Source organism: Gymnogyps californianus, chromosome 8 (assembly GCF_018139145.2).
Source record: "Gymnogyps californianus isolate 813 chromosome 8, ASM1813914v2, whole genome shotgun sequence".
NCBI lineage: Eukaryota > Metazoa > Chordata > Aves > Accipitriformes > Cathartidae > Gymnogyps > Gymnogyps californianus.
The window spans coordinates 31,309,455-31,370,402 of NC_059478.1; the positions used below are offsets into that span (position 1 = coordinate 31,309,455).

Below are 60,948 nucleotides of genomic sequence, written 5' to 3' on the forward strand. Positions count from 1 at the left end.
CCAGAACGGCCCCTTGTGCAGAAAGGATCTGCCAGCCAGGCCTGAGCATCAAAGGCAGACGGCTGCGCTGGGTGCTCCGCAGCCTCCGATTAGCATCGGCATGAGCAGAGCCCAGATTTTGCAGCACTAAAGGCCACAAGCAGCATCCAGCCTCGGGCTCCAGCAACACACCTTGTTTGCATGAACGCATCTGAGTCTGTTCGTCTGTCTTCCTTGCCGGGATAGCTGCAGAGAGCTGCAGCGTGCAGAACAGCATGCAAACCGCCAGCCCCAAAGTCTCCTGGCTGTTCAGCATCCCTGCTGATGTGCGTTTGCGGGAAGGACCAAACATCACAGCGGTGGAAGGTGCAAGCTCCAGCTGCACATGCAGACGCTGCTCGGGCACCACCCGCAGAAGCAGTCGCCTTGGGATCCTAGTGCTCGTACGGGTTTGGGTTTGTTTTTTTTCCATTTCACCCATTTCTCTTTCACTTCCTTCCTGCCCCGCAGGAAGCGATGGCAATAGATACGCCCCGTCGCTGTGCTCACGGCTTGCGGTACCTACACCTCCACTCCTTTGGCTTTCACTTCTCGACGGGGTTTCATTGAAATGCTCATTTAATATCAGTGCCCATATCTCCTGTAGCACCTAAACATTTACTCTACGCTCAGCTAACCCAGAAAGGTCTCTGTGGACCATGCCACCACATATCGTCTTCTCCCATCCACGCCTCCAGCAATTATCACTCCCCTTTACTTGTTTCCCAAGCAGTCAGCAGGGGTGAACCCCAGCAAAGCTGCACCCCCCGCCCCGGGCACAGGCTGCCGGGCAAAGCTGCCCTTACCCTCCCAGCCCGAGGGCGCGGATGGGATCAGACAGCACCGGGGAGGTGGACGGGAAGCGGAGAAGGAAACGACCATCGCTCAGCCAGAAATAGGACCGCTATAACGTTCGAGCCTGTTGCCTTCCACAAATGTATCCATGGCCTTTTCTCCCTCTCCCCAACCTGACCCACACATCCTGAGTGAGGTCCCACGGCTCGCCAGCCCTGCAGCCACCGGCTCTGCCCCGGCTCTTATCGCCTCCTGTGCTGTTTCCCCTCTGACACTTCTCCAAGTCCTCCTCTTTCACCCAGACATCTGTATTCCTGTTTTCTTCCAAGTAGCTGGGGGTTAAGGTGCAAAGCAAACACTTTTCCCAGCCCAGCGCTTGCTGCATCCGAGCCAGCCCCGCACGTGAAGGGGTCCACGGGGCCAAGCTCCTGCCAGGCACAGGTAGGCGCAGGCAGACGTGGCAGGGTTTCCTCCTCCTACCCGGGTTACTTAGACCCAGGCAGCATATTTTGGAGATAAACTAGGGATTAAGAGTCTGTCCTCACAGCCATTGCCCTGAAGCTGAAGTCTCGCCTCTGCAACACACTTAACCCCCAAACGCTTTCAAATCACACGCAGCACCATGAAAACTCCCTTTGCATTTAGGACAGGTGCAGGTTTACAAAGTTTTTCCACGCGTAATAAAATATTACTACTAATTAGGATAATAATAGCAAGTGCTAGCTGAGTTCTGCTTGCTTAATTTCCACCTGCTATTTATTTGCAGTTTGATGTGGTATTCGCTTCCTGTCATGCATTCTTGCAAATTATTTCTGTGCCGCGTTATCTTGCCGATGCGGTTCACCCAAGGAGTGGCTGAAACGCAGCTCTGACCGTGTGTCACCGCCGAGAAGTTCATTTTCTTCTGTAGGAGGAGAAAAAAAAATAATAAAAATAAAAAAAATCAAGGCTGCCTTGTAACTGTATGCTGTGCACATGTGCATATTTGAGCACATGTTGTTGTGGGCCTTTGTTTTTCTTCTTTTCCCCTTCCACCCACAGCTTTGCAACCCAGCGAGCTGCAAGGTTTTTTTCAGCTGCAGAGCGTCTGTTTTTCATGGAAAAGGTGTTGGTGCAGAGCGTAGTAGGGGGCTCTACCCGGCAGCCGGGCTGTGGCTCTTCAGACTATTTTATTTCGATAATATTTCTTTAAAACTTATAATATTGCTAAAGGAAAAGGGATGCCCTCAATAAAAAGGGATTTGCTCAAAGACGGCATAGCCAAGAGCAGTTCAACACAAACCCACGAGTGTCCCCATCACACCCTCCCCAGCCAGGAGCTGCTGGGACCTTCTCGCACGCCCATCAAAAGTGGCATCGGTTCCCTTTTTATCCAGATGCCCTTGTATATCATCAAATCCCAAAGGGTCACCCCCCATCGTCCCGCTGGGCAAGGGCCCCATTTCTCTGGCAGGGGAAGGTCAACCCAAAGGCAGAAAGCAACTCGCACCGGCATGTTTAGTTGTGTTATGAGCTTTTATTTAAAAAGCACATTTATACAGCAATAATTTCGCAGATACAAACTTCAATTTTGTATTCTACAAAAGTCTTTGAATATTCTTCTCTTTACAAAATGGAACATTACAAAAATACAGACAATTTAATATGATTTTTTTTTATACAAATGTCTCTAATTGTAGTTATTTTCATTAAAATATTACTACCACAGAACTACAATATTTTAGTCGACTATAAAAAAATTAATTCAATGCTTTTTTAAGCAGCAAAATGTAAATAACACAGGTCAGGACACAGTTTATAGTCATAGTGGATATATCTAAAATTGTTTCAGAAATAATATTTTACATAGTTAATTTTTAAGGTTTTATACATTATTTATATAATATTTATATATAAAAAAAATCATAGCTTGCTATAGTTGAAATGATAGGACGGATTCTGTAAGAAGGATGTGCAAATGGCCGTTCTGCATGCTTTGCGGGATCCCTTTGCAAACATGCTCTGTGAAAGGGCTGCAAACCAAGAACCTGTGGTTTCTGGGCAAAAAAAAAATAAAAAAAATACTCACACTCGATATAGGCACGACTGATTTACCACCGGTGTCACCGAGCAGAGCACAGGACCTGGTACCTGCCGTGGCGCACACTGGGGTGCCCAAGGGAGAAGGAGGAGGGGGGGGGGGGTGGGGGGGGATGTACAAACCGACTGACACCCAGGCTGGGACGTGCCGCCCAGCAGCCCGTCCCGAAACTGCAGAATAAAAGTTTCCCCAGGACTCAGCCCCGAGGTCGTAGTGCGAACGCATCTTCAGCAGAGCCGTCGCTACCCACTTGCAAACTGCTAGCTCCCGTGGGCACACAGAAAATCTGCTGTGATTTTTTGGGGGGGGGGAGGAGCAGGGGATGGCCGGGAAGCGGAGGATGCTCTTTTCATGAAGGGCCATTTGTGGGTGCTACGCACGCCTGGGGGCTTAGGCAGGAGGAACCCTCGCCAGGGAGCAAGCGGAGAGGAAGAAATGTGGCTTCTCTGCGCAGAGGATGGAGTTATTCAGCCTCACTGCGCGTCTCAGGACTGCTTGTTAAAGGCGTGTAGTGTGAACAGAGACCCTTCAGAGATCTTTGACCGGGCAAGCTTCTTCTAAACTAAGTCACAGTATGGAATAGAGGAGGCAAAAATAAACTAGTATCAAAAAGAGAAAAAAAGCAACTCTTACAAACCAATCCCAGATCTTGACTCAGTGCTGTTTCTCGTATATAGTGCTATACAATTTAGTTGTGAGTTGTTTTTTTTTTTCTCGCAGGCATTGAAAATCTTCATAGTAAAAAAAATAAGATGGCCAGCTTTCCAAAAATCCCTTAGTGTTCATTAGGGTATGAACAATTTGGCGTTCACTACAACATGAACACTCAAACCAATTGCACATCCAGAACTCCGGCACCTCTCTTTGTTTGTTCGGCTTTTGTATTTTGTGTTTTTTCTTTCTCATTGTCGCTTTTGACTTAGTTGACCACCACCCCTTTCATCCAAATGTCGCAAGTTGAAAAGACCACAGAGTAAGACTTTACTGGTCGGGCAAGAAAGTCTCTCCCTACATTCTACTGTCTGATGAGATTTGAGAGCAGCAGGTAGTTGCTGTCAGCAGTCTTTTTTTTTGCAAAAAAAAAAAAAATTTAAAATAAAATACAACACCCATCCAATTTCTTGAAGGTCTACACCATGTTGTGATGGTTATTCCGCTCAATGATGTCCACAGGTGAAAGGATCTCCTTCCTGATGGGTGGTGGAGGCAGGCAAGTCTTTGTCTTGGGCTTGAAGAGATCTGAGACATAAAACACCTGTAGGAGTAAGTGGAAAAGGCAAACTTAGCCACACTGGGTGATGCTTTGTTCAAAAATTTGGTTTACAGATTATATACATATCTTTAAGCTGCAAAAATAGCACTCTCTGTGCTATTGAATGCCTGCCTGTAACACTGATAGCTGTGAAATCCCAAGCATCTGCTACCACCTTTCTGTACAATACGGAAAAAGGCTCAGACCTCACAAAACACAGCGTAAAAACGTTACAGAACAATTTCATTTCTCACTGTGTAATCACTGAGTGCAATACCCAAACCTCTGCTGAACGGGTTGAAAAGCCAGGAAACAGATACATGGCCCACACTCCAATAAAATAACAAAGGTCTCCAAAGGGCTGGCCTGACTCATGGTGAGTGGTTTTAGGGATGGAGTCGGTGTGAAACAATTCATTCAGCCAGACATCAGGTAGGCAATTAAAAGCTTTCAAATCAAAGCTGTGTTAAAAGTTATCGGCAGTGAGTCAACGGTGAGTGATGCTCTCCTCATGCCCTACCAAGGCGCTGACCGGTACAGAGCCGGGGTCTGGTCCTGACGCCAAAGCCTAAGGAGAGGAGGAGCTATTCCTGACTACTTCTTCCTAAATATCCCGTGATGTAACCCCTCTCCCGGATGTGAAAAAGCCAGCGCTTGGCAATTTCGGGAGGTAGTAACACAATAAGAAACAAAGTGCTGGGAGGAAACTTCCACATCCTCCCTTGGCAGCCACTGCACAAAGCTTATCAGTCCTCCAGGACCAGGGCACTTTCTCCCTTGCCAAACCTCAGCCCCGCGCCAGAAGGGAAAAGAGTCAGACAGCACGGATCCTCTGGATGGAGAAAAAAGTGGCGAGGACGCATCGTTTCGTTAGCTGGCACCAAAGCCCCAAACTTCGGTCCTGCTGCCGACCGCCTCTGCCGGCCCACATTTGCCGGCTCATCTCAGACATCCTTAAGCACCGATAATTCGGACCGAGCTGAGGGTTTGCTGAGCCGAAGCCCCGAGAGGAGCAGCACGCGGTTGTAGGAATTAGCAGCACATTTGAGTTTTCTCCCACAGTACTTGTACGCAACATTTAAGCAATAGCGTAAATCAGGGGAAAAAAATAAGTCCAAAGTGCTCAAAGGAATAATATTAGATTAGTTCGTCCAGGCTGGGTAACACAAGGAGGGAGAAAAGGTTTTCTCCATCTGCATTTCCACATTTTCTAGCTACCCAGAGCCCTGCGCAGCAGGTCTAGTCGTCCTTGGAAACAACTTCTGCGAGTCCCTATCAGCGTGGCCAGATAAGGTGCTGAGCTGAACAGGCAGTGAACCTGCTGTAAGTGGCAATTTACTCCTACAATTATAACTGGGGATGGAGGAACCTGAGCTGTTGTTGCTCAGCTTTTATTGCTTCGTGGAAAAGCAGGGAAGGAGCTGACACATAAAACAGCTCTTTTTTCAGTGTATGTGCTGGTGTCTGGCTGCCTTGTTGTATAACAGAGCCGATAAAGTTGTTTACAGGGCATCCAAGTGGCAGCGTTTGTACCTTTGGTTAAATAACAGGATCCAGCTGATCCCGCCGAGGATGGCAAGCTGGAGTCTGGCCGCTTGCTGCAGCATCGCAGTGTAAAAGCATGTTGAACTGCTCTGGCAATGGTTTTCTTTTGGGTCATTAATAACTATAAAACCCCCGTTCGGCTGGCTTGGCGCATTTCTGATGCCATCTCGCTCGCTTGCCCACCTTGGAGAGCTGGATTCAATCAAAAATATGTCCAATTTCTGCACCAAGATAGCCACGACAAATCAATTTATGGGAGGAGATTGCCGAGTGCAAGAAGCATATGAGGGTTACACCGAGTCTAGTCCTTATTTTGGACAGGAATGAGTTATGGTGGAGTGTCATCCTGGGTATTTTAGCTTTTACTGTGCTGCTCGCTGGTTTTCAGGGTTTAATTCAGAGACTGGGTAAGAGGTTTCCTTTCTCTTTAAACTGTATTTCACTTTAACATGGCTGGAGGTTATATAAACACTTATAGGAATCGTGAAACGTGATCTTTGGGGGTTAAAACAGTGTGTTAAATCCTCCTAATGCTTGAACTGTTTAACACAAAAAAGGACTAATAAACGTGCAAAGTTTTTCACTTGGATTAGCTCCATTTCCTGTAGAAGGTGCTCTCCGCCCATAAAGAAAACTTGACGGCAGAAGACTAAGCGCGTATTATACAAAGTAAGCCAATATCTTATGTTGCCACTTAACAATTCCTATTCCTTTTCATTATATTGAAGAAATCTTTAATCATATACAGAGAGGTTAAAACAACTCATCTAAGCTAACCAGAGCAACACCAGGAGCACGTCCTTCCGACGTCTCCCTTTTTCTCTCTCCATCAGATGAGACATAAACTACACGACACACAGCAGGCTGCCTGCAACGCGCATAAAAACTATTTCCATTTAAGAAATCCTCATCATACTTCACCCTGGCTCCGAGTCCGAATGTTTCATCAGCTGGAAGCGCTTGACACTAACGTCTTCTGCTTGTTATTTCAGGCACTGAAGGACAAACGTGGCTGCTGCAGCACAACCTGGATTTAAGCTCTGGCAGCCCTCGGAGATGAAACTCACAATTGGTTTCTACCGAAAATTACAGCCTGATAACTATGGTATTTTAACGGCCTTTGACTATCATCAGAGTGGACTCTTGAAGGCTTTGCTGAGGGAAGGGGTGTCCAGGAGCACACAGGATGGGCTGGAAGTGATGAGTCTCCAGGTTCCTCCCTCTGCTTCAGAGCATCCCGCGCACGAGAGCTGGATCCCAGAGCTGAGCAAGTACCCCCAGGACATACCAGTAATTGCTCTGATATACCAGTAATTTTAGCAAAAAACTGCTAAACTATACATTCAATGCAAACTCCAGGGAGTCTTGGGGTGACTCTTCCTCTTGTCCCTTGCTGCCATCTCCCAAAAGGGAGGAAAGTCTGCCAGGCCCTCCTAGGCCATGGCTCACGCCAGCAAAGCCAGGTTCGGGAGAACAAGAACATAGTGACGGTTCTTTGCAAGCTGACGAAATGGGACAAGGGTTGGATTTAAACCCTGCCCCGAATCCTAAGCTGCTGCCTGAGACGTCCCCAGCCACCAAGCCATGCCTGCAAAGAGTGCGGAGACAACTGCCCCCTCCGTGAGCCGGCTGGGAAGAGCAGCGCAGGTTGCCCTGGGCTCGCAGGCAGACCCGAGCCCGCCTGTGAAACTCCAGGCAGCTGCTTCCTATGTCGGTTTACCTCGACACAGGAAAACCAGCTCAGCGCCACCGCAGCCTCCCCTTCCCAGCACAGCTTCCAGCTGCCGGAGGGCCGGGAGGGGACAGCCAGCCCTGCCGCTCGTCCCAGCCAGGAAGCATCCGGACACCCGTCCCGAGCATCCGGAGAGCTATTGTCTTTCTGAAACCGCTGCTGGGATCCAGGGATGGGATCCCCTATATATTGCTGTTATCTCACCTCTCAAGCAGAAAGGCACACGGAGAGATAAATACCCCACGCCTGGCGATGTGCACTTGGTGTCTCAACAAACCCACGCGATACAAATTCAGGTACCTGGACCGAGACAAGCTGCTTCATTGCTCCCCGTGTGGCCCAGGGCCTTTTGTCCCCAGGGCTGCCAGCACTGCCATCGCGGTGCTACAGCTGACTGCTAGGATAGGAAAAGATTACCAGGATTTGGAGAAACACCCTGACAATATTGGAATGAAGGACAGAGGACCTGTAACGCTGTTGCTGCGAGCGGGCGTTACAGCAGCAGCACGTGTCTGTGCACGCACACACTTCTCTAGTTTCCCCCTCTGAATTTGCCAGCCCCGCATGGGACATTGGCATCAGGCAACGGCAAAACCCAACAGCTACTGCTCAGAGAGCTAATAATGCTTCGTAAAAACTTCCCGACAATGACATTTTTGTCTTGGCTTCAGAATACTATCAATGAGTGGAAAGTACATAAATAACCTATTTTCTCTCCTTGCAAAATATAACGTTAGTGAACTTAATTCCTTGCCTTCAGGGCTGCTTTACTTTTAGATCAGTTAAAAAAAAAACAAACAAAAAAAACCCCAAGAAAGTGGTAAGCTGTTAAAGTCTTGCTTTCAGGATTTCGGACAGACACGGGAACAACCATAACCCCCAGCCCCTTTGTTTCTATGCGAGGCAGCCACCCGACACGGTGCCCCCCCACCCTGCCCACTTTAAACATCTACATGTGTCACTTCGAGTTACAGGGCTGCGCAATCAGGTCACTCTTTGGAAAGCAAATTGCATGAGAACAAGCCCGGCAGCCGAAGACAAGCAGGCACAGCTTTTGTTCGCCATTTTCTCACGAGCCCTTTCGCTACATTAAAAACCCACCACCGAACGAGGCACCCTGCCTCCCCTCGCTGGGCAGACACCAGCTCCCGCTCCCAGGGGACGGCTTTTGGCTGGATTGTGCAGGGAAGAGCCATAATCCCAATCACCCCAGACTCCCTGCTTGGGTCCTGGCGGAAAGCCTTGCCAACGAGCCGGTGCTCATTACTGAGAGCAGCTGGAGAAGCGAATGCTGCTGGCCAAGAGGGAAATACTCTCTCTTTGAATGCCTTTTCAGTGCCCCGAGCTGCCTGGGTGAAGGGGCCCTTTGCCCAGGAGCCTCCAGGAGCTCAAGGCTGATGGGGAAAAACCCTAAATGTTTCATTTTTTGCTGAATATGCAGTTTGTCTGGGGGGGACACAAGAGGAATTGCATCACCCCTCCAGCACAGCAGCGGTGTTTGCTCATGGGGAGGGGAGAGCGCTGGCAGGTGCCCCCTCCTTTGCCGGGTGCCCGTCAGAGCACCCACCATCAGGCTGGTAGGGTGCTCCGCTCTTGAGTCGTGCTCCACCCGCAAATGAGGTCTACACGCACTGTCGCACGGGGATGACACCGGAGCAAGCCCCCGGACCATGCTGCCTCCTGCCACGTCCCCGGCTGTAACGGGAGGTTACATGAGCTCGCAGCAGCATGGGCTGGGGAGGTGCCCGCTATTCCCCCGGGACCCCCACCGGCATCCCTGCCGCTGTTCCTTGCGCGGTTTGCCGTACTCACCACGCAGTAAGCCACCAGGGCTCCCTGTGCAAAGCCCGCCAGCACGTCGGTGGGGTGATGCTTGTGGTCCGACACACGGGACAGGCCGGTGTAAAACGCCATCATGATGAGGGTGAACTGGAGGAGGGGACGGAGCAGGCGGGCTCCCTTCCACGTGAATCTGGCCTGCAGATAAAACTGCGGGGAAGAGAGGAAAACAGAGAGGTTGTGTTAATTTTGAGGGCAGCAAAGGAGAAGCTGTGCCCAAAATGTGCACGCATGGCAGCAACCGCTCTGTGGGGCTGGCCGTGGGGCACCTGCACCCCTGTGGCTCAAGGAGGAGGGAGTTGTCAAAGAAGAAGGATGCTCTTTGCAAATATGTGGCCTCCATCATGAAGAGAGGAGTGGAGCTGGAGGGATTTTAACCCATGGAGGGGATGCAGGCAGAGGTGGATGGGTACAGCCCTTCCTCCATGAGCCAGGGTCAGGGGCTTGGGACCCCCTGCCTCCTGGCTCACACTGCAGCCCCGCTTCAGCCTCCACACAGCATCCCATCGGGCCAAGTAAGGAAATTCCTCCCCACCGCTATTTAGCGCGTAACTGAAGCAAGGCCCCAAATTTGGGGCACACAGGACCCACGGCATCTCTCAGAGGAAAAACAGGAATCAATGCAGCATGCCACACCTCCAGAGCCAGCCCCGAGGATTTCCAGACCCAGCCGCAACCGCTGATGATGTGGATGCAAAATACAATCCTCTAACGTTGCCATCATGTTTCCCAGCCTGAGCCCCGGAGTTTGCAGGGGCGTAGGGAGCAGCTGCCCCACTGCATGGCATGGGAAGTCACTCCAACCCAGCGAGGGAAAAGCAAGGTCCCAGCTCGACCCGAAAAGATGAAGCTGACGTGATGTCAAATGGACATTGTCCCCCCTGCCGTGACTATCTCAGGCCCGTTTCCGTTTCAGCCGGCGGGCACGGCTGGTTCCTGTGGGAACTGGGAAGCTGGGCGGGAAGAGAGGACAGGAAAACGGCAACGCGCTGCCCACAGATGAGCGGGGCCGGGCGCAGTGCGGGGAGGAAGGCTGCGGGAAGAGAGGGACGCCGCAGCAACCTTTGAGATTGGGGAGCAGAGAGGCATTCGATGGCTCAAAGAGTGCAAAAGTGCCTGGCAAATGCTGCTGGGCTCCTGCAGCTCAGACCTACTGCCATGGGCTCAGCCACAGCAGGTTATGTTCTGCCTGTTCCTAAATGAAGCACTGGAAGTCAGACCCAGCGTGCTTCGTGGGATTCTGCAACATCAGAGGGTTGGAAAGGGGTTTAATACCCATTTACGATCCCTTTTACACACCCAGAGCAGTTTACACTGCCTTGATATAAAAGGGAATGAAGCTCTCGCTGGGTTCCCTGAAACCACAAATAACTTAATGACACCATTTACCTATAAAAGCAGAATTAATTGGAAAGCTGATAAGGGGGAAGCATCATTTTAGCCAATTTAGTATGTTTAGCTGTTGTATAAACATTATATTTACCCCTTTTTGGAAAGAACACACACTGGGCTCTTTAGAGGAAATGAAACATCATGTCATTTGAATGGAGCAGATGCTCCAAATTATCCAAATTGTTAGCCAATTAACATGGAAGAGAGCAGTACCAGAACAGCTCGGCGCTGGCTAATGCACATTATGATTCTGGGGAATATATCTGCCAACCAGCCTGAGTCAGGGAATGGAGCCACGTCACCACGGCGCACACCCCACACCATGCAAACTTGTGCACGCGACGCTACGGGACGAGTTATAGCTCTCTAGATCCCCACAGCAAACCCACGCTGATGTAGCCCAGCGAATAGACCACCGAGCTGGTTCTCTAGTTTGTGATGATAATTTCTATGCTTGGGAGAAAGATGAGTCAACAATCAACGTATCAAAATTAGGAGGCACGTTTTGCCCAGAAAGAGCTAAAAAAATAACAAAAAACCCACCACCAATGAGGAGGTGCTTTCCCTCCGCGTAAAATGCAGCCACCGCTGAGCTGGAAAGCTGGAGCTGCAAAATAGCACAACCCCATCCTGCACAGCCACTTGCAGTGATTTAACAGCAGGTACTTCATCCTGCAAGCAAATATCTATGCGGTTCATTAGCAGGGAACTGCATTTTTAGTTTGCAATTCTTAGGCTGGCTGAATTTTCATTGCCATGGTATTTGTGCACCCAGTGATCTGCCACTGAGAATAAAGTGTGCAGGCAGGGTACTCCTGGGAAGTATTCAGGGTGGTGATAGAGAGAGCTGGGGGCCCTGATATCTTTAAATACAACTTCTCAGTGTAGAGACAATGTCCCTTGAAAAAATAGCATTTTTAAAGCACACAAAAGATATAAAAATATGCTTCTATTGCTGTGGTTTAGGCTCAAGATTATTTTCACATTCAAAAGTCTCAGCCCAGCCCAGGGGTGCAAAACTCAGGTTCCGGTATGTTGTTGCAGACCAAAATTAGCTCCGAGTATTATATCTTATAAACTATTACTCTTAGTTCTACGAGGAGGACTTGAAACCTAGCGTCTTTCTTTAGTCTTGACGCTCTGTCATGTCAAACCCCTTAAGAAAGAAATTTGCTGCTGGATAATCTGAAATTTGTCCCTTTTGCACAGTCTTGACATCCCCTGAAACCACTCCGTTCCACAAGCTCGGACTAAATAGGTCATCTACAGGTGAGGATGCAAAGTATCAGTTAAAAATTAGCAAGAAAAAGCTAACACCGAGTTTGAACATACAATAAAGCAGACACTTCTGGGGCTGAAGCAATTAAAAAATAAACTTGTTTGTATACTGACCCACTCCTTCCAAAGCACAGCTCTGAACTGTGTGCCTAATGTACACACTTTAGCCCTGGAAAAGGTGTGCAAAGGCAGCGTGGCCCCGTATGGGGTATGCTGGGTGCCACCCAAGTCCCCAGCACCCAGCTCACACCCACACCTACATATCTTGGAGGAGTAAAACCCACCTGAACAGATGCGTGTCAGACATCGCACTATCAGTGTGAGGATCTCAACTGAGCTCCTTTTATTGCAGCAGTAAAAGTCTTGGAAAAATTGCTGTTTAGTTCCCCATTCATAAGGAAAAAAAAAAAAGAGGATAACAGCACTTTTCATATTCCACAGGCATATTATAAGCATGCAGTACATTGGAAACTGTGCTTAAACACCAGGGTGCTGAGGATCCCCTGAGTACTTTAGAGGAGAGCCTTGGGTTGCTCCAAACTTTGCTTCTGCCCTCAGTTTGAAAGAAAAACCTGGTTAATAAGAGAAGGTCAAAAAGCAAAAGGGGGGCTTGGGGGCTGAAAGGATCAGAATTTCCCTAAAACAGGAATTAGTGCTATTACTAAGAAATGGGAAGTTCCTGGCAATTTATCTGAAAACCTGCTTTTGAAGGGGTTTTTTGAAACCTGGGAGCAAATCTGAAGTGCTGCCTGCTAAGGACTGCCAGATTTGGATGGGAACGTGGGGCTGGATGGAGCCCTTCGTGGGAGGGGATGGAGGAGCAAGACCACAACCGGGGTTATTTCCACCACAGACCATCACAGGGCAGCAAAAGTCAGGAGGAGCATCAGCAGGAGCAAGGGTGGATGGAATGAAATGGGATCACACAGAGCAGGAGTTATTTGGAGCTCCCATCCACTGTCTCCTGGCAGAGGCTGAGTTACCACAAAGCAGATGGCTTGAAGGACGTCACATCGCTCTTCTTCTGCCAGGGGACTTCCACAGTGCTGGTGGGGACAGCCCACAGCCACACGCAACCCCCGAGCAAACCCATTGAGGAGGAGCTGGCAGGGGACATGGGCTAAAAGCATCACCTCCAGCCTCCCACGGCTTTCTGCCACCCAGAAATCCCATCCCGTTCACACTCTCCCCACTGCAAGGCTGAACTCCATCAACCACGTCCCTTAGTCACAGCTAAGGTTTCCTTCTGGGAAATGGCTGGTTTTGTTTCTGACTGTCTGACCTGAAGTTACCTCCATTTCCAGCCCCATCTGCAAACAGAGCGGTACCCGAAGCGGTATGGGGCCAAAACCCCTCAAACCTAAACTCATCCCGGCGTAACGCACTGCCCTGGCTGGGCAAAGCCAGCTGGACGAAGGGGAACTGCAGAATTTGGACCATCTTTTAGGACCAAGATGGCCAGGGGACAAGTACAGGAGAAGGGCAAGGACCTCCCAACCCCAAAGGGATGTGTTGTTTGCCTCTTCCCTGCCTTTGCTGAGCGTACAGCATCCTCCCACCCCATCGGGAATATCCCCATCAGCTCAGCAACGCAGTTCACACCTCGGCCCTGGCTTCTGATGTAATTGCAGTTTATTCGCTTACTTAGGTCACCGCTAAACTTAACTCCAAGTCCACAACCACCACGGAGTTTCCTTCACACGGGCACATCATCGCTCAGCAGCACGAGGGCGTTGGGACCTCCTCCACCCTTCAGCAGGAAACCCCAGTGCAAAGCTTCACGCTCACCCAGATACACAAAACCAGCAACACCTCTGATTTTTCATATAAATGAGTAGAACACACTAAAGCCCATTCTGATCTGAGGTCTTCAACCTCATCTACCAACGCACATTAAATATGCAAGCTGCCGTTTTACTCCCCTTTTATCCAGAATCAGCCAACATTGCTGAGGGATATTAATTTAGCCTTTCTGATATTAATTTAGTTTTTCTGCACCCTCTGTGTGGTTTCAGGCAACTTCATACTGTAAAAAAAAAAAAAACACCAACCAGCATTATGGTCTCACGTGCTTGAGGGGATTAGAAAGCCCCCCTCGCTCTCTGCAAAGACTCCCCACGTCCAGTGAAACAAAACCAAGAGCTCTGGGTCAGGTCCAGAGGGCTGCGTGGAATAAGCTGTTACATACCTCCTCTTTCCTCAGCCTGCTATAAATATGTATTACGGGCTCGCTCTCAGCCAAAGAGTAACAAAGCAAGGAAAATTAAGACAAAGAGGATTACCCAAGCGTAATTTCCCCTTTTAAATTTTTTATACAAAGGCCTGATGTTAATTGGGTATTCTTGGTGACAAGAAGGCTGCGAGAAACTTAGCCCTGAAATCTCAGTGTTTAGAATTAAATCCCAGGAGATTTTACTGTGTTGCAAGCGCCTTTCCCTGGGACTTTTCCCCCAAAGCCCTCCAGGGCTTGGCATCTATCTGCATTTTCCTACTGGGAGCCCGTGGCTACACTGCTTCTCCTTGATGGATACCTCAGGGCACTGCTGCTGAGCCGGGTGATGGGGAAGCTGTGGTCACCCATCCACTGGCCACCAAATACCTGGGCAAATCCAGCCCCATGCGCAGGCGAAGCCCCGTGGGATGCGTGGGAATCCAGGTATCTTTTAATAGACCAACTAAAGCCTTCTGGCACCCGTCTCCATCAGGTGAGGAAAACTTGAAAACATTATAATTCAGAATGGGCTCTAAGAGCGAAGCCAGCGAATGCCAGGAAAGACGGGAAGTGACTTATCCTTGAAATATGAAGTATTGTTCAATAGGGAATGCGCTCAGGACGCGGCTGATCAGCCAAGCCTCTACAGCACATGCTCAGCCCCACAAGTACCCCCGTTCTGCAAAGGCTCCCGGCAAACTCCTGGTACCCAAAGCACCAGCAGCAACCTGCTGCCGCACAGCCCTCGCTTCCCAGCAACCGGAGAACAACCGTTTTGTTTTGATTGAGATGATTCCTTGATTAAATCCATCAAACCCACCTCCTGCAGGCGCTGGCATGGTGGATGCCACATTTCTAACCGGGCTTTCAAAACCCTATTCCTTCATTGAGCTGGGCAAGACAGCGGGGTTTATTTTGCATTAAACAAAATCCCTCTTGGTTATTATAACCTCATTTTCTTTTTTTTTTTTAAATTATTTTTTGATATTATCAGCCTCTCCAACATGACAGATTTTCTGCCTCCCTTTTTCTATGAGATTTCTCATTCAGGCTCTGGTGGTGGCCAGGGAGCTGGAGTGATGGAGAGCAGGGTGCTGCTAGACAAGTTAGAATCATAGAATCATTTAGGTTGGAAAAGACCCTTAAGATCATCATTTCCTCACCTCTGATATGCACTGCATCACACTGTCTTGTCTCAAGTTGCCTTTTTCTCCCTTCAGTTTATGACCTAACACTTGGTGTAATTTTTCCCCTGACTTTTTAAGGCACAAGGCAACTGAGCAGCTGGTCAGACAGAGCCAGCTACCAACCTTATCCCAGTTTTGTGACAAGGCAAAAATTAAAATCATTCTTAAGGGATTGGGTGTCAAAACCCCTCCATGGAGAGGGATAAGTGGAGCAGCCTGTTGTCCCGGATCGGGAGGGAGAGGGGCAGAGGCTGCTGAGCGCTGATACCTTAAGTGCTCTCATATGGGGACAGGGAAGGGCAGCAAAGATCGATCAGAGGCAGCTTTCTGCTCCAAAGCGTTACGCCGGAGCTGAATGCCACTTTTGAAGCCTGCTGCAAAGTTAAAAAGAAAATCAGGCAGCAGGCATTGGTGCAAAGCAGCGCTGGAAAATGAGCCAGGCAGGTTTTCCACGTATTCCATGGGAATGCTGCATGCATACTGCAGTTTTGGGGTCTCCAGTGCACCCCCTGCCACCAGCCCCCTGTTTGTTTCTCACCTGCTCCATAACTGCTGGATTTTCAGAAAAACATGGAAAAAACTGGCAAAGCAACATAGTCTGCCCGGCACCCTGTGGCAACAGGGTCAAGCCCTGGCGACTTTGGGCAGCCACTGCCGAAGTGAGTGGGGTGGAAACGCAGGGAGGGGGTGAGCACTTGCCCAGCTGGGCACAACCCCCCGACTTTGTCCCCTACCCTGAAGGATGCTGCAGGGCATGATCCTGTGCAAAAGGTAAAGCATCAGGCTTGGCTTCCAAAAAGGCCTCGGAGCAGCATCTCCTAAAAAAATACCTGGAAGGACAACCCAAATCTTGCTGAGTATTTGGAGAGAAACCACCACCGACTTAATAGGGACTGGCAGTCCTCGCTGTTTCCAGATGCCAGGCTCGAAAGCATCTTGAGGCTGACTTATCTGACTGCCCGCAGATCTTCTCAGAAATAAATAAATGCTGGTGTGAGTGATGGTTTCCAAACTTAGCTCGGAAAGTTTTGTGATGGCAGCGGCAGAGGGCTGAGCCTCCTGCGAAGCATTACGGGGGTGGCTCTGCGTTGTAACACGGCTGGGAGGAAACGGCCAAAATGTTAACTGAAGAAATTCAAAAGTTTTCCAAGAACAAAAAAAAAAAAGGGGAAAAACGAGGAAAGAATTTAATACGCCACCCCCAACAGCCTGGAAAGCTTAGTAATTAAATTACAGGAATTGGTCACAGGGAGCAGGGATCCAGGGCTGAAAAGGCAGGAGGGAGCAGTGGTCACTTATCTTTTCAGAGGGTAAAGTAGAGGGATGGGGGGGAAGCACTGCTCATAGATAAAAGATCATGTCTAATGTTTTTATCAGGGCCATGCTGTTTCTTTGCTTGCTAGTCTGAGCTTACAGGGGAGGGGGACACAAATCTTGAAAGGAATCCAAAACCTTTTTCCCGTTTTTAAAAAAAAATAATTAAAACTAAAGAAAACCAAACACAAATCACTACCCAGATACTCCCAAAGTGCTGCTTGCGGGTCCGGCCCCGCGGGGGGCACGGGCAGCGTGCCTCCCACAGCCCCGGCAGGAAGCACCTTGGCAGCCGCCCCGGCCCCAGCCCCGGCACAGGAAGGGTAGAGCCATTTCTCAGTGACAAAGAAAAACAAGTCCCAGCCCTCCGCTCCGGATCCGGGCGGGCAGAGGTTGCTCCACCTGCTCTGCTGGCACATTTGGGAACCAGTCTTCACGCCCCGGACAGAGCCGTGACGGCACATCTTCCCCCTCCATCGATGCAACGTTTTGGCTCACCCCAAACTCTCCCCAGTGGAAACCACAACGTGGGGTGAACAAAATTGCACAGGTCGTCCACAGGTTTAGAAGGATTCAGATTTAATTGCAGCCTTGGCTAAATCCCAAAGCTGCACAGCTCAGCTATCACCCCAGGAGTCTCCATCCCAAATAACACCACAGGGGCTGAGTGGATCTTTTCACAACTGGCTTGTTCAGGCTCTTTTTTTGAACCGACCCTCTATCTCCGATGCTCATCGTGCTGTTATTGCTACCGAACGTGGGTGAGTGCCTCGGGAAAGAGGGACAGGGGATAAATCAGCTCAATCTCAAGCAAGGCTGAGGTTACTTACCACCAAATACAGCATGGTGTAGAGGGAGAAGGACGCGTGCCCGGAGAAGAAGGATTTCCTGCAAAACAAAGCAGGTGCTAAGAACCAGCCACTATAATCTTCGGATTATAATTTTACATGTAATATGGTGACTTGCCTGCTGCTACCAAGAGGGTGCCAAAGCAGAGGGACCCACAACCCCCAATCTTTTGGGTTATAAAACCGCCATTATCCGCCCCGCTCGCTCGCGAGGCAGAAAGCGAACGGATGGACAGGATGCTCGCATTGTTCGTCCCTTCCTGGTCTACTCATGGGACAGCAGTTATTTCCAGGATAGCCCGATAACTCATCGTCTCGCCTCAAATAACCAGGAAACTGTAAAGAAATAAGAAGCGAGCAACTTCTCCGGTTGCTTAATTGCAGCCTGTGAAACGCGTCCCTGGAAATGTCAAAATTGAGCATCTGATGGATTTGATAGAGAGCCTGAAGGGGAGGCGGAGGCAGCCCTGCCTGCGTGGAGCCTCCTTGCAGGAGAAGTCCTCTGCTCCGCCGCATGGGACAGCTTGAGCTGCTCACCATGAGCTCAGCTGTTACGGTGAATTCCCACATCGAGCAACCACTCGCGGAAACAATAGTGTAGGAGTAAAGAGAAAGGAAAAGAAATATTATTCAGCCGAGTCCCGCAATTCCCAAGGGAAACTGCCTGTCGCTGGCAGACGGAGTTACAGCCTTCGCAGAGAAAGCAGCGTTTGAATCATCTATCGCTGGCAGAGAAACCCCGAGACATATTTAGCATGAGACACCATTTTGGTAGCAGCAACCCATCACTTTGATGCTCCGGGCTCTCACCTGGCTTCCTGGACCTTGCTGTCGCTTCCCCTGCAGGTGTAGTTTTGGATGTAAACTCCCTTAGCGCAGTTGATGGTGGAGAAATCCAAATCGCAAACTTCCACGAAATGCGGCCGCAAGCGCCCAACGGACACTTTAGCAATGTCTGTGAAGGACTGGCTGATGGCACAGCCGAAAACGAAGCAGCCCACCTGCTTGTAGAGCGCTGCCACGTAGGGGTTCTGGATAAAGGAGCGCGTCTTCTCCTTCAGGTAGTGGATGCGGTAGAGCTCTCCCGTTATAATCTGTGGGGGAAACGCAACAGAGAGGTTAGAGAGCAGGAAAGATGCTGTGCAAAACCAGTGATGGGTGGCAAATCCAGAACTAAGACAGCTCTTCATGCTCTGAGCATCTCGAACCAGGAATCTGCTTCCACAGTGAGGAAGGAGAGCCCATGCCCAGCGTCTCCCCGTCCTCCTCCTCTTCCCTCTCAAGAAGAGATTGCAGTGCTCAAAATGTTGTTTATGGAAAAAAAAAGAAAGACAAAAAGCTAGATTTTGGTTTAGCACGTTGGCATATCTTTACAGAAGTGAAATAGTGCCCCAGATCTATACCAGTGTAGTGGAAAAAAAAAATTGAACGACGACCAGATAAAGAATCAGTGTGTGTTTGGGAAGGAGAGGCCAGATCCATTACCCTCGTATCAAACTGATCTTGGAGGAAAACAAACGAACAACCTGCTTATCTTCCTCTCTGAAAACCATGAACACAACAGAGGAAGACTCAGAAAGCCGCAAACTGTTCAGATTCTGGCCCAAAATTTGCTACCACCAGACCCAATTCGAGCTGCTCAAAGCCTCCATAAACGCCAGCTATTTCTGGGCTTTTCAAGAGGTCTTGCCGTTGCAGGGCAGCAAATTACGTATTTCTTGTGACGGGGGTGCTGGGGTCTGACAGTACCACCATAAATCACTGTCAGGGAGCAGAGGACCTGGCTTCTCATAATCCCGACTCTTAAAAGGCAGGTTAATGAAAATCAGGCTGTGAAATGAAGTCCAAATGCCTCACCTCTCCCAAAGAGGCAAAAGCTTAAATTTTTCTCCGTCACATTACACACCTAGGTTTTGAGCTCCAGATTTACAGCTTTAGGATTTTATTCATTACTTTAAATGTTTTTATACCTGAGTAATAAATCGAGGTGCCTTTTTTTTTTTTTCGGCCGCCCCCTCGTCCCTGCCCCTCTCTAGTCACGAGGACTGTGATATGTAAAATTAACTGTCAGGAAAAATGCCTTCATGTTAATCCCTTTCTGGAGCAGCCAGCAATATTCCTCCCGGCATGGCAGCCTGCCAGCAGTGTGCAGGAGACAAGGCTCCCCTGCCTACCTTTTTTAAAAGCTTGGCACAACCTTTGGAAACTAATAAACTGGAAAAGTATGGCAATTAGACTAAGAGGAGATGAAGCTGTATCATTGTTTGAACTCACTCGTACCTTGGCTTGAAAAAACTAAGGTTGACCTAAGGCAGCTGAAAATGCAGCTAAGCAGGCTTTATCAGAGAGAGATACAACTATAATAATAAAAAATAAGGCCAAGCCAGAGCGCTCTGCTACCATGCACAGAAATAGTTTGGGTGTCTGCACCATCATTTGGGGCTAACATGTCACCACTGAGATTTACTCTTGGAAATCCGGTTGTGACAAAGAGCTGTCTGGGGAGCTGCAGCTAACCAGCTTCAGCGTCATTTTAATCCTCACAGACTCCAAAGACCATGGTTTAGCTCCATTTTGGACCACTTTCCAGCACAAGCTGGCAGCCAGGAAATTGACTGGCATGAGAACTGCAGAGGGAATTTGGAGCATCTCCTGTTCCTCTGGCAGGAGGCAACTCCAAGGTGTCCTGGATGGACACGGATGCTCCTGCATGAGGGCACGGCCACTGCCTCCAGCCTCCCGAAAGCCTAAATTCACAAATAGGGGAGCTACGAGGCTCAAAAGTCATGGCTTTTGCAGAGGGGAGACGAGACCAATTAAGGATGACATCTGATACTGGCAGATGTGCCACTACTCCAAACTCACAAACAGATCCACGTAAACCTGAAGCTCTTGGCCTGGGAAAGGCATGTGACCATTTTAAACAGGGACCAACAAAAGTCTGGGGATTAATATTTTCTCTCACCGTTGGTGGTCTGGGTAATTGCACACATGTAGCAGATTGTAAATTGGAGACTTCATTCCCTCGCTAACATGCTGCTGGGCAGGCATGAACCCTCCCTGCTTAGTTAAAGTCATGGCTCAACCTTAATGAGAAGCTAAAAATTGGGTAAACTTGTTTTTTTGGCAGTGCCGTCCCAGATAAAGCAGGACAGTGAAAAACTAATGCAGCACAGATGTGCACAAACTGAAAGGACATCCTGAAAAGAAAACAAGTCTTAAAGATATTAAGCTCTTCTTATGCCTTGCACTTCTGGCGAGCCATCCGCATTGGACGTATGCCATACCTACGTGATGGGCACAGCTCCCAGGGGACTGTCACACACATTTAAGAAAGATGGTCACGAGAGAGAAGCCAATATCAAACTTTTCTGTCTGTGAACGCCTTTTGCAGACTTTTGGTTGTTGTGCCCATTTTATCATTACTATAAGGTATCACCAGCAATCCAATTAGCCTGTAATTACTTTTAGAGCTTTTCTAATCACTTATGTCTCTGGTGTAACGTTCTCTGTGTCTAATCACATTGAAGTGTATCACCTTCAACTGTAAAACAACCAGCTAATCCGGCTGTGTAACTTAGATCATCTAGGAAATTAATTTTCTTAGGTATTTTTCAGAGGCTTTCAAGACCTATCAGGTATGGGGACATGGGGCACCACAGCAGCGGTACCCATACAAGGCTGAGGAAGAGGAAAATGTCACCTTCCCCTGGCCATCCCAGGGATCACCAACATGCTTCTGTGCCAATCAAATTAACCATCTTCCAGCAAGAAGAGCAGTCAGGAGAGATGTGAGAGCGCACAGCCCAGGAGCACAAGCCTCTCCAGGGTCATCTGCATGGAAATTTGCCTGAAGTCAGTAAATATATAGGTATTAAAACCAAATGCATATCCTCTCACATCCTGATCGAAGCAAAGGTCTTCGTCTCTGCCGTTTACTTAACGAGCACTCTGGGTGTCCTTGAGCCATTTAAAACATGACCTGGACCTTTTACCCCGGGGCTAGACTGCCCATGACGCCACGTAAAGCAAGGGCGTGAAATTTTGGCTGCGCCATTCGAAACGCCAGCTCCCTGGAAGTCCTCATAACCGCTGTCCTGCCTTCCGAAGACAAACGTTGTGAGCGAAAGGAGCGGAGTCAGTGCTTTGTGGATTTGGAAGGAATTCCTATTATGCTACAGTAATTCTGGTATCTGGGTTACATCTGAAAAAAGAGGTCAGGCTGACTTGAATTTTCCAAGCACGCTGCCACAGCAAAGAAATCTGTTGCTTCAATTCCTCGTTAGCCATTTGTATCACTCAACAGCAAATAACCGAGCTTTTGAATTTACCTTATTAAGTTACATTTGTTGTGGGCACAGTGAAACCAGGGCAGAAACATCTAATTCTTTGGGGATTTTCTTTCTCTTTTAATTGACCTGCTATTTCGTGTTAGAAAGTTGATGGATCACATAGGCAGCTGATTATGTTTCCAGTTTCTGTTCCAACTCCTGTATTTGCCACCGCCTCATTACTGATCAGAAGCACACTCCGCATGGAGCCGGTGTGCCGATAGCTCCGGCAGTAATGCGAAAATGAGAGGCTTTTTCATTTTGTTTTTATGGCTTTTCCACACTCGGGGGTAATTCACCTGCAGGGTAAAATTCTGCTGTGTTTATAGAATTGGGGGTCTGGCACCTTTTGGTCTTGTTCTGAGGAGGGAGGGGGCATAGGAACAAGGCAGTTTTGGGGAGCTACTTTGCTAAGTGAGTATATGTGGTCAGGGAATGATGGAGATATTCATGGCACGAAGCAGCAAGGCTGAGGACGGGGTATTACCAAAGCAGGCACCGTGCCATGCTAAAATACCTATTGTGCGTGACATCGCTCCTATGAGGAAAGATGAAAGGTGGGAGGGGAACAAGTGCTCCCGACCTCTCCGTCTCCATCCCTCCCAGCTGAAGGACCAAGAGGAAGGCAGCGTCTCTGGGAAAGCACCTGAGCTGTGTGGTGGCAGGTGAGAAGGAAAACGTAGGTACTTTTCATAGGGGAATTTCATCTTCAGCCAGAAGCATTTAACCAACAACCAGGAGACAGCTCTTGCCTTCTGCCCCAGCACCAGATAGATGCTGGCATAAGGAGGCTCAGCTCCATGGGCTGAATTCAGCTTTTTGGCTGACACATAAAGCTCTCACCGTGCAATCGTTTCCTAGCACAGCTCTAGGAAAGCTGGCAGGAAAAGAGAAATGAGGCGGCATTGGGAAGGTGGTGCATTAACTACTTTTTACAGTGAGGACTCTGGGAATATGCTCCCCCTGGAAGGTTTTAATTGTCTTTTTTAAATGGCTGTAATATACAATCTCTTAAAAATCTAATACTAACCTGTGAAACTTTTCCAGGCACTGGTTAGCTGAAAAGATGTACCCTTTCTTTTTTTTTTTAAACCTCATAAAACAGGCAAATACCAAGAGTTATTTGAATAGGGACAAACCATGCCAAGTCCTTACTGACACTCAAGTCTTTTTGCTTCTACTGGAGGGTAAAAAAGCTCTTGTGGAGCTCACAGACTTGCCCAAACAGCTTTGGGCCTGTTTACAGGTTTCAAGAGTAATCTCATTCCTCCCATTACAAGCTTTAATTTGCAAATGTTTACTGCTCCACGCTTACACGGAAGTCAAATAATTGCAGAGGAGATGTGCACCTCGGTAGATAGTGTGGACACACCAGCAAGACTGCATTAAACACCCAACGCCAACAGAACGTTGGTGCCATCGGCTAAAGAGGTGACAAAAAGCCATTGGGGATGCCCAAGGGACAGGAGAGGAGGTTTCGGAGGTGGTACTTACAGCGAGGATGGCGATGAGGATGCCCGCAGCACACAGCACTGCGTCATTGATCGTCTCCATCGTCTTCAGCGGGTACCTGATGCTGTCATCGTCGCAGTAGAAGCCCCGCTGGTAGGGCTGGATTGTGCTCGTCTCAATGATGAGGAAGGGCAACCCGGCTAGAAAGAGGGGAAGACAATAAGGTTGTTTAGCCTGGAGAAGAGAAGGCTCTGGGGAGACCTTGTAGCGGCCTTCCAGTACTTAAAGGGGGCCTACAGGAAAGATGGGGAGGGACTCTTTATCAGGGAGTGTAGTGATAGGACGAGGGGTAACGGTTTTAAACTGAAAGAGGGTAGGTTTAGATTAGATATTAGGAAGAAATTCTTCACTGTGAGGGTGGTGAGGCACTGGAACAGGCTGCCCAGAGAAGTTGTGGATGCCCCATCCCTGGAAGCGTTCAAGGCCAGGTGGGATGGGGCTTTGAGCAACCTGGTCTAGTGGAAGGTGTCCCTGCCCATGGCAGGGGGTCTGGAACTAGATGGTCTTTAAGGTCTCTTCCAATATATATCTTCCAAATAACCAAACCCAACAGCAATACAGGCAAACACAAGCAACTTGCCAAAAAAAGAGAGACTCAACTAGAAAACCCCTTGCAAACCACGCAGCACCGGTCCTGATGCTTTTCTTTTCATATTGTTATCTTTCCAAAGGGAATAGCATTGGGATTTGTTTTTCTGAGTTGCTTTTGCAGGGAAAAAGCATCTCTGTTATGGTTATCGGATGTCTGCACTGCCTGGTTTCAGTTAAGCCTTGTGCATTGCAAATATTAACTTACAGGAACAGACCCCTAAAGCAATCCCTCTGCAAAAAGCCATGAAAACAAATCTGGCACTTTTCTCCGGGGAGGGCCCAATGCTCTGCCGAGCGCCCCACGGCAGGGCAGCCCAGAGCTGTGCAAACAAACACTAGAGGATCGAGTATCAGCACAGCTTCTCCTACCTGGTCAGCCCAGCTACACTCCATCCCCATTCCTTTTATGCCTTTGAAGCACTCCTTGGCTCCCTCCTCTCTGTATTTACAGGGGATACGTGTGTTTGTACCTCCTAACGCCATAAGACTACGTGCTTTCAGCAGCTGTGGGACACCAATCCTTGACCCATCCATGCAAGGGGAAGCTGAGCACACACCCGACCAGCCCATCCACAAGAGCTGCTGAACTCCCATCAGAGCCCGTTCACCTTCGATCACGTTAAAGCCACATGAAATCTGTTTTTAAACACTGTTTGTGAACCCTCTGTGCAGGAGACCTGCGTCTGCGCAGCTCAGCTGGACCTTTGCACCAGGCATGGAGCACATCTGCTCAAAAACACGGTGTGATGGTTTGGGACACACACTATGGAGGGGACTCCTCAAAATTGCTGCATGTCTGTAACTCCGTATTCTTCTAAGTCTTTCAGAGAAATACAGCCTTGCCTCAAACCTTGAAGGAGAGCCCTGGGGTATTTCCCAGCCACAATGTTACCTTGGGCAGGGCACCCTCCTTCCCTTCGCCTCAGTTTCCCCATCCTTCTTTGCTATTAAGCCCGTCACCGAGAGGAGCAGTACATCCCCACCAAAACAAGCCCCAAATTCCCTGAAACCCATATTGAGAGTAAATCACAAACCACAAGGTACAGGAAACCCTCCTCCCACTCGCAGAGTGAAACCCAGGTAAGGGGAAAACAAATGCACAGCGGTTCAAGCTGTCCTTGGGCCAAGACAACAGGTCTCACGCCCAGATCCTACAGAAAGCACTAGGGAATATTTGTCGACCACTAACATGCTTAAGTATCTGTGGGTTTGTTTACACAGCTAGAAGTTTAAGACATCAGAGGGTTTTTCCTTCTAAAATTAAAAAAATAAAAAATAAATTAAAAATGAAGTTCTGTTGGTTTTGACCTAAATTTGTCCACGGTATATTTGTAGTGATCACGATCTGCCAGATGTGATTAGCAAGGGTACCATCCAGGTTGTTAAAAAGTGTCATCAAAATAATGTTCCCCATCTCCACGTGAACCACTTTCTGTATTTCACTTTGCGCAATCCATTTTGGCTCCTTTTCCTATATGTTAATAAGTTTGCTTAATCCAGGATTATTAGGGGGTTTTGTCAGTCTTAAGAAAAAGGAAAATCTCCATCATCTGTGAGCAGGGACAACCACACACAGACCTGAAGCCTCTCAGGCACCCAAGAGCGGCCAGGGCCACCGCTCAGGACCCCTTTCATATCCTCTCTACAAACTCTGGAAATGGGTTGATTGCAAGCACTGAGCCCCGCGGTGCTTGGCAGAGCAGGACAGTTTCCACCACACGTGTGAACCAGCGAGGAAAGGTTTCAGAACCGCCTGCCGAGCTCCGATTTGGTAAATAAAATCGGACATCTCGTGTGAATCCAGTTGATCTTCATTCCACTATTTAACCGTTTTGATGCCTAGCCAGCTTGGCCCCAAAACGTGCCTCTGATGCCAGCAATCCGATATTAATAGGCCACTTAAAAAATCCTTAAGTTTCCCAATGAAAAATTGCAGGAGAAGAGCTAACGTCGCTCGGCGCGATCCAATTTCACATGCACTTGAAGCAGCGGCGTAACAGTTGAACTCAGGGAGTAGACATGCCACGGTTACGTGGCTTATTGTTATTTCTCCAGTTCCTCTTGTTAATAGCTTTCACATGACAGGTCTGTAAAACACATGTTCCCACAGACAATAAAATACATCTGAAAGCTAAAACTGGCTTTAAAAAAAAAAAAAAGACAATAGTGTTCCTATATATTATGTGAACCCAGGAATAATAAAGATTTGTTTTCCCTTCATTCATTGAACAGCATGGGGTAGTATTTCCGCGTTTCAATTATATGCACGCTTGCCACAGCTATAATAAGAGCATAACTGACCTATATGGTATACATTTTCTTAAAGTGCGCATAGGCATAGTTGAGAAAATCCAATGGTTTTGTTTTCTCTCCTACAAACTTGTGGTTTAGCGGGATATTGCCAATCAAGTCTTGACATTTTTCCAGCAAAACAGTAACCTCAGATTCCCCTTTTTTTTTTTTTCCCTTCCCCTTTTTTAACATGAGAAACATAAACATACTCTCCATAGCTGAACGGATATTACTTAGAAGACATAACATGCCTTTGATTTCGAGGGCTGGGTGTGAGAGGCTTCTCTTTCAGCTGTAATTACCCAAGGAAGAGAAGACCCCAGCCCATGGCAAATGGTAAATCATGCTCAAGATGGCTCTTCTTTCACAAGGTTATTTCTTGGAGGATGGGTTGTCTAAATGACTAGGTCACCACCCACATTTTTTTTGGCAAGGGTGTTCCAGCACGGAGAAGCCTGTAGCAGTGCCAAGAGGCAGCCAGAGAATGGGTTTTGCAGAAAATCACTACAGAGGGAAGTCTGGAAGAGGACAGAAAATTAAATGCGGAGAGAGATGCCTTTGGGATCCCTCAGCAAAACACCACAGAGACATTATTCACACTAGGAGATCTGCCGGAGGCAAAGGTATCCAGAAGTGGGGCTACAGCCCACACGCCCTTGGAAATGGAAGGCAGGCAGTGTAGGGTTGTACCATGAAGATGGTACATCTGGCCTCATCACCTCTTCTGCCCCAGTCTACCTCTCCGATTCAGTGTTTAACAGGAAATTCAGATTATGCATCCCTGGCTGCAGTGATTTGCATCTATAAATTCAACAGCTGAACCCCGTAAAGGTGCTAAGTTTTCAACCTCCACCACTTCCCACCCCTACCCACGGTACAAAACTATTGAGAACACAAGAGGTACAATTTCAGAAAATGGTAACGAATGGTGACTTGCATTGAAGTGAGTGATAGATGTACACGGCAGGCAAAAAAATTACACTGATTTTGGGGATGGTCACTCTTCTCCAAAAATGGTCCTCTTTGGCCGTTCTGTCTGTGGCTACGACTCACCTACACGGACAGACCTACTGCAAAATCTTTAGTAACACTATACAATGGCCTCACATCCTCCTTAATACTGGTATCTCCATGCTAAGAAATTACACAGCAGCCTGTGGACCATACCCTAAGGCATGGAGGCAACCCTGGCACATCCATATAGAGCTGTGCAACCAGAGAAGTACTGTTATCCCCATCTCACAGACAGAGGCAACGAAAGCACAGAACAAACGGATTTGCTTATTCCAATGCAAAAAAAGTAAATGGAGCTGAGACTACCTTCTGAATTGTAACATCCTTCACAAGGTGAAGGAAGGGGGTTTTTTCCTTATATAAAGGGGATTTTTTGCTTTAATAACAGAACAAGGAAATCCCAACCACATGCTTTTATCTAACTATGCTGTAGGAGATCAAACAGGGCTCCAAACCATGAGCATAATAAAAATCTCTTGGGGACTGATCCTGCCCCATCCAAACGGGCTCAGCCCTGTTCCGAGCGGCACAGAGCGGGTGTGGACACTAACGAATTGTGCGAGGCACCGCGGGATGCCGTGGGGCTGGACATTGAAAAATGATGTTGTTTTTGTTGGGAGGAAGTCCAAGTGACTTGGTGACCTCTAACCGTTGGTGTCCTATACTAAGATATTTCAGTGCAGGGTTTAAATTTATTTGTCTTTCCATTTAATAAAGCCAATCAAGTTTGGAAATCTAGCACCAAGGAAAAAATATTCCTTTCTTTGGTCAGCACCTTTATTAAGAGGCAATTAATAGGCAATAATCCTGGGAAGGATGGCAGCATGAAAGCTAAAACCCCACCACCAACCCTAAACAAAAACCCTTGCAAAACCCCCATGTACTCTCTGACCAGCTTGAAATGTGCATAAAATCAAAGGCAGAAGAAAGGGCTCTGTGTTGGGTATAGCACTTTGAATCTCGGAGTCTTTCAAAAGTTAATGCTTGTGCAGATTTAATGGGGGAAAAAAAATTAAAAAAGGGGATAAGCTTTCGTTGGCCACCCATGGGAAAAGCCACGGAGGGAGCAGGAGGGGAAGAGGAGTTTCTGCAGCGACCCACCCATCTTCCCAGCCCAACCTTCACCTTTGCACTAAATTAAACACCATCATGGTCTTTTTTTTTTTTTTTTTGAAGGTTGGTTTTTTCCCACTAAATCTTTCTTCTTTCAACCCTGCAGGTCAGTGGGATGTTGCTGGCTATCTCAACAAAGCAATGGTAATTTCTAACAAGCACTCTGTGATGTGTTTGTTTGCCAGTGTCCAGGCCCTGGGCGTGTTTTTAAGGTTTCGGTAGATTAGACACCTAGCTTAATAAGTGAAAAAGATCATTAAATAATTTGGCAGGGCTGAGTGGGGTATCTAACTCCTTATTCAAGGCACACTCTGTAAATATTTGGGTACCTATAAGAGACGGGCTTTCTATTTGAAGTACTTAGTGGCTGATCTTGGGTACATACAAACCTTATTCAGTTTACAATATTTGTATATATTTTAAAATGCATAAAAACTAGATTAGCCTATGGTAGGCTTTTATTAGGGCTTTAGAAGTTTGCTTTCCCAGCTTTTAGAGAAGAATTGCAGCACTGCAGACCAGCCTTGGCAGCTGCTGCAAGAGTGAACAACTCTTGAAGCCAGTGGACATTATATATATACACACACACACATACACAGATAAAATTTAATAACGCAAAGAATAGAAGTACTTCCACATTTCCAACATATCAGGCATATGCTGCCAATTACAGTAGGGCCTCATTCTGCACCAGCACCAACAAAATGGGTGGCTGAAGGAGTCGTAGGAGCTTGGTCAACCAAAAAATAATCTCAAAGGACCTGATCCACAGCCCAGTGGTAGCCAAAAGAAGGATCCCACTGCAGACTGGATTGGGCCCTTCTGTTGGGATTCTTAAAGGTCTTGAAAGCATCAGTGGTGTGCCTCCTTCCCAACGCTTTTTGACTGAATCTGGATGCTTGAGGCCCATATATTCACAGGAGACAACTAGGCTAACATCAGAAATACAGAGTACCGTCAACTGTTATTTTATTACCGGCTCAGTCTTAATTGTTCTTCACCTTGCTTCCAGCAGTCCAGAAGACTGCTCTGTGCATCAGCTTGTATTTTGGAAACACATCTAATATCTTTGTTGGCAAAACAGATTCCCATTCAACTCTATTACAGTTCCACTACTCTCAGCTACACAGACACATGAGGATAGAACATTCTCCAAACACACAAACAAACCCTAGACTTTACTGTAGAACAGGTACCTGCTTTAAAGTACTAAAGAACCTATAAACAAGCATCAGCATATACTGCATTTCTCTGATTTGACCTGTTTGGAAAAGCCCTAGGACACAATGGGTTGATTTCCACAAAAACCAAGGTATTAGTTCATTTTCTACTTGCTGTAGGTTCTCCCACGTAACTCACACTAACCTTTACACCTACCTATGTCAATCTGTCTGGTGTCCTTCCTATTAAGAGGGTGACATTTCAGTCCACTTTATTATTATTAGTTATATTTCAGCCAAATCATAGTGATTAGGAACAATGTAAACCTCACCATTTTTAGGTCCACCAGCTGCTGCAGTGACCAGGAGGCTTCCTAGTGCGCAGACACAGGTTCGTTTTGACCTAGATGATGATATTTTCTGGGTTCTTACTTTTTGGGGGGGTTTTTTGTTTGTTTATTTTTTAAGAAGAACTGGTTATTCAGGAATGCTGGGCAGAATGCCTTCTCATGCCTGCTAGTGCAATAGCAAACAAGAAGAAAGCCAAGAATATTCATTTTCTATATGGACAACCCTATAACATTGATGACCCCAAGCTGCAGAGGTATTTGAGAAGTGCCTCTAAAGGAACCAGCGGTGGTGGCAGGAATGACAGGTATCTCTACCTGCTGCCCAAACCCATCATCTGGAGACATACCCATCCTTTGCAGTAAATACAGCCCTGTGCAACCTGGAGCATGTTTATTGACTCAACCATCCTGGGAGAATATTATTATAGAAAGGCTCTCGGTCACAGATACTTTAAACCAAATGTCAAATTATTCTCACGCACTGCAAATTCCTCTGGATTCGAAACCTTGGTAGAAATGCTTCCTCATGCAGCTGGAGCACAACGTGCCAGCGCCACGCTCCAAGAGTTCCAGATGAACAGGAGTGCTGCCATTGGTTTTGCTGGGTGAAATACTGCTTTTAGAGAGTACCTGTTACCTATTTCCAGAGGTAAACACCACATACAAAGGAAGAAAGAGGAGAAGGGAATTCTAAGAAGTGTGTTAAGTTATTCCTCCTGGGAGTTTGGCATGAGGTGATGTATTAAAAGAGCTTTATATTAAAGTGCACATATATTTTTAATACCTAAAAAATGCATTAATAAGAACAAAAGGTCTTATCCAAGCCACAATATCTAGATGCATATAAAATTCTGCATTTGTGGGGTAAAACAGATTTAAGCCAGACTGGCCGACCCGCAAAAGTTGGAGAGGGTGAATAAAAAAGACATTATTAACAGGAATCCAGAGCCAGCACCAGTCAAACATTATGGAAACAAAGCCATCATTTCACATTGTCTACAGGAAGGAATAAAATGCAATACGCCGTGAAAACCCCAATGTGTCAGCATCTTTTGAGGCACCTCTATACCTCCAAGCGCTTTGGAAGGTCTCGCAGATATGACAAGTCTGACAGTCTGACCTAGGATGACCCAGCTTGAATAGAGGGGGGGGGGGGGGAAATTAAAAACGTGTCTGTGAACTCTGCAATACTCAGGGCAAATGGATCGTGTGAAAAATAGACTGTGGCGACTATTATGTTTTCAATTACAAACGAAGCGAACACGGTTTACTCTGCCGGTCAGCGGGGTTTGGAACGAGCCCGGCCTCACCACGACTCCTCCGGGCTCTGCCTTCGAGGAAGGGCTTGGACCACTGCCCGGCCCTGGCAATGCTCGCGCTGTGGGAAAGGGGCACAACACCCCATTTCTTTGGGGGAAATCTAGGAGCTTTCTTCCAAACCGATGTAAGGGTGAGCACAACTGCTGCTCCCCTCCATCTGTGTCACCCCACTGACACACATTGGCTGTGTGAACCCTAATATTTCCCCATATAATAGCAAATCGGCTCCACTACATCAGCTTTCCTTTCAAGAGGAAAGTTTTGTAGGCTGTTGGTGTTGGTTTAATACAGAAAATAACGAGCAGAAGCTCCATATCTCAGCTTACTGCCCCCAAACACCACCACATATAAGCCCTGGCTCCTCCTCTTTGCACAGCCACACCGAACCCTAACAAGAACAAGAGGAAATATAAAACTGCAGCCAATGTGATGCAATCAACAAAATTATCTCAATTATTTTTAAAATCAATAAAGGCGCAAAGCTTTTGAAGCAAAAATAAAGCCAGTTCACCTGGTCAACATCAGGTCCCTAAAAAAAAAAGAAAATTCATCTGCTGAACTTCCCAAGCTTTCTCTCCCCCTTCCCGGAGCATCCCAGCCAGGCACTGCAGCTGTAATTAAGCACGTTTTTGGGAGCAATTGCCCCTGTGCAGGAGGCGGCAGAGCCCGCGTCCGCAGCGCTGAAGCCTGCTGCGAGTAGCTTTCTGACCCAGTTCTGTCAATGTACCTATTGTAAATGCAAAATCCTTCTTCGGATTTGAAGCAGCAGCCACCTGCACAAATAAGGCCGGGTTATAACTCTGTAACCGAATACAAGCACTGAAAGCTTAAAAAGTTTGTAGTCCAAAAGGCACTTCTGACCTCTTCCTTAAAAGTTCACTAATCACTTTTAATTCATAATTTATTTCCTCTTAATATACTTGCTTTATATAATACCTCCCTTTTTTTCCCCCCTCCCTTTCCTCCTTTCTTTTTTCTGGAAGTTCCCCAGGAGAAAATGGTATTACACAACTCCCTTGATTAACTGGAAATGAAACTTTTCCCCCTCAGTAGTCAAGATTTGGTAGAGTTTCCAGGATATAATGCATGGTACACAGTGCTGAAAGGCAAAAAAACGTGAGCATAGGTGGAAATGATCCAAAGACCCTTCAAGCGATGGGGGTTTGATCTCAGTGGTCCCTAGAGCAGAGCTCAATAAGGCTTTGCCTATTCACCGATAGGTTAAAAAGGTGTATTATCTCTTTTCTCCCTCCTCTGTATTTTGACTGCAGTTACTGCATAGAGTGGCACCCTAACGCATAACAATACATGATATAACTGAGACTGCACTGGTACCCAGGTAATATTAAAAAAAATAAATCATGCTCCTAATTAAAATAGCTTTGTACTCCAGGGAGGGGAGACTTTGCAGGGGAAGGCGGAGGCGCGACGGCTGCTGCCTTGGCCGTGCTGCCACCTCGCTGCCCGCAGAAGCCTGCGTTACTTTGGTGGAAAGCAGCCGGGAATGGGATACTTCAGTGGCAAGCCATCACCCGCGGTGACAGAGGTGCCGACCCGGCACTGCTCACAAGAACGGGATGACCTACTTACCCTGACCCATCTGTCCTTTGATGAGACCCTATGAATTATTTGGGTCCCCGAAAGCTAAATGGAGATTTTTTGGGACAGCATGGTTCTGTGCTGCACACCATCTTGGACTTCTGCGTGCTTTTTATCCCCCTAAGAAACTGCATATTCTGCAAACCCAGGTGCCGCAGCAGTGTCATGGCAACACCGAAAATTTCACCACCCTCTTCTGCTGGCACAAGGGCCAGCCACGGTGGGCACATCCCTCTCGTCACACCCAGTGTCACCACAGCCCCTTTCCCACGCACGGCCCAAACCTCCCTGTGATGGCTGTGTTTTGCAGCCAGGTGACATTTCATAGCCCCGTTTCCTTAGGGGATGGTATAAATCGGGCCACATCCAAACAGCGCATGCAATGGCCAAGTCTCTATTCACAGTGACTCAAGGGACACAACACGTACCATGCTTTTTAAAACTAAAAAAATGGATAACTCTCAGTTTCCCTTTCCCGTCCCCCTGTAACAATGCTGTGTCCTGCTGTCAAGGAACGTGTGAATAAATTGGGGAAAAAAGGTTAAAGAAGCCCAAGGGAATAGCAGTCCCTTTTTCTTTATTGCAGTTAATTTTGACAAAGGCTCTTCTGTTTCTCCCCTTTTTTTTTTTTTTTTTTGAAGGGCTTCATGCCAAGTTGCATTATTCCTCTTCACCATGGTACTGCCATGAAACCCGCCTGGTATGTTTGCCTGAAAATTGCAGGTTTTCACGGAAATTGTTTTTATCTCAACAACAACTCCTTTTGTCACGTCAGATGTGAAAAGAGGAGAAGGGCTCGGGCTCAAATCCGATGCCAGCGACAAAGCATCCGCGGAAAAGCACCACAACCTTCCACATCCAGTATCACGAAAACTTGCCCTCCCAACAGGGCAGAAACCCTCCAAAAACCCTTTTACTACTTCCCTCATAACACCGATGCAACCGCAGACACATGTGACAAGCTGCAACCCACTTTGCACAGCCTCCGTTTTAAACACTTTGAGGCTTGGGAAAAAGCCCATACCATCGGTGGGGTTGTTTTGAAGGATTTTTAAATGGAAATAGTTTCTTTTCTTGCAGCCCATCGTGGCAACCGGAGCCCGCTGGCTCCTGTCAGCGAGGCAGGAGCTCAGCAGCTCTTAGGGGGTGTCCTCTATTTCCAGCCTATTTACTGCTCCGTTGAGAAAGGCGCCTATAGATGCTCTAGTTCTCAGATGGGAGTTTGGAGGGACTCGGTTATTCAACAAACCAACCCTTTCTAAACGCTGTCAAAGGAGTGATTTGATGCCTTTCAGTGCTTACTATACAAAACGCTGAAAGACCAGCGAACTTCAAAAGCCGCAGAAGCGGAGCTGGAGTTTGGCAGGAGTTCATTAGCTGCCTGTGTCCTTCTGTGTGTGGCTTGTAATTACATGCAGACCTGATGCCAAATCCTCATCTACTGAGGGGTACCAATTAACATGCTGCTGGATGATTCACAGGTAGCTAATGTCGAGATTTGTACAACCGGCATGCCAAATATCCCATGCTGTATTATTATATTTTTTTTTTTTAAGCTGGCCTTTTTTTCCTCTTTTCAAGTTACTGTACAAGTAAGGTTTTGGCAGCAAAATTGGGATTGTCCAGCCTGTTCCCAGGCCGCACACTGGTGGGCCTGATCCTGGTGTTTTTGCACACCAGCATCTGCAGGGACACATGCATCCCTCAGTGCATGGGCCAAGGGCTTGCAAGTTGAGCCACTTATTGTATTTTCCCTTTGTATAAAGCATACTTTTCTGCTCCAAGGAGAAAAACTCTAAAATTGAGGTATAATTTGCACTCCATACTTGCCATTCCTGCTGCTTGCACCCTCTTACTCCTGTAAGTAGTAAAACAGTAACAGCAGGAGCTTTAACAGCAACTGGAGAAGCTGAGGAAGCAGGTACCTAAAAATGATAATTCACCTTTGCGGGAGGAAATATATACAAAGCTGCATCTCCTGCAGGAAAATATAACAGTTAGTAGATCCTCAGACCAAAAAAAAAAAAAAAAAAAAGCCCATCTCTTACTCGAGATCTGCATCCCTTTGCAGCCAGCTGGCTGCCAATGCAGCCCTTGGCAATTAAAACCTTGGGAAGTCAAACACAACGGCACGGAAGCAAGCCTTTTGTTTTCCTGCTTTTTCATTCTTGTCTTGTGTTTGATCCCCAAACAGATTTCTCAAGCTACGGGGAAACCATGGGCCCAGTGGAGTGTCTTGGCACTGACTTGGAGCAGATCTCCAAGCACACTGGTTTGCCACCACTGTTGATTTTCCCATGGAGAGCAGGAGATCTAGCCCTCATTTCCTTCTTCTGCTTGACCTTCTACTTTCCAAAAGCCAAGGCGAGTCCACTGAACTTCTCCTCCCCCCAGTCTGCAGCACCTCGGTGGCCTCCTGTCCCCAGAGCCACCATGAAACAAGTGGCGCACGAGATGGGCATGATTTCAGATTTACTGGAGGTTTGATGCTCCTGGGCAGAAACAAGACCGTAAACAGGGGTGGCAAGAGGGAATTCACAGAAATGGTCAGCCTGGATGTAACGCTGCTCCCAGAGGTACCAGCCACAGGACAACCACGCACTCAAAAATCATGGGTTTAGCTGCATTATGGATATACGTATAACACTCAGAGACCCTCATTAGCAGTAATTTGATAGCTTTTGCTCTTCTTCCTTTACCTTTGTCATACAGCCTTCCGCAACAGCCAGTTTCTATGTTAATTTTTCTGACAGTTGTTCAGCATGCAGACACCCCTGTCTCCCACCCTCCCCTCCAGACACCCCCATTTCCATACATTTTCCTCTTTCCATAGGAGAAGCAGTTTCTCCATTGCACTTCTTGCTCCCATACCATTGCAAAATGCCTTCAGCTCTGGGGGATAACTCAACGCCAGAAGGGCTGCGAGCACAACCCAATGCTTGCACCACTTTATCCTTCTAATAAACCTTTCACTGCATTTGACACGATACAGGTCTCGTCCAGCCATGAAAGCTTTCTTGCTTATCAGGAGAATTTTTAATCAACTAGAAGGGAAAACATGGCCTGACATTTTATTGCTTTCTTGTGCTTCGCTTTTAGATGTTTCGGTTTTCTCCAATTTGTACTCTTGCTAATCTCTTTAACCAGGGATCGGTGGAAAGCCTCAAGTCTTTCATGCCCAGCAGCTTCCCCCGGATAATTTGGAGGCAGGGCAGGCAGAGGAACGTGGGGGCAGTGGGGGGGGCTCACGGTGGGGTGGGAGAAGAAGGCACCAGGCAACAAGCTCTCACACTCACTGCAGGTTCTGGGACATGGTTTTGTCCTGGCCACAATTACAAAACAACAAACAACGTCTGTGGGGAAGGGTCATAAGAAGTTCAGCTTTCCTCTATTAAAACCATCTGGTGCCTATAAAAAAAACCCAACTGGTTGGTTGGGATGGTTGGTAGCACCTCCTCCCTGCTTGGCTCTTCCTGGCACTTCTCAAGAGCATGGTGGCACTCAGAGATGCCACTGCGAGGGACGAGGCTGCCGTGGGAACAGGGGGCCAGGCGGACGCACACCCCACTTTGCATCCCTCCTGCTGTAAAGAAGGTGCCCCAGCATCCATCTCATTCCCCTTCTCCTTATCTGAGGCAGACCCTTCTTTATGAGGTGCCTGTCCCCTCAGCAACACCGGCTCCTGCCAGAGGGCCCTCAGTGAGCCTGTGAGAGGGTTGTGCTTTCTGAGCAAAATAAAATGTCCCTGCAAGGCCGGCGTGGGACCCAGCAAAGGGTTTCTCCAGGTTGGAGACACCGACGGGTCCCCCTCCAGCATCAACAGCGAGAGGCATTGCCAGACCTGCAGGGGATGGGAACCTTTATTTTTCCGTTATTAAAAAAAAACAAAAAACCAAAAAAACAACAAAACCAAAAACTAAACCTCCCCTTTGTTTCCAACAGAAATAAAAGGAGGGGGGGAAAAAAAAGAAAAAGAAAAGAGAGAACGCTTACAGCCAGTTCCCCAGCCTGTAACACAAAACCGCGCTGTGCTGGGAAACCTTACACCGCGCGGCATCCAGCTCATGTACTCCTGCTCCGCTCGCTGCCTCCCGGATGCTTCCCCAAGCCCAAACTGCCCTTGAGAGAAGCCAAGCCTCAGCCTCTGCTGAAAAGCCTCTTTGTTTGGATTCCCTTTCCAAATCAGCGTATCCTGAGATTGAACTCCCTCCCACCCCTCTGCAGGGCTTTTTAATGTTCAGATGCCTTTGGCAGCAGCCAGATTCGCCAGCAGGTTTGTGGTCCTGTAATAGCGTTCAAAACCTCGGTGCTGGGGCACGTACAGTGCTAGGAACTTTCTTCACGTTAAAGGGGGGGGGGGGGAAGAAAGTATTGCAGAATTACTTCAAACAATCCTTTAATCATGAATTGTGAACGGAGGAGCTAAGTTCTCCTTAATTAAACAATAGCTTTAATCAGCCTTCACTAGCCTACATTAAGGCACACCAGTGAGCTGGAGATGCACTTTTTTCTCTCTTAAACTGGAATAATTGAAAGAAAACTAGACAAGGCATCGGAGAAACCCAGGCACGGGTTCTGGTCCATACATGCATCACCAAGAGGGTTCGACTCCAACTGCTGCCATGAGCTTTCCATGCAACCTCAAGTCCATCACTCATTGCACCCAGAAATTAAATGCATTTGCCTGCACTGCCCACTCTGTCTGCAAGCTCAGGGGCACAAGTGTGCTACATCCATACAGCCCCTGGCATGCAGCAGGGTCCCCCGTCTCCCCTGGGGTTTGCAAGCACCCCAAAATCCGCAATCCCACAAAGGGCAGGAGATACGGTACTCCCATGCCAGGGCCTCTGGTCTAGCACAGACCCACCCGAGACCCACAAATAGTACCAAGGCAATAATTTCAGTTACCACTCAGAGCAAAACACAGCAGATCTTGCAGCAAGGGACCGTAATGGGAACATCAGCCCCGCACCTCACCCTGACACCAAAGGGAAAAAAATCAACCCTCTTCTCCAAAACCAGCCTGAGGCCCAGGACTTGAAGCAATTTCATTGGGGAAAAGTTGTTTTTCACTTGCAGTTAGCTTTTTAATTGACCTCAGCGTTATATCTTTCTCTGTGAAAGCAAAATGCTGAGCATTTAAGCAGGTGGATTTTCAGACTGTGGACCCAATCCTGCGTTCGTAAAGCAATACCCACTTTTGCAGACAACTTCAGTGACAGCAAAAGCAAAGTCCTGTTGTTATATCTACAATCCAGATGCATCCCAAACTCTATCCCACTTGTCTGGCTGTTTTAAACACACGGCATCTCTAGACCCTGCAGTAGTTCTTAGAGCTTTAGGCACTGGAAAACTTCTTTGTGCCCATGCACATGGTGATTCATCAAAACAGGCTTTCTCTAAAACGTTATTTGACTTTTCCATGGGGTTTGCATTTGACAAAGATTCATTCCAGCTCAGTCAGAAAAAAATAAATGCCACAAAACTTCTCCTTTAAGGAAAAAAAAAAACCAAAAAACAAAAAACCCACCCAACCCTCACAGCCCAATGCTTTAGAAATGCTTCCACATGCTAATCAGCCTCCTATTCAGTTCCAGACTGAATAGGACTCCAACAATGACAAAGAAATACGCTGAACCTATTCCACATTTCATCCCCTTCACTCAAAATGTTGCTGTTACCTTGGTTTTCAGCCGCTTTGTGGGAGCTGCAGCAGAATGACAGCTGCATGCTAAAGCTGCAGGGATGGTCAAGAAACGAGGAGTGCTAGATGAAAAAATATCCGTCCCAGATTATGGAAAAAAAAAATATGGAATTATTTGATGAGATAGTCACTGATGCTGCAAACTTTGATAAGAATAAATAAGAAAAAAAAAAAAACAAAAAACCCCCCTGAGGCCTCTACTGAAAACATAGCCTCTTGTGGTCAGGCAGTAAAGGGAATTTTTTCTTAGCTTGGCAAGTACAAGTAGGCTAAAGACCCCTCCAAGCCCTTCCTTTGAGAATTAGCCATTTGTCTTATGTATTATCAACTGGCAGATGCCTCAGTGCACCTTTCCCCCCATATCCTTAACCAGAAAAGGTTCAGCCCTTATTCTGGGAACAGATGAGCCAGTTCCCACTGCAACAGGTGATGCAAGGTCGTTTCCCTTTTCTGCAGAACACGGAAGCATGGGAACGGAACCACCCAGGGAAGCTTTCGCAGGAATCAAGGTGGAAAGCTCTGGGACAGGTCCACACATGTCCTAGGGACACGCTTCAGCCCCAGCCCTGGGAGCCGCAGACTTCTCCTCCACGGTTGCACATCGCTGAGGATCTGACTTCAAAAGATACCTCGGGAGGCAGGCGATGGCCTGGCAGGACTGGCAGAAGCATTGAAGTTTGCAGCTTCACTGAAATTGTTCGGAATTAGAGGTACCTCAGTAGCTCTGAAAGCCCCACTGGGCACCTGAGTGCATTCGTACTGGAAATACTGCCTTCAAAGTGTGCCCTCACCCTCACTGGGCTCCAGCTCCCTGCCCACACATGGAGGTGATGCTCCTTCACGCTCCCTGTCTCCCTAGATTAGAAATTCTCAGAGGTACAAACCTCCCCTGCGACGTGCCTGGGCAGGACTAAGGGCAGCAGGGCTCAAATCCTGGCACAGGACTCCTCTGGGGCTTCAGCTGGGCTGTAGCCCAGGAATCGAAGGGAGAAGCAGCTCCTCAAAAAGCAAGGGCCATCTGATCAGTGATCAAAGAGCAGCTTCAGAAACCTGCTAACACCAAACTGATTCACAGCTCTCGACTTCAAAGGAGGTTTGCTGCCTGCCATCAGCTTACCGTCCATCCCAAATTACTCTGTGAGCATCACTCAGAACATAAATGCACCCAGCGTTCACTGACCAGACCTGCTTATCAGCATTTTGCCACACTATTTTCAACTCTCCCTTTGGAAACTAACACTTTTAAAGAGTGGTGGGCTTTGCAGAAAAGCCTTGGAAGCCCTCAAAATGCTTGGGGTGCAGCACCGGTTGCCACGGCTGCTGCGCTGCTACAAAAACCGCAGCAAAGACCTCGCTGTCAACATCAGTAGGAACGATAACCAGGGCTGGCTGCTCACTTTAGCCAGCCTCAAGCTGAGCCTTGCAGCCAGGCTTAAAAAAAAGGCCCATCACATCACCCCAAAATGGAGGTCATAAATAACCTGCTGAGCGTCAAGAAGACAGGAAGCCCAGACCCCATGTGGCACATTGGCTTTCAAATGCAGTGGCCGGACATAGAGGCGTGCGATGATGCCTCAGCTTCGCATAAGCACATGCTGAATTAACAACAATGCAATTAATATCTGCATGCAGTGCCTGTCTCCAGTACATGCATGATAAGACATAGGGGCACTGCTGTAAAAGCTTTCAAAAAGGGCTGTCATTCTCACTAATTTACAGAAAAACCAGGTGAAAGCTAATTACAGGATGCCACGCAACTTGTCGCTTCCTTTACGCAGCAGCAGGCTACAACCCTGACACTGCCGGGAGAAGCGAGCTCTCAGAGGGAGCATTATTTGTTTCAAGAGGGATGGCTGCCCAAAACCACTAACTTTCACTTTTTCTATTTAAACCCGTGGAAGGAAGAACCACGGTGTTCTCAGCTCCTCCAACCGGCAAAGGTGAAGTGGTTCCAACAGGTACAGCCTGCCGTCTGCAAATTCCCAAAGCATGAAGAACGCCTCCATCCCACAGCTACCTTCGGTGTTCAGGGCAAGGTCTGGGTTAGCCCAGCAATGCCAATCCAGCCTCAATTTGCTGTGTCCCTCAGGCACTATAGGCTAAGCCCACTGGTATGTTTTATCGGAAAGGCTGGAGGTACCTCCCAAGCTTCTCTGTGCTATGGTCAACACAGCTTTCATGTCTTTTTGGGCAAGGGATGAAAAACTATGGGAAAGTACTAGAGGATTATGAACACTCTCCACTGATTCAGTGTCACCAGCATTGTCAGACCAACTGCAGCTTCATCTGGGCTTTGGCTGGTAGCCCCAGCCTAGCCCTGTAGCTCCTGACTGAGAGCACCATATGCTCAGATAAGACAAGCTCATATATGGATGCAAGCTACAGGCAACGCTGGAACAAGAACACACGGCATAAAGAGCACAGGCATTTTCAGAGCATCAGAAGCTCTGGAGTTAAATTACATGTTCTGCTTATAACGTTTACTTGATGCGGAGAGTCAGTTTTCAACCCTCTGTCTTCAAAACATCCAACGCATGTGAAAAACAAGCCCACTTACGTGACCAACTTGAAAGGACGGAGTTTGTAGGAATTTCTGATACTTAGAAACCCGCCAGGACAAACCTAATTTTCAAACTCATTAATACTTTGTCTTGGTAACAAACTTATGCTTAAGGCAAGTTTTCCAATGGTTTGTGTCAAAAGCTACATGAAGACACTTCCAATTCCTCTTTTTTGGTGATGTTCTGCCTCCTCAGGTCTAACTCGAGGAGCAGCTTCTGCTGATCATGATCCCACCGTTACAACTAAGCCAACACGTGCAGCTAAAAGGGAAGAAGGGTTTCTCGAGCATAACTTCCCAACAGCTGCTCCAACACAACCCCATATACAGACACCCGATCTGCAGTAAGGAGCTTTCCACTTGCTAAAATTGTGGAGCAGGTAGTGCTTCTCCAAGGTGGATGCCATGGGAGAGAGCAAAACGGGGATAGATGGGGTGGCTTTGAAAGGGATACGAATGCCCTTCTGAGAAAGAGGCCACGCTGATCCATGAGGAGATGTGACAGACAGGGCAGCCTCTTCTCAACTTCTGGTGAGACCCTCCCGGCTGGGGTATCTGCAAAGCCAGACCAAAGGCTGGGCGCAGGCAGGACCCCCACGCACGCAGCGGTGCAGCCTGCAGCACCATGTTAGCAAGGGGGAAGCACAGAGGGCTGCTTTAGCCTCTGCTGTACCAGGGGTCCCACAGCTCTGCCACATCAGCCAGCGAAAAAAAATAATAATCATGAAGTATATTCAGAAAACTGACTTCAGACTTTATAATCACAGAATAAATGCTGATTACTTTAATTCACCTCTTTTTTGGAGGCTTTATCATTCACTTGATTCTCATTTTTAAGCCTTTTCTTTTTTTTTTTTCTTTTTTGAAATATGAAACCTGACCTATCAAAAAACCCAACGCAACTGCAGAAGCCAGGGCCCCAAGACAGAACAAAAACAAAGAAAAAAAAAAATTATATGACAGCACTCGTACTAAAACCCCAGCTGGCATCCTGCTGCACAGGAGGGAAAGCCGCATCCGGGGAGGGGGTTTCCCTGCTGCACCCCACCACCCCCCCATCAGGACACAGCCCCCCGGGGACGCACAGGGCCAGGGGAAACCACCGTTCTCAGTGCTAGCTGTGTGGATGCTGGGATAGGAGGGATTGAAGGCTGCTGCCTTTCCCCACGCTGCCTTCAACAGGCATGCCCTTGTTCGAGGCGCAGGCAGACTGGGCAACCACAACGGTCCCTTCTGGATTACCATGGATGAAGCGGGAGCATTGTATGAACGAAACAGAGAGGATGGAGCCTGCTCCGCCAGAGCAAGCTACGGACGGAGCAGAGCTGGGGCTTTTTTCCCTTCTTTTAAGTAATTTCAGACAGAGATGGAGGCATGCAAACACCCTTCCTATCTCAGATGCAGGCACTAAAGAGGAGCCCTGGTTTGCAAGACTGTGCCCGTGCCGCGCGGGTTCCCCAACTGTGGTATGCAAACCATCTTCGGGTGGTATACGGAGGCACATGCATCTGGAGGATATACCGTCAGCCTGTATCTAGACAAACAAAGTCAGACCAAAACAGCCTAAGAAAGGCATGCATATTAAATTGAGATTTAAAGGGTATAAAAATAATCTGTTTGATCTGGGAGTGATGTTTATACTATTTTCTGTGCTCACTACAAACAGACAATTAAAAAAAAATGTCATCTACTGTAATTGTGATCCCATCTCCTGCCTGTCTCAGCAGCAGGTACACAGAATTCAAAGCACTTCTGGTCATGAAGCAGTTGCACGTAATTCTGCTTTCCTGGAGACACATCTTCGGGCTGGCCAAATTCCACTGACTCGGGAAAGCCAGCAGATTTATACCCCCGAGGACTTGGTCTGCCATAGGTACAGCATTTCCTTGTTCTGCAATTAACACCTCAAGTATAATTGTCACTAATAACCTGCTCGTGATATGTTTTTTTGGTTTTCATAAAGCCAACGCAAAAAAAAAGTGTATTTTAAACACCTCCAAAATATTTCTTTCTCATCTTTTCTTCCAGTTCTCTTTGGCTCCTTTGGTCTTTCAAGAGAGGGGCAAAACTAAGGATGGGTATCATGCTTAGATGCTGACTGTTGGTTTAATAAGAAGCTTTTCAAGGCTCAAAAAACCTCCTTTAATCCCAAGTTATGACAGGGTACAACCGCACAACCCCATGCCAAGATGTCACCTCTGCAAACCTGCCTTTGCCAAAGCACTTCCAGACCAGCCATCCCCGAGACAGACCCTGCTGCCTTGCAGGGAGCTTGCTGCCGCCAAGAGATCCTACAGGTATTAAAATAAGCGATACATAAACATTAATGACCAAACCCCATCTAGGGATGCTCAAAACACGATGACGACTCTCCACCCACACAGCTTCTCGCGTGTGGTATGGACTCAGTCCTCCCCAACACGGAGGAGGCACAGCATGGAGAAGACAACGCCAAGCCGTTGGGACTGCCCGGCTGGTTTAGTACAGTCAGATCTCGTTGTCTCTTGCTGAAAATAAGAAACGGTTGGGTCAGCAGTTTCTTCAGGAGCGTATAGAAAGATGTTACCTACACGACAAGTGAGCCCTGCACGGCAGGGTAGTCTTAAAAAGAAAAGAAACAACCCCAACCCAAACAAAGCAGAGTTGCTTAGCTCATCAAATTCAACTTTACAGCATCTAAATAACTCTAACCTCATCCCTCATCTTTAATTCCTCCCACTCTTTACACTTAAATGACAATCCCAGGCCTGTTTGCGCCATTTTCGTGACGGAGCGACAGGGCCCCTGGCAGAGCTCAAACCCTTTTTGCTTCTGAAAGCTGGACGATGACACAATTTTCTACACAGAAGAGGAAAGTTAAGAGTAATCTAAACTGTTAGCCCAAATTATAAGATTATATCCCCACTTACATAAACATGTCAAGGTCCTGCTAGCATAAATATTTACTTTCAAAGTTCATTTTAGCATCAAGCTCACTACAGAAGAGGAGATGCCAAATTTGTGAGAAAGCTGAAGAGATATTAAGGTCGTAAGAGGCCTATCCATCTGTTGCTTCAAAACCTCCCAAAGGCAGTAAAACTTGCGTTGTACAGATTAACCGGGATTGACAGAAGAGAGAAAATTAAATTAGAGACAGAAAATAAGAAGGGCAGTAAATTAGGTGCAGTTTACATCTCACCAGCCTGAAACATATGCTCCCATAAACCCGATTTCCACGAGCCTAGGAAGCAGGTATGCCAGATGAAATCCCTCTATTTTATAGCACAAGCCGGACTTTTTGGAAGCTGTTCTACCTGCGCAAGCTGCACAAATACAAGCTACCGAAGACCCTCATCTGCCCTATAGGCCTTGCTGACACAGCCTTCCCCTCTTCTGAGATTAAACGCTCGACTTAGCACCCGTCAGCAGAGCGCAGGTGGCTGCTCAGAGTTTGCTGAACGCAGGGAGTCCCTGCCAAGGGAAAAAAAGGCAGGTCTGAGAGGAGTAAATTTAACCCTAGATGCTACATCTGTGAGGCCAGGCTCCAAAACCCTCAAGGGTCAGGGCAGGAGGCTTTTCCCCACCTGGCCCATGTCTCCTGCAGAAAGGTGGTGGCTGGTTGCAGCAGCTCTGTGCAGTGCTGCATCTGGGCAGCAAAACCCCATGGCACTGGGGAAAGCTGCCCCGTGGGACCTGTCCCAGCCAGGGTCACACCAGTCCCCCCCAGTAACAACTCCATGCTCTGGGCAGGAGGTGCAAGAAACTCCTAGCAAAGGGATGGGGCTGCGATTGGGCTGAGGATGATCAGATGAAGGTGGAGTGAGGTCCTCCCATCACACCTCTTATTTTGCTGCTCAGAGAGTTCCTTACAGCTCTACAACGTGAAGACACTGACCGGCTTAGCCAGGGCAACTTCAGGCCCCCCAGCTGAGCTCCTCAATCACATTTTCAGATGTGTCGCGGTGACCAGCGAGACAAGGACAGGGCAGCGGGGACTCTTCCACACCACCAAGATCGCCTGCGGCCCTAACAATTTCAGGAAGCATCTTCTAATTCTTTAAACAGAGCCCTCCCGAGAGGAGGAAGCAGATGGAGAAAGTTATTTTCCCCCCTCGGATGACCTGCTTTAATAAATGCACACTCAGTTCTTTTCTGCCTCTTTTACCGAGTTAAGCGCCGACATGAAATTTCTGGGAAGTTCACGGTGTCGGTGATGAAGCCTCTTGTTCATGCAAGAAACCAGGGATTTGTCAGTGCCAAGTGCACTCATTAGAGGAGTGGGGTAGTCCCAAATATTCAGCTCCCTGCCAATCCAACACAAGTTGGAAATGCAGGAGAAATGGGGGGGTCTGGTTCAGCGGCTCTTCATCCAACCTACTCCACACCACTTCTGCCAATGGCTCAACAACCTTGCTCCCCGTGATCCCCAAGGAACAAAGATACAAATCTTCCCCTTATGCATTTACTATCAAGATAACCATTGTACTTAACGATGAACGACAAAAGTGGATCTTTCTAACGACTCGCGCCAAATTAAAGCTGAAGGAAGCTCCTGATCGCTCTGCTTTACTTATTCTGACTTACTTAGATGTGTACGATAATTGTCTTCTCAGTAATTTGTTTAAATTTCTATGTAAACAAAGAAGGGTTTGTACACATCTACCACCACACAGAGAGCTGGCGTGTGTCATTTCTGAAAGACATTTCAGCCATAGTTTATTCTTTTCATTTCCCCCCCATAGAAAACCGATTCAGGTCAGAATTACAGCAGTACCTGCAGTAGAAGCCAATGCAGCGTCACAGACCTCTGCAAATCAAGTGACTGGTTTTAATATTTCCTAGAGTGGTCCTCAAATGAGAAAAAGCCTTCTGTTTCCCTGCTACTCTGAATGTCTTTGGGCAGCCGCTCAAGAGGCGTAACTCAGTTTAACTGCACTGGAGGCCATTGGCCATGTGCCTACATGCACCAGCAGAAGACCTCTACTGAGTACCTCCACCTTAACACAAGTCATTTCATCCAATTCTGCTTCTCACTATCTTCCATAGGACTCCATTTTTTTTACCGAACGTGTAAATACCCATCAACTTGTATCTGTCCAACTTTTTCTTACAGGCTTCAGCTAGAGCACCTTTTTTTCAACTTCAAAGTGGTTTGGGTTTTTTTTTCCCCCAAACTCATAAAGGAAGAAAATGGGAATCAAGTGCTTGGAAACTATAAGCTCTTAGTCTTCCCTAGCAAAAGGCAGAGAGAAGAGCAAGCCAAGCCTCCTGCAAGTGGGGCAGCCAGCTTTCACAGCAACTCATGCCCAGTCATCCACCAGCAGGTCCGATACTACTGGTCTGGGTGTATTTGAAAAGCCCATCCCCAAACACACATCATGGGCTATCCATCATATAATCACCTCCCTTACCACATCCCACCCATGCTCTTCACCTGCCAGTGATCAGCCAGATCTAAACTTTCCTTCAGCTGTTGAATTCATGCTCTTAATTTTAAATGCTCCTCATGCTAAAAAAAAAAAAAAACCACAAAAAACAACAAAACCAAACCAACTCTGGTGTTTACTTTCTGATTTCCACCTGTAGTAATGTGAAACAAAGCAACAGTCACAGTTTTTGCTGTATCACATTATTCCCTGCTAACAATACCTTCTAGTGATGCTTGATAAGTTCTGCTTACCCAAACTATCACAAGTAGAATAACACATGTCAACTAACTGCTTTTTCATTTAGGACCCTTACTCTAGAGAAGGGGAAGAAAAACCCTTTACCCATTCAAATAGCACTTACTCATGCCAGGAACGCCTGAAGTTAAGAAAACTTGGGTAAATAAAAGTTTAAAAGTTCTGACTCCTAGGAGTTGTTTTACTAGGAATCCAACCTTCTGTTTAAATAAGTGAGGTAAGTCAAGCTAGTTATGTTTCTACTTATATTAGTTTCATATATGGGATATCAAGTATTTTTATTTTTTCCAGATACAAGAAGATGAAGCTTTCTGCACTGGCCTCTATTCTTGTGGGAATATAAAGAGAAAACCATGCCTCTCTTCTTAATGTATTAGGGCCTCGTAATATACACCAGATGATCAATAAACTACATAAAAATTAAATCAAACTGACAGTCTTTTAAAAAATGGGCTCTAAGCAGAAACAATTGTTTTAAAGACTGTGGTGTCTGGAGTATTAAACTCACGTGCTGTTGTGTTATTAATCTCTTTGTTGGAAGCCAGTTGATTTCCCCTGCCTGTGTCTGTCAATTAAATATTCAGCATTGCAGCCACAATTGAACGGTTGATGTTTTGGCATGCAAAATCTTTTTGAGACAGACTGTTGACAGTTTCCTTACATGCCATACCATTTCCAAAAGCCAAGCAGGCTAGTAAACTAAGACCTCTGCCAGTGACTACGAGATGCCTGAGAGCACTTCAAAGCAATCTTTTAAAGAAATGAGTTTAGTGAGATGCCTGCACGGGCTGCAAGAAGGGGAGGGAAAGAAAGACACAACCACTGGCAAACCCGACATCCGAGCAACAACTAGAGTGGCAAGAGTTTCTTTTTTTCATTATTAACAAAAACCCAAGTAAACCCAAGCTGCGCGGTTCGGTGCAGCCGTAGAGCACTACCTCCACCTGGAGCTGGCCCTGGCGCCTACCGAGGTGCCGCTGGCCGTGAGCCGGGCAGGCGGCGGGGTGCGGGGCACGGCCCGGGGGGCACCTCCGGGGGCGCATCCCCGAGCCCACAGTGCCCCCTGCGTATCGGCGGCGGCCGGGCTGCTCCCCCCCCCCCGCCCTCCTTTCCCCCCAGAGCCGGGTCAGGATATGGCAGTGGGGGGAAACGATAAATAAATAAAATAATCATCATCATCAGTAAATCGGGGCGGGGGGGGTGCTGTGCCCACCCCTCCGCGCGGACAGCCGGCTGCCCCGCTCCCCCCCCCCCCCCAGCCCCGCTGTGACCCCGGCGGGACGCGCTCCCCGCCGCCCGGCCCCGCGCTCGCCGGCCCGGTCCCGCCGCTGCTGCTGCCCGCTCCCCGGCTCGCCTCGGCCGGCGGCCCCGCTCCGCTTTTGTTTGGGAAAGCGGCGCGGCCGGGGCACGGCCGAGCTCTGCCCGCTCTCCCTCCGCGAAACTTTCCCAAAGTGGGAGTCCGGGGGCTGGGGGGGGGGGGGGGGGGAGGCGGGTTTGGAGGGGAGAGGAGCGGAGGGAAGGGGCGCGGAGCCCCGCGGAGCCCCCGCGGCTGCTCACCCATGACGAGGCAGAGGAAGTCGAGGCAGATGAGCAGGGCTTTCTTGCTGCTGCTCTTGGCCGGGTTGTTGTTCAGCGCCGGGCTGCCCCCATTCTTGCTCTCCGGCGGGATCGCCTTATCGTACTTGTAGCTCTGCATTATCGGGGGCGAGCGCCCGAGCCGTGCCGTGCCGTGCCGAGCCGGGCTGCGCCGCGCCGAGCCGAGCCGAGCCGAGCCGGGCCGGGCCGCTCCGGGCCGCCGGGCTCGCACGCGGTGCGGCGGGGAGGTGCTGCCCGCGCTGCCGGAGCCGCTCCCGGCCTCTCCGGTGGGGCACGGGAGGCGAAACGCAGGCGGGTCTTCCAAAAAAAAAAAAAAAAAAAAAAAAAAAAAAAAAAAGGAGGCAAAACAAAACAAAAACAAAACAAGCACAAAACCACCAGCAAAGGAGGGGCGGGAGGGAAGGGGGAGCGAGGGAGAAGTTTGCGGGTGTCCCAAGGCGGTGGAAAAGTCCTGGAGGAAAAGCCGGGGGGAGGGATAAAAATATATATATATGTATCAAGATCTCAGTACGCGGGGGGAAAAAAGGTGCGGAGCGAGGAGCCGGGCGATGCTGACTCCCGGGGGCAGGTGGGCTCGGCGGCGCTCCGCGCTCTGCTCCGCGCTGCGCTGCGTTGGGGGCTCCCGCCGCGCCCGCCCCGGCCGCTCTGGGAGCCACCGGCTTGTTTCTGCACTTTTATTTCGCGAGGTCCTTTCCACCCCTTAGGAAAAAAAAAAAAAAAAAAAAAAAGAGAGAGAAAAAAAAAAAAGAAGGGGGAAAAAAAATCAGTCACTTCGCCTCGGATGGGATATCCAAGTAAGCACAGCCCCTTTCCTGCATCTGACATTTTACATAGATAATTAACTCCACATTTTTTTCCTGAGGGAAGTTAAAAAAAAAAAAAAAAGAGTCAGGAACTAAAGTTTTTTCGCAGACCAGAAGGAGGGAGCCTCTAGCGTTCACAAACCAAAGAGAGGAGTGCAATGGGAGAGAGAGGGGGGGAAGGAAAACAACCAGCCGATCCAAGGCTGGAGGACTCCCGAAAGGTGGTAACGGTGTGAAGGGGAGAAAACCAGTAACAAATAACTTTAAACATTTTTCTTCTGGTTTTTCTTCCTGCCCTCCAGCTCTGCTCCATGTGCTGACAGACCCTTTTCGAGGGGATGCGGTGTGTGTGTGGTACCCACAGACCCCTACGCCTGGCAGACCCCAACGGGGCTACCCCAGCAGGGCCAGATCCTGCCCTGCCTGCTCAGGGCTGAAGGATGGGTTTGGCGATGCCGCCCGCCCGCCGGGTACCACCACTGAACCGCAGCAGCTTTGCCCTCCTGCGCCAGCAAACGCCACCTTTGTAAAATGAGCATAACAATGAGAGCGTTCGGACTTGGGTGAGGGATTGTTATGTTGGTTAATCGCCCCTTCGGTCTAATTAAAAGTCACCAAGGAATTAAATGAAAGGTTTCCCAAGAACCTGGACCGGCGGGATGGCGATGCTAGCAGCTCCGAGCAGGGTGGCCAGGGGCACGGGTGGTGGGAAGAGTGTGTGGTACCAAAGGAAACTGCTCAGGACAGCATCTAACCACTTTTCTTCTTTTTTTTTGTCTTGTATCTGACCTCAGCCTTCCGTCTGTGTGCTGGCGAACCACCGCTGGGCCAAATCCTGTGCCGAGGTGCATATCCTGCTGGGTCCCTGGTGTTTCTCTGCCTGCAGAGGCAGGCAGGCAGGCAGGGAGGGCAGGCAGGGAGGGAGGGAGGACAGGTAGGACCCCCTAGCAAGGACACGCTTCCCTGCCGCTTTTTGTGGAGCTGCAGACTATAACCTGAGCGCTAGAGATTGCGCTTCAGCAAGGGCAGGTTTTCCAGGAATCTGTTTAGACACATACCTGGGCATATTGGGGCCAGCCTGGGAGGAAGAAAGCAAAGTGGCTGTTTTCATATTTTACTTTTATATGTGCGGTGTAAAAAGAACGGGGAAAACAGACCTTGGACTTACCTCCAATTCTTGCATTACGCCTCAGTGACATGCACTCAGGTGCCATCTCCCACCTTACTTTTGAGGAGACGGCGCTCTTTTGCCCAGTATCGCCCCATGGCACTGAGCACAAAACCATCAGTTTGGGCCCAAAACGGTGCCTCACGGTGACGGTCACCCACTCGGGGGCCAAGCTGCCTCTGGAGGACACATCTCAAGGTCTCTCTCTCTTTCCCCTGACCGTGGCAGAGGTGCGGGTGCCTAATTTAGGCTCCTCGGATGCCTGAAGCGAGCGGAAAGAATCCTCACGTGGGAATTCTCCCCCAGCCAAGGGGGCCAGCCCCACGCCAGCTGCGGGCACGCTGCCCAGCCCAGCTCGCCTCCGCTGCGGGGCCAAGCATCCACCCTTCCCCACACCCTTCAGAGCCTGGCCCTTGCGAGAGGAGCCCACAGCTTTCAGCAGCCGGCTTCAGCCTCCCCGCATCCCCAAATCTGCTGATTGAAAATGATCCCCACTGAAATTCCCTGGGTTAAATTCAATTTTGTGTTTAAAGCAAGAAAATAAAATTAAAAAAAAGAGACTTGTCATTGTAACAGCAAACAAAAAAAAAGAGCCTTTCTTGTACTTAAAGGGAAATTGAAATTATAGTTTTATATTTGCATTTACAAGACCCCTCAGGCTACTAATGTTTGCATTTTCATAACAAAAAGATTGTACTGTTAATTGATGCAAGCCAGGGAACACAAGTAAGTCTGAATCTTGGACAATTTCTTCAGGGAGCAGCCACTACAATTGCTCGGTTCACACTTGACAATGGGTACGTCAGTAGCACCAAAAAGCAGCTTCTGTGCCTTTGTCAATAATATGCAAGAGATTCATTGGTAATAATTAATTGTTTATTCATAAATGCAATTATTGAATACACCATGCAGCAGCTATCCTTTTAGGGCTCAGCTTTTCCTTTCAGACTCGAAATTCCCACTATGGACTGAGGTTTTCTTTATATAGATTAACTGAACCAATTGAGTTTATGTCACTAGTGAATTTTGCCCCGCATTTTTGGAGACCGACTAATCTCCCAACATTTTCACCACCTTCTCATCTCAGCTGGACCAGACCTCTGGTGAACAAGGAATGCAGCACTGATATAATCTATGGGAAGATGAAACGTTTGCAGTAACACTTGTTCTTGCCCAGATTTAAACGTTAACCAGGATATTTCAGAATCCAACAATATTAAAACAGGAATTGTGTTTCATTCATTCAATCTTGCCATTTTAAGAGAATAAGCTCTTTAAAACTACTCCTGTAACAGGAAAAGGGGCAGGAACTGGATGCTGCCCCTTGCACCTTTGTATCTACAGGACACGACCACATGGAAATCTGCTCATTACATGGCAATCATTTAAAATTGAGAGAAGCTCTTCCTCATTCAGCATGACCAGTCATCACGATCCAGGCCAAAGGGTATTGCTTCTGTTAAGGAGAAAAAAAAAAAAAAAGTAAAATAGTTCCTGTTTTTACTTTTTCTCTGTCGTCCATAGAAGACCGTGTCTGAGGGAGACAGTAAGGTCTGGTTTGGGGAAAGAGGAGTCTTTCGAGAGCTTGTGTTTCCACCTGGTACACAAGGTGGGTTTGGGGAGAGACAATGGAAGGGAGGCGGCTCCGGCTTCTGCTCTGAGGCTCATGGAAGTAGTTTATCCCACACATTATTTAATGTCAAATAACTATTTGCTGGAGCGAGGAGTGGATCTGTCGCCTGCCCTTACACTCCCCTTAGCCTAGCACAACTTTAATTAGTCCCTACGATGTGTTTCATTAGTCCAGCATTACCGCTGGGGTGCAGCGACAGCCCGGCAAGCAGCACTGCCCTTCGCTGGCATGGACCCCGTGCTCCCGGGGCTGCTCCTTGGCCGGGCAGGATGCGGCCCCGGCGCTCCAGGCTGCTCTGCTTGCAAGTGTAGAGAATCTCTCCTGCTCTTCCTCACGTGCTGCAAACACGAATGACGTTGCAGAGCAGTTTGATGCCTAAAGCGTGCATGGTTGGACGCTCATTTTGATGCAGAGCCCAGCACCAAACCACTGCTGCCCCCTCAGACCTACAGCGGGGTTTTATATAGGAACCCACTTTGCTTTTCCATCACGGGGAGGATTTGGCAGCAGCTCTTCTGGAGAGGTGACATGCAACAGGGAAGGACCAGGCCCTGCCTATTGTATTTCTTGGAGCTGTTAATGACCGTGTCTATAGCAATCCTAAAATAAGAAAGTGAGCTGTGTTCAGTCCGCTGATTGTTATCCGAACGTTATCTGAGATTGTTCCCCACCAAGCAGGGAAATCGGAGCAAAGTTACGTGCTGCACATCAGGTGGCCTAAACTGGAGTCACGAGGCCAGAATACCAGTAAACTTCTGGAAAGTCCAAAGCTGAACCACCACTACCCTGTTCAAGACTATTTTTAGCACCATCAGCTGCTGCTGGAGAAAACACCACGAGAGGGGCTGCGAGTCGCAGGAGGGAGCTGGGGGCATTGCCAAGCCCACCCCAAGGCAGGAGGAGGTTAAGGGCAGGAGAGCTGCCACATCCCCTGCCTGCTTTCACACGCTGGCCACCTTGACCGGTGCCAAGTTGTCCAACCTGCGCAATCATTGCTGCCCCGTTAAGAAATGTTTGCGAAGGCTGGACTTAGACCTGTCATTGCAGAGAGAGGCAAATAAAAGTGACATCCAAAAGGGGCCCGATTCTGCCCTCTCCAATGCCACTGGGAAGAATCAAGCCTTGTAAATCTTCAGGTCATTTAAAAAATTAGCTGATAAATGTCATCCTGATACAGCATTTGCTGCTGTTCAGGAAATCGGGTATCCAGATTGATGCAGGCCAGGAGGGTCATCCCTCAAGCACGTGCCTCGGTGACCCATGGGGTAGGAAGTTCTGTGGTCACGGACCCATTCCTGGCATCCCAGATCACTCGGGGTCAGATGCGTTCAGTTTGCCAACAACCTTCAAGTCCAGTCTGTTTTGAAACCAGCATCTGTACTACTGCCAAGTTTCACAATCCTGGTGTTTCTCCTTAATTTAATTTAGTTCCCCTAAATCTTGCTGGATCCTGACATGATTAGAGGATTCCACTTCGCATTATTACAAAGGGGGGGGGGGGGGAAAGATAAATTTCAAATGACATGATTATGACAAAAAGCTGAAAATGTGACCTCCAAATCTCATCTGAAAGATCAAAATGCACAAGCTGTAGAAAAGGACGCCTTTCGATTTAATCTGTAGATTTTCTGAAGGCCAAATCCCATGATTCAAAGGAGCCTGATTTATGATTTGGGGGCACTGGGGACTGGTAACACCTTGTGTATAGTCCTAGTTGTGCCTCTGTCTTCAGTCTGCCATCCCTGTCCTCAAAAAAGAGAATAACAGCACCATCTACTGCCCTTCCTTAGCATTTGCTTGGAAAAACCAAACCCTTCAGCTTCATCAAAGCAGCTCCAGCAGGTCATGGCTATGGTTTCCCACTGCCTGGTGATACAGCCCACTATTGATGGAGAAATTGGAGCAAACCTGGACTGGAAAAATCAAAAGCAGCGTCTTAATTACAAAAGACGCATGTTAATTATTAGAAATTCCAGCCCTGAATAATACACCTTCTCCCCAACTGGTGGCATTAAAAAGGATTTCAATAGACCAGTATTTTCATATAGTTCCCTCAAATCCTTTCATGTGTTTATTAGCAGAGCCTTAAAGGGCTGTCTGCATAATTCACAATTTCTACCGGGCAGGCATTTTCACCGTCAACAACAGTTAATGAAAGAGGTGGTACATCGCCGCTCGTTTCAAACCTGGTAAAATCTGGGTCTGTGCTCTGCGCTGGCGAGCTCCCAGAAGTTTGTTTGAAAGTCAAGAATGTGCCATGGTTTAATTACGCTTCTAGGTCAGGATCTAAATGAAAGCCCTGTTATAAACAGCAGTCTCAGAGGAAAGGTCCACACTCGAGTTTTTAGTCCCGAATTGATTACCGGTTAACTCGGGGTAGTTAACACGTTTGTAATGTCTGGTCTGGACACTTCCCAGATGTTTGTTGCAGGATACAAACATTTGTGGTTTATAATGTAAACAGGTACACCTACATTTTTTCAGCCTGGATTGATTTCTGGTCGCAAACTATCTCAATAACCTGGTTGAAAACACTCAGCATCCAAATGAAAAGTGAAAGAGAAAAAAAAAAGAAGAAAAAAATCTTTTTGCACGTCTAGACCAAACCATTTTATGGGCCACTCGATAGCTTTTGGCATCGCCTTCAAAGTGTCAAGCCCCTGACGATGAACACGGCGCTGACGGGGCAGGTGCTTGGCTGGCCACCGGCACCGTGGGGCAGCAGGGAAGGCGATGCTGAGGTGAGGAGCAGCCTTGAAGGAGGCGTGCATGGGCTTGTGTCTTCTGAACATGAGCCGAGACACTGCTCCGATGGGTTGGTACTGGAGGGGCCTGGGCGTGTAACTGGGGAAGTAGGGAGAGGCTTTTGAAAGATGTCTTAAGTAAAATATATATGGAGCAACGGTGGGGCTCATCAAGAGATGAAGCAGCGCAAGAAAAACGTGAAGCACGTGGCCTCACGTGCGGGGGTCCCTCTATCAATCCTGTCTTGCACAACTATATGACATGAAAATGGAGACGCGCCAGGGAAGAGCTCCAACATCCCTCTCGCTGCTGCCTCACATGAGATGCGAGGGTCAGGCCGTGTATTTGTATACAATGCACAAGTCCCTGGCCTTATCTGCTCTCAAGTCTCTATCTCGATAATTCATTGTCAGCGATCCTGAAGTATTTAAATGTGTTTGCAAGGGCCAAGCTGGGCCTTCCCCAAATATTTGCTTCAGCACACAAATTGGGTTTGCTGTAACCCCGGCCATCCGTGCCTTGATCCCTCCGTGCCATGCAATGTCCAGGGGGGCATAAAGGGGCTGCCCCAGTTCTGCCATGGAGGAGCTTTCCTCCATCTGCACTGAAACTGCGAAGGCAGCCCTCGCAACAAAATGGGGACAAAAGAAGTTTTTTGGGGATAACGCTGCAGTGCTGTGGCCTGAGCAAGGCTGTGCCGCAGGCTGACAAAATTTAGACGGTTACGCTGCAGCAGCCCCTCGAGCGGCCCAGGAGCAGGAGGGGGCTGCAGGACCTCAATGTCCCCGTGAGCTGCGAGTGCTGCACCGAGCCTTCAAGGGGCACAGAACACACACAAAAATCTCACCAACAGCCTTCAAAGACTGCTCTTTGCTCCCATTTATCTTATCTAGCACTCCACTGAAGTATGGATTTACATAATACATACCTAATATATTAATGTTCCTATTCATCGAGAGGATCTCGACACCGTTTTCTTTGAAAGTCTTGCCAAAAATGATCAAGCTCTTTACAACAGAAGATGGTTTTACAGCTCTGAAAAGGATTTTCTCCCCTGTTCGTATTCTGAATACTTTCACATAGGCTGTTTGATACTGTGATAAGAGCCAGGCCCAAAAACTCAGGAGTGGTAGGATCCACGGTTTGGGTTAGTAGCATATTACAAAACTACAGCACTCAAATTACTGACTCGGTATGAACCATTTGGTTCACGCCCTCTCTCTAGCTACGGTATTTTCCCAAATTATCTTGCAATATAGCCTTTTTTAATAGCCAGAAGGGGTCAAAGCAGGCCCACTCTCATTTGTTACACACATTTCCAATTAAATGCCTTTTTTTTTTTCCTTAAGTGCACAACCCTCCCTTCCCGCTTCATTTTTCTGTGCCAGTTTAATTTTGCTTAGAACATTGGATTTCAAAAGGCTGAAGAAATGTCTATAAAGAAGAAACGCCACTGAAAGAAATGATGTTCAAGTTATGATGTTGACCTTAATACAGCTCAAATGACTTTTTACAAATGCATGCGAGCTGCCTTGCAGACCACAGCATCAAATCACTAGAAGGATGCTATTTTCTCTGTAAAGCCCCACAGATTCACTGCAATGTATATCTAGCCTATCTTTTGCCTTATTTTGAAAGGGCTAAAGAAATATTTGCTTTTATACAAATGTTTGGGCATAAATTCTTCTTCTAGCCAAAGGCAGACAAAATAAAATGAGAAGTACATTACCCATTTTATTTTAAATAGTGATAATGATCCGATCTTGGAACAAACCGTTGGGTTAGTGGTTGATCTTTCCACCTTCATATCGTGCCTTTATAGAAGGCATGCTGGAGCTGAACACAAAGCATTGGGCTCAGTACAGGAGAGGATGAAGTTAGGTGGCTTGAGCTATCCACAGACTCAGACTATGGCATTAATGGTCTCTTCTGATCTCCAAAATCTGCAAATTTGCTCTGAACCAGGGATTATGAAATAGCAAAGAGTAAATCCCTTTAAAATTGCCAGTAAATGTCAGGAAATACACTTTAAACACACAAAGACAGAAGTTCACTGACAGTTGTTGCACAACAGATCACAAATAGCTCGTGTGCTTCGTCACACGCCCCTTTATCTCCTTTATCCAGTACTGCCAACACCAAACACTAAATGTTAAAATCCTCCTGTTTCCAAACCCCGAGACTGTTTTGAAATACCAAGATTCAAAAATGAAAGGAAAAAAACCCCCAAAGTGATGCATTTTGAGTTCTCATTTTATCTCTCCTCAGCTGCCCGCCTTTCTCCAGCCACGCACTCACGTTTACAGCCCTCTTGCTTTTAGCGAAGCCTCGCACCACCAGCTGCTCGGAAAGTGGAGCAAAATACCAACCGCGAGGTGACTTTTGGGGTAACAAACCCAACGCCGAAAGCACAAATCGCACAAATCTGACAAGGGGCCATTTCAATTTGGTTTTGTTTTCATCTTCTTTTCAGAGACTGCCAGCCTGGGTGGCTCTGCGACCAAGTGTGCTTGTGTCCTCACGGGACAGCCCAAAAAATACTGGTAGGTCACAAGGTGCATTAAGGAACCCAGCCCTGATTTTACTCTTTCCTACTGGACTTTGATGAAAAGCTCCTGATAATGGTCCTCAAAGAGAAAACATCATCTTTTCCTATTTCTTGACCCATTCTTGGTCATGCTTTCCATACTCAGATAGCACCTTGCTGTCACAAGGCGAGAAGCTGTTGCTCTCTATATTACACACACTACCTGAAAGCAAGAGATAGAACAGATCAAAACAGAAAAAGAGAAGTGCAAATGAGCTCAGTACTTAAACTCACACGAAAAATAATTCCATAAAAGGGGAATCTTGCTTCCTAAAATAGCTTGGCCCCAGGCTGTAACAAGAGACCCTTTTGCTGATGCCAGCCAAGGAGACCGAGCACAACATGACTGCCTGCCCTTACAAGAACTCAGCCCGGACGACGCAGAGGTCTCTCTGCTGTGACTGTCTGCTTAATACCATTGATTTTAAAAGAAAGCAATAAACAGCACCTTGCTTCAAAAGTTTCACAGTCCATAGAAATTAAATCTGGCCAGTCCAAAAGGCTATTATTACTGTGCCTTCTTGTGCAGATATAATCTCAAGAAAAACACACATCTAGGTCTAATAATAACAAATAATAAAGCTATTCATACAGCTCACTGCTTACACGATGGCAATTTCCCCATAATTGCAGGTAAAAGAAACGGGCACACAAACAGCAGTCTGTAGTAACTCTGGGCTACCCAGGGCTTGGGTTGAAGCTATTTCTTGTAGGTACATATACTTTTGGGAAGAAAACTATTTCAAACTCCAACCGAACCTCGATAAAGCTCTCCTGCATCCCTGCCTGGAGCTGTATTCACACCAGAAAAACACAAGGAAAAAAAAAAAAAGCATGAGCACAGAGGTTTTTCAGAGGAAAAATGGTTTCTGGGTGGTGATGAGACACAGCCCCTTTTGGTGCTGGACCTCCAGGCAGTGAAGCAACCTTCGAACCCCGACAGCTCCTTCCCTGCCTGTCACGCGAATTGCAAGACAAATTTACGCCCAGGAGTGAATGCCTGTGATTAAGCAAGTGGGGAAATCAAGTGCCTGCCCCCATCCTTTCTCCCTCGCAGGGCTGCGGGGGCGGCAAGGCGGGGTGCTGCAGATGGCAGATACTCTCTCTCCAATAAGGTCAGGGCAGCTCCTGCCTGCTGCGGTCTGCCTGGCTGCTGCCTGCACAGGCAGGGCAGCGGGGCTCTGCGAGCAGCCCATGCGGTGCTGGGTGGGATGCTGCAGCCCTGAGACCCCTTTGCTCACCTAGAGAGAGAGGGAAAAGGCTCAGGAGAGAGAGCCGTAAAGTCACCTCCAGCATGCGCTGGGACCTGTAACTTGGTAGCCTCCTAACCAGGAACAGGGCACATGCAAACGATGCTGGTAATTGCACAGCGCTCATTAAGTTGTTAAACTCAAGGTCACCTGCAGCATGCAAACAAGGCCGTGAGGGAGCGTCGTGTCCCTCCCATGGCTCCTGCACCTCCAGGCAGCCACCCACAGCCACTTACTCATTTTGGCATCTCGTCTGGCTCCTTGCACCTTTGCGTGCATCTCCGTGCCGTACACATCAGCGCCTTCGAGCCCCAGCTTGGGTGCTGGCTCCCGGCCCCACGTACCAAACCGGGGCTGAGCCATGGGGCCAAGCACAGCTGCCTCTCCCGAGGAGCTTGTTCATGGCTGCTGCTTATTTGAGAGATGATAAAAGCAAGTATTTTGATACGCAAGCCGGGGGTCTCATCCTGCCTGGAGCTGCTCCCTCCCAGGAGGGCACAGCCATGGGACAGGGAGAGATGCTGAACACTCCCCCTCCTCATCCCACGCCAGCAGAAAGACACCTTCAAGGTAAGGAGGAGGAAAAAAATCACCCTGGCAAGAGCCATCTCTTGTGGTGCTTCTGCTTTCTTCCAAAGCCCATTAATGGCCTAGGGACAACTTGGCTTATTTAGAAAATGAGGTGGATGAAGCAAAGGTAATTCCCTCATTAGGAAATGTTTTCCAGCTCAGAACAGCTGCATTTCCATTCACCTCCAGCCATTCCCAGACTGTGCACCTTAGGGGACACCAAGGGACAGCACATGAACAGACAGCAACATACGCAGCAACAACTGCGCATCCAAGCGCCCACAAGGCTGGCAGCATTCAGGGGGAAAAGAGGACATGGGTGAATGCACCCATGCAGGCTTTAACGCACCTTGACTTGTGCACGATGCCTTTGCTTTTCATCCCATCACATTATTTTCCTGCCCCCATGGCCCAGCACTTGGCTGAGATGGTGGAGGAGACCTTGGAGGGAGCTGTACCCCAACAGGATGGCAGCAGGAGCTGAAAAAAGTCCACCTCCTTGGCCCTTTTGGGTTTTTTCTCCATCCAGATGGGATCCCCATTTTTGGATCCAGCTGCAATTATCATTTCAGAGGCCAGGACCGCACTCGGGAGCCCAAATTCCCCCCTTGGGTGCCATCTAGTGCTCAGTGCTGGGAGCGGAGGAGCCTCGCAGGGACCTGGAGCTGCTGGGGAGGGAGATCATCTCCGCTCCTCTTCCAGGGGCTGCCAGCACCCTTCTGGCTTTAAGCTGCTTGCTTACACCAGACTTTATTTCCCAAGATCTCGCTGAAAATCACCTGTGATTTGGGTTGATAAAGCCTCTTGCAACCATTTCCTTCTCTACCTCTTTTTTTGTCTCTTATGTTGTATAATTTCAGGAATAGGCAAAGATACAGCAGCGCAGACTCAGGAGGTGGGACTCCTTTAGAGGATAACATCTGCTGGAGCCATCTAAAAATCTGCTTCCAATCAGTGGAAAGAAAATGTTTCCTTGAAGTGCCAGTCTATCAGATTTATAAGAGAAAGCTGCCATAGGGTGGGAAGTGCCTCTTTCTCTTCATTTGACTGTAAAAGTGAACCAAAATGGCTCATATGGATACAGCCACCTCTTCAGTGGGCAGCATGGATCCCACGCAGGGCTGTCCTCCTGCTTTTGAGGGAAAGCTTGGGTAGATTTTCATGAGCCAACATGGTGAATTCAAACATAAGAACTTTCTTCATGGATTACACGAGGTGCAGAGGGGGTAGAGGGAAAACAGGTAGAAAATAGCCTGGCACTTAAGAAATATGACTTGCAACCTGAATAGAAGGAATGCAGAAGGAAAAATAACCCTAAAATTTCATATGCCTTGCAACTCCTTTCAACCAACCTCTTTATATTCTTCTCACCAGAAGCTAGTTTTACTGGTTTCTACTATTTTTATTCTTTTCTTGCTATATATCCTCATGCATACAGAGCTTAGGTCATGAGAACAACCTGCAGGTTGCTTGAATTGGCCCGTCACACATGCCCATGCACCCTATCCCACAGCTGGGCACCCAGTGAATGCTGTACCCCTTGTCTCCTCTCGCACCCTGCAGAGATGGTTTTGGTCTCCAGGAGATGAACCACCCTATTGAAGGGCTGGGGCTTCTCCCAGTGCCGGGGTACAGGGCTGAGGATCGTCAGTCAAACCCTGAGATTCGTGTATCCTAAGGAGGATGGCAATGTATTTTACCCAAACTCCAGCACTACCACTTTGTCTGCTTCCCAGTGCTGCTGGCCATGATTTTCCTGTGTGGTCTCTAGGGAATGGCCATCCCATCAGTGAGCACAGCACATGCCAGCCCATAAGGTCCTTCCATCACCCAGCCTCAGTCCCCCAAAGTGTCATGAGATTCACTGAGACTGGAAACCTCCCTCCTCCTCCTCC

At 48.0% G+C, this 60,948-nt stretch overlaps 1 protein-coding gene across 2 annotated transcripts; it reads right to left on the bottom strand.

The window, feature by feature from the left end:
- Window positions 1-2,328: 2,328 nt before the first annotated feature.
- PLPP3 (phospholipid phosphatase 3) lies at window positions 2,329-48,429 on the bottom strand. 2 transcript variants are annotated; one of them, XM_050900781.1, is made up of 6 exons: window positions 48,259-48,429; window positions 23,318-23,475; window positions 18,303-18,586; window positions 17,475-17,532; window positions 9,235-9,411; window positions 2,329-4,148 (listed from the first exon to the last, which is right to left on the bottom strand). In XM_050900781.1, exons 1-6 carry the CDS (start codon window positions 48,395-48,397, stop codon window positions 4,023-4,025), a joined length of 942 nt encoding a protein of 313 aa, XP_050756738.1. In that variant the 5' UTR covers window positions 48,398-48,429; the 3' UTR covers window positions 2,329-4,022. The 2 variants fall into 2 exon arrangements, with proteins under 2 accessions (XP_050756738.1, XP_050756739.1); XM_050900782.1 differs by lacking the exon at window positions 9,235-9,411.
- Window positions 48,430-60,948: the final 12,519 nt, after the last annotated feature.

What these genes read in the sequence shown, in the direction of transcription:
- PLPP3 (XM_050900781.1), bottom strand. Translation starts at nt 48,397, where the DNA reads ATGCAGAGCTACAAGTACGATAAGGCGATCCCGCCGGAGAGCAAGAAT. An exon ending in AGCAAGGTCCAGGAAGCCAG is followed by an intron (nt 17,533 to 18,302) that starts GTGAGAGCCCGG and finishes TTTGTTTTGCAG; the next exon opens with GAAATCCTTCTTCTCCGGGC. An exon ending in ACACCATGCTGTATTTGGTG is followed by an intron (nt 9,412 to 17,474) that starts GTAAGTAACCTC and finishes TCTTCCCCGCAG; the next exon opens with TTTTATCTGCAGGCCAGATT.